At 41.5% G+C, this 72,089-nt stretch overlaps 1 protein-coding gene and 1 long non-coding RNA gene across 4 annotated transcripts in view; both read right to left on the bottom strand.

Annotated features, from left to right (window-relative positions):
* The window catches only part of PIK3AP1 (phosphoinositide-3-kinase adaptor protein 1), a 115,855-nt gene extending 110,120 nt beyond the window's left edge, over positions 1 to 5,735 (bottom strand). Inside the window, exon 1 of one of the 2 annotated variants that reach the window (XM_032883306.1) lies at positions 5,612 to 5,735. In XM_032883306.1, coding sequence (XP_032739197.1) covers positions 5,612 to 5,624 — 13 coding nt within the window. In that variant the 5' untranslated portion in view covers positions 5,625 to 5,735. The remainder of the gene's footprint in view (positions 1 to 5,611) is intronic. The other variant, XM_032883298.1, reaches the window with a different exon arrangement.
* A 27,152-nt stretch (positions 5,736 to 32,887) lies between these two features.
* On the bottom strand, positions 32,888 to 59,571 carry LOC116882758. 2 transcript variants are annotated; one of them, XR_004385695.1, is made up of 3 exons: positions 59,408 to 59,571; positions 59,187 to 59,228; positions 32,888 to 33,487 (listed from the first exon to the last, which is right to left on the bottom strand). It is a non-coding gene; the product is annotated as an uncharacterized LOC116882758 (long non-coding RNA). The 2 variants fall into 2 exon arrangements; XR_004385693.1 differs by lacking the exon at positions 32,888 to 33,487 and having other exon boundaries at positions 58,945 to 59,228.
* Positions 59,572 to 72,089: the final 12,518 nt, after the last annotated feature.

Raw genomic sequence — 72,089 nt, 5'->3', positions numbered from 1 at the left:
AATTTTTTACAAATGGGCTGGAAGGAGAATAAGATCTTGGGGAAGGTAGGCTGTGGTCCCACACATTAGTGATGAAGCCACTGCTGATGTTTTCAGTGGATGGTAGAGAAATAAGGAAGAGAGAAGAGTATTTTCGAGACCATAATAAGTACTCTTAAGAAAGCAACTCAGATCTTGGAACAATGACTGACTTAGCAGGAAAAGCAAGTAGCAACTTTAGAATGCCCTGACATGTGGCCATGATAGATGCCATATGAGGAGACAGTGACCCAAAGCAAAGTCAACCAATAATTTCAAATGACAAGTTCTGGGATCAGGGAGGGAGTGAGTATTCATTTCACCCTGAATCCTGCCTCAACACGACCTGTTCCTCTGTTACCAGCACAACGCAGTATCTGCTGGGCGTCAAAGACCTCTAGTCATCAAAGGGAGTGAAAATATTAATAATGAGGGAAACTGACTGTGGGATATATGAGAACTCTAACATCTTCAGTTTTCCAATAAATCTAAAACTTCTAAAATAAAAATTTTAAAATACAATTTAAATTCAAAAACACTTATGGGGTTAACCTATTCTGTATGGAAAACATGGAAAATGTCTCATTCCTGGGGTTCTGGTGTTAAATTTGACACTCGACCCCCCCACACACACACACTCCTTTAAGCAAAAGTACTTGAAAACAAAGTGGTTAGTGCCTCAGACTCATTAATATGACAAGCTACTTGGTCACCCACTTGTGGCGTGACTTGAGACCAGTATACTAAGTCTAAACAAATTTTGCCTCAGTGTAAATGAGGACAAGGAAATCTATCACCTTCTTGAATTTTGCTTCACTGCTGAAACTGAAAGCTGGGGAAATTCTAAAAAAAGTTCCAAAGTGGAAGTTAAAGTTCCTCCATGATATGCTAAATAACATCACAGGACCAAACACTTTGTCAGCAACTCTCTCTTGTGCGGGGACACCCCTTTCATGAAGGATAAACCCCTACCTGTATCCATAGGTCATTTCCTCACATGTGCCAAATCAATTCTCCCAGTTTGTTTGTTTATTAAGAAAAATGAAATCTCTGATCTCACGGATACGTGGAATTTAAGAAACAAAACAGAGGATCGTAGGGGAAGAGAGAAAAAAATAAAACAAGACAAAACCGGAGAGGGAGACAAACCATAAGAGACTCTTAATCATAGGAAACAAACTGAGGGTTGCTGGAGGGGAGGGGGATGGGGGATGGAATAACTGGGTGATAGACATTGAGGAGGACATGTGATGTAATGAGCACTGGGTGTTATATAAGACTGAAGAATCACAGACCTGTACCTCTGAAACCAATAATACGTTATATGTTAATTAACTGAATATAAATTTTAAAAATGTTTAAAAAAAAAAAAAGAAGAAGAAAGAAAAAGAAAAATGAAATCCATGTGGGTGCCTGGGTGGCTCAGTCCATTAAGCCTCTGCCTTCTGCTCAGGTCATGATCCCAGAATCCTGAGATTGAGCCCCAAGTCTGGGTCCCAGCTCAGCAGGGAGTCTGCTTCTCCCTCTCCCCCCTGCTCATGCTGTCACCCTGTTTTCTCAAAAAAAATAAATGAATAAAATCTTTTATAAAAAAGAGAGAAATGAAATCCATGAACCAAGAGGTGTCCATAAATCCTAAACAGAAATGAGGATGGGTCTTTGTCCTTGTAGAGCTTTAAGAACAGTCTGAGCTAAAGGAGAAAGCAACGTGGGTAGCAGCGGGCGTGGGTGGAGTGGGGTGGGAGGCGGGGGAGGGAGGTTTGCGGCAACAGGGAGTGACAGCAGTGGTTAAGAAAGACAGTGACTGAAAAAGAGCTTCCTTAGAAAGATTCAGAATCCACCTGAGAAAAGAAGAGGGGGGAAGTGGCAGGCAGCTTTTCAAACTACCCAGCCCAGACCATTTCTTTAGTTTTCAAGTGACTCCGGTTCCCCAGTCATCTTTCCTGAGCACCCTACTGAAAAGGGTTGTGAGCTAGGGAAGGTAATCAGGATAGGGAGGGGTCTGGTAATGACTCACAGAAGGAGCTTCCAGACTCTGAAGCTTTCAAGTTTAAAGACTTGATGGGAGTACTGAGGGAACTCAAGAATCAGATGGGAGTTACTATCACAAAAAATTAAATGTACCTTCAATTTTTTAAAAAAGGGCAAGAAAAGGTATGCAAGCTTTCTTCAAGGATCTGAAGGCTGACACAGGGAGGAAAGGATTCTGGTCTTCACCCAGCCACAGACTCAGTCACTTGGGGAAGTCATTTATGACTTCTTTGTCTCCTCTCTCCCATGTGTAAATGCAAAAGATGCCATCAGGAGCCAGGGTAGGCTCATTCCATTTCATTTTATCTTGCTTTCCACGCTCTTTCAAAAACAAGGAGCCAAGATTCTCCTTGATTTCAATAAGCAAAGATGTCTTTCGAAAAAGTAAAATCCAAATGCTTACCCTTCAGCAGAAGGAAATTTGAAGACCACACGATTCAGCCTTAAAAAGAAATGAAGTGCTGACACATGCTACAACTCGGATGAACCTTGGAAACGCTATGTTATATGAAAGAAAACACAGAAGACCACAGACTGTGTGATCGCATTCATATGGAAGTCCTGAGTCGGGAAATCTAGACACAGATGTAGCAGGAGGAGGGAACAAGAGGGTGATAGCCAAAGCAAAGAAAGTTTCTCTCTCTTTTTTAAGTGTGTACCCCTCTTCACTCATTTCTCAAAATGAGTTTCTTTCTGAGGTGATGAAAATGTTCTAAAATGGACCATAGTGATGTTTGCCCCTGTGAAGATACTAAAAACAGACAAACACTGAATTGTACACTTTTTGTTGTTTGGGGGTTTTTTTAAATTTTTTTAAATTGTATTCTTTAAATGGGAAAAGTGTATGGTATGTGAATTATATCTGAATAAAACGGTTTAAATAAGGGAAAGGAGGAGGAGGGGGAAGAGAGGTAGAGAGAGGAAGAAGACGAGGAGCTGAAGATCACATGAATGAATGGCCCAGGTGACTCCGCACCCTATCATATCTTGTCAAGAGGTACTCTCACTGCCACCATGAGTCCGTGCACCTCCAGACCTCAGAGAGCCCCAGGGACTTCAGAGGCCCAACTCCCACTTGTAGGACCTGAAGTGGTGTCTCACCGCAGTGCGTGCTGAGAGCAGCAGGGTTTGACAGCCCTAACCATTACCGACATCAGCAGAAGCCACTACAGAGCCTATAAATAGCCCCAGGTCTGGCCACTGAGCTAGAGTCCCCATCTGAATAGGAGCACACTCTTCTAGCCCCTTCCACCATGCCCTACTGGAGTCATGCACACAGGACACTAGACGAAGGTGGTTTTCTCTGTTTCCTCTAGCCAAAGGCTCTTCCAGCTTGCTGTTTCTTGCACTTAACAGCCCAGGGCCTGTTCTCAGCCATGGAAAGAGGTGGGAGCTTCACCGACCTCATCTCCTACTCCCCCCCCCAATCACCTACTTATTCCACCACCTGCTCCCTGTTCCTTAAATACACCATAGACACCCATTTACTGTTCCTCTGAATGGAGCACTGTTCCCCCACATGAACTTTCAGATCTTCACTCAAATGGCCCTTTCTCCATGAGGCCTAATCTGGTCACCCCCTTTAAAATTATAAACCCAGGCCACATGGGTGGCTCAGTCTATTAAGTGTCTGCCTTCAGCTCAAGTCATGATCTCAAGGATCCTGGGACTGAGTCCCACACTGAGCTCCCTGCTCAGCAGGGAGCCTGCTTCCCACTCTGCGCCTCCCCTCCACTTGTGCTTGCTTGCTCTCTCTCTCTCTCATAAAAATAAATAAAATCTTTTAAAAAAATAAAAAGATAAAATTTAAACCCAACCTCCTCTATCCCCTCCACCCCCTCTACTGTTTTCCCAACACACTTAACGTATCATGAATTTCCTTATCAAGCATATTGCCTGCCTTCCCCCACATTCCATAAGCTCCCTGGGCAAGAGGCTTATGTCCGTTCTGACTGTTGAATATACACCTGATACCTAGAACAGTGCCTAGAAACGGTAGGCACACAATAAATAATTATTGAATGAATGAATTTCCTCTACATAACTCTATTTCAGCTTTTGAATGGAACATGTGGACTCTGGAACCTACTGTTACCACAATACAGCTTCTTCTAACCTCCGGAGCCCCCCCTGGAGAGCCACAAGGCTAAAGCTAGCCATTTTCCCACTCCCTTTAAAGAAGGAACCTGCAGGTCATGATCTCAGGGTCCTGGGATCGAGCCCCACATCATGCTCTCTGCTTGGCAGGGAGCCTGCTTCCCCCTCTCTCTGTCTGCCTCTGCCTACTTGTGATCTCTCTCTCTATGTCAAATAAATAAATAAAAAATAAAATAAAATAAAAATAAAGAAGGAGCCTGTATTACCAAATCTAATAGAACTCTTACCATTGACCTTCTCTACCCCCCACCCCATACCTCTCACCCCCAACAATCCCCAAAACCCACCCACCCCCACCCTGCCCCAGCTTCCAAAGCACCATGAGGTAGACCTCAGGGGATATGGAAACAGCTGGCTCTTCATTCTAGCATCTGTCCACATCCTTCAAGCACAGTATCTTCTCCCAGCTGACTAGATTTTAGTTTTCAAGAGGTTTACATCCTGTTTATACATGTTATCTCTACTAAAACATCATAAAATGGGTGAGGAAAATACAAGCAACCCCACTTGCAAATACAGTAACTCTATCTTCTCACCTAGCAATTCCCTGTTTACTCATCGCCTTCTTGCACAGGACTCTAAACTAACTCCCTGCGAGCAGAGACCAGGCTGTTCCGGTCACCACTGAGAACACAGGTGGGTGCACGATAACTATCCTAGTGCATAGTAAGTGGTCCTCAGTTGTCTCTGTTATCATCATTATCACATGGTTTGTCCTGGATCTCAGAGAGTGAGTAACTTTGGCAAGTGTACAACCTATGAAGCAGAGAAGAACCCAAGACGGAATCAAAAGAGACTCCTGGCAGCTTTCGATGGGTAGATTACCCAGCGGACTTCACTTTTCCCCACTCCCCAAAATTCTGCAAAAGACATAAGAGAACTAAAGCTAACGGAACGGTGTTCCTAGATTTCTATGGAAATTCTAGATGAAAAGCAAAGCCCAGGACGGCTTAGGAAGGTGGCCCAAGGGCCGCCCTCCTGACTGCCTGAGCGCCCCCTATTGGTCCAATGGGGCCCTAAGAGAGGCATTTCCCAGAAGTGGGCAAGTGGGCTCTCCGCCTTGTTTCCACGGGACCCCAGGTCACGGAGTTGGAGGAACAGGGGAAACGACTCTCAGAAGCAACTTGAGCCAGTCGGAGAGAGGAAAGGAGCCTTAGAAGACGGGGGACAGGGGAGGCGCGGCGGGGGCAGGAGAGAATCGCGCCACATGCTGGGAAGGGGCACATGGGAAAGCTGGGGCGGGTGGTTTGCGCCCGGGAAGCGGGAACGAGGGAAAGAGCAAAAGCGCACAGATCCCGCGCGGAAGACGCAGAGCAGGGAGCGGCCGGATGCTCGGGCCGCCGCGGTGGGCGAGAGGGCGCGCCAGCGGGGAGGCTCGGGAGTGGGCCCGGGCCCGCCTACGCACCTGAGGCTGCCATGGCGCCGGGCGCAGCTCACCTGCCCCGCTCGCTGCGTGCGCGGGGCCGGGCCCGGCGGCGTCCCGGGGCGCGGGGCGGCAGCGGCGCCGGGCTCCGCGCAGCACCAGCCGCGGCTCTGGCGCTTCCTCCTGACCGGCTGCGAGGACCGGCCGCGGGGGCGTGTCCACAGGACCCGCCCCGCCTGCGGGGCACTGCCAGCGGCACCTGCACCCGTGGCCGTTGGGGAGGGGAAGTGAGAACCCCCACCCCACCCGGGCCGAGCCGCCGGCTGGCTCCCCGCACTGCCAAGGGGGCTTCGCGCCACGTGCGTCCCACTCCAGGCGAAACCGGCCTGACTGGCCGCCAAAGGGCAGCCCAAGGCGAAGGGGGGTGGGGGAGAGGGAGGGAGAAGGTGGAGCTGCCGGACCTCTGTGACCTGGGGCGGGGGTGTATCTGAGCACAGCTGGCACAGCTATCTCCCCATCCCCTGGGGCTTTCTCCCTGAGCCGCCACCCGGGCAAGAAAAGGGAGGGGGCAGGAAGAGGAAGAAGCACCTTCCCTGGCACCTGGCCCTGGGTGCTTAGCGTTGCCCTTAATTACCCTCCAGTGATTTTTCTGTAATTCCTTGGACCTGGTCTCCTGATGGCACGAAGGATAATCTCCTGTGACAAATGCATGATACAGTTACTGCCTTTTAGGCCTTTGAGGTGGCACCTATCATGTCTTCAAGTTTGAGATGAAGAAACATGCCAAGCGCCTTGCTCCCTTGCTCATATGCACACAGGGAATAAATGCTCCCTGAGGTTCCAGCAGGCCTGAGTCCAGAGCCAGAGCTCTCCACCGACCCTTGTACTCACCTGCCTGCTTTTTGCTCTCCTGCCTCTGCCTGCCTCTATACCTGATCTAAACAGCCATGCGCCCTTGGAGTCCTCAAAAATGCAGGATCCAGAAGATGGATCCGGAGAGCAGAGATGAGGGAAAGACCAGGTTCGGGCAGAGGTGGAAATAAATGAAGTGGATTTAGGAATGGAAATATCAGGGCTCAGGCCTATAATTATAATTTTTTACAGCTGCCATAAAAAATTACCACAAACTTACATCTTAAAATAACACAAATTTATTCTCTTACTGCTCTAGATTTCGGAAGTCCAACAGGAGTCACGCTGGGCTAAAATCAAGGTGTCAGCAGGGCTGTGTTCCTTTCTAGAGGTTCTAGAAGAGAATGCATTTCCTTGCCGTTTTCAGCTTCTAGAGACTACCCACATTACTTAGTTTATGCCCCCCTTCCAAAAACCTCAAACCCAGCCACATAAAGATCTCTTTGACCCAGCTTAGGATATCACATCTCTCTTTCCCTCTCTCTCTCTCTGGCTTTTTTATTTCCTCCCTCTTCCACTTTAAGGACATTGAACTCACCCAAATAATCCAGGAAAATCTCCCTTTTTTAAGGGAGACCAACAATCCTAATACCATCTACAACCTTAATCTCCTTCGCCCTGTGACATGACATATTCATGGATGATAGGGGTAAGGACATGGACATCTTTGATGAACCATTACTCAGCCTACTACAGACCTGGAATTCTGAAAGAGGAGACGAGATCAATCCTGCTATACCTCACATCTATTTTCCATGTTCAGTCCTTCTCTGGCCTCCAGATCAGGTTAGCTACACCTTGTCCCTCCCACTCTCTCCACTCCGCCCCCCCACCCCCGCCATCAGGCACTGTCGCAGCCCTGTACTGTTTTTTAGTAGAAATAATATAGCTATGTTTCTGCAATTACCTATGTTAATTTGTGTCCCCTCCATGCAATTTGTCCCCTCAGAGGCAAGATCCAGGCTTGTCTTTTTCACCATGGAACCTCTAGCTCTTGGAGCCAACTCTGGCATAGAGAATATTAATATACTCAGAAAGTATTTCAATGAGTGAATTAACGAATATGGCCTGGAAAGCCTTCAATTTGAGACTGAAGGATAGGGAATTTTCAGGCACTGAAAATCAGTGAACTTGAAGGAGGGGAATATGAGATGTCAAAAATGGGTTGTCCATAATAAAAGCCATCAAGAGTAAGGAAAATGATGAACTGAAGTCTGGAAATGTTGAGTTTGTGGGACCTGTGGGGTGTCTTTGGACCTCTGTCCTTGCAGGAGAGGTGAGGGCCTAGAACTGACCAGGGTCAGCCCCCTGGGGTTGAAGCTGCATGAGTGGATGGGGAAGAGGGGAGACAGGGAGAAGAGCAAAAGCCTGGCCTCAAGGGCAGAACCTGAGGGAAGGACCATGCTCAGGGACCACAGGAGACTGAAGTAACTGGAAAGACGAGATAAGAGGCAGACCAAAATAAGCAGGAGGCCAAGGAAGAGGATTCTGAGAAGGTAGTCAGTAATGTGGATCTCTGAGGAGTCTGGGAGAATGAGATCTAACACAAATGACTCCATAAGCCCTCCTTTTCCTCATGTGCACAATGAAGGCATCCCAGCTCAGAAAATGCTAGGGCTCTGAGGATTACTCTCCTCTTCAGAGAACTTTGCCTGAACACTGTCTACCTCTCCAGCACCTTCCCTCACTCTTTACAAGCCTGGGGCCCTGGCCAGTCTGTATTTCTCTTGTGAGTCCTATCCAAATGCATGGTCCTCCTTCCAGCTCTGGATATTAGGGAGTGAAAGCCCTTTCCTGACTCCTAACCAAGAGAATCTGGACGACTTTGAACTGAAGGAATATTTCTAGACTTCTTACAACTCTTAGCAGGCATCCGTCAGTTGTGTGTAAGGTCTCTGGTGATCGGTCAGGAGTCCAAATTCTGAACGCTCCCACTGTTCCACAGCATGGACCTCTGGGATTTGGCTGGGAAGGGGACTCAGAAGCCAACATTCCCTCAGTGAGGTGTCAGCCAGCCCCCAATACTGGCAATTCCAGCCAGTTCCCTTATACAGCAGGTGAGGCTGGATTGGAGGAAGTGGTGTCTGTTTTTACATCTCCATTTGACAGTTTTGCAGAAGGTGGAAGGCAGGGTGACTGTTCCTCTGAAAATCCCTGCTCTGGCCCGTGGGCATTGGGTCTAGGGGCAAGCTCTGCAGTCAGTCCCTCCAGCACCGGGTGGCCCGCAGGTGGGTTCCAGGCAGAATGGAGAACTTGAACATGACTGCTGCCCTACCCTCTTGTTGGCTTGGTAAACAGGAAAGGCCAGAAAGATGAATATAGGTCATCTGAAGAACAGAGGGATGAGGAATAGGGAAGAAATCCCTGTTTCTTACATCTTCAAGATGTTCTTTCATAATCTCTCAGGACTGAGGACCAGACAGAGACTTTTTTCTTGGTTGTCAAGACCTCAGTTATCAGGACAAAGGGTAGAGATGGAGCTCTGCAGCAGGATACTCTTAATTCATCTTAATTCTCTCTCCTTTTTTTTTTTAAATAAATAGAGTAAATATTATTTTTGATGTTGAACCTTTTTTTTTAAAGATTTTATTTATTTATTTGACAGACAGAGATCACAAGTAGGCAGAGAGGCAGGCAGAGAGAGAGAGGAGGAAGCAGGCTCCCTGCTGAGCAGAGAGTCCGATGTGGGGCTCGATCCCAGGATCCTGAGGTCATGACCTGAGCCAAAGGCAAAGGCTTAACCCAATGAGCCACCCAGGTGCCCTCATCTTAATTCTCTTAACTGTCTTATGAGGAAGATGCGAATGGCATGCACATTTTATAGATAAAAAAGTTAAATACCTTAACCCAAGGGCATTGCAGAGAGCCAAGTTCTGAACCCCAACAGCCGGGCTCTGCAGTCCATGCTTCTGCCCACTGGATGATGTGGTGAAGGTTTGAAGTACAGCCAGCTGTGATTTGAAGAACCACACAAGTCACAGGCCAGTACTGGTCTCACCTCCCACTGCAGGTAGGCAGACAACAGCTCTGTCACCTGCGAGTTCCCCCTGTGCTGCTGGGAGTTCCATGTGCTCCTGAAGCGCATGCATCAGGAAAGGGTGCTGGCAGGCCCCACCTCCCTGCTCCCCTTCCTATGTGTGTCCCCTCAGACCTTCAGCCTCTCAGAGGCAGGCTCTGTCACTTCCTCCACTGTGTCCGCAGTCCCTGGCACAGGTTCCAACACACAACAGGTGTTCAACAAGCATTGTTTGCTTTAAATCATCGAAGCCAACCTGCCCATTTTATAGGTGAAGACTAATCACACAGATCAAATGACCTGCCCAGGGCCCCACAACCTTCACCTGAGGCACTCGTTCCTTGCTTTGCTCAGTTCAGAGAGACTCCACACATTCATACACATGGGGTAAAGTGTGTGAAGACCGAATGATAGGGGATAGGCCAAGAGGCCATCACAGGTAGAGGCAGGGAGAAAGAGTTCCAGGGTACCAAGGACCTGGTTTAGCCTTGTCAACACCCTAGAGTTATAAAATCTGCTTTCCTTTCTACCTGCTCAAGACAGTCTCAGCCCAACACAGTAGGCCCAATGCAGACTATCTGGGGACATTTACAGCTTTTTAGGATCAGGTAGCTTTGCAGACAGAACCTAGAAGCCTACCTTCTTGCAAGAGGGAAACCTCCTTCCCTAGTCAGCCAAAATGGCCACTCCTTATGCCATAACCCAAGGACTTCTCATTGGACCCCTTTGAGCAATGGCCCTGAATCTCAAGTTCTTCAGAACAAAATATTCTTAGGAATCTGCTGTGTAGCTACTCTTCAGTGTTGTCACTTATTCAACTTTCATGAATGTTTAACTCCAACCAGTGAGGCAGCCATATTATTTTCAGCCCATTTTCCAGGTGAAGAAACTGAGGTTCCAATAAGGTAATTTGCCTGACCCAGGTCACTTGGTTAATAAGTGTCAAAACTAGATTTGAATTGAAATCCAGCAGTTACACAAAAGCTGCCTCCCTTGCCACGTGTTATGATTCAAAGACCATGCCAGCCATTCTGTGCTGGCTCCCCAACCCAAAATTAACCTTAGTAACAAGGAAAAGCAGTGTCAAGACTGCTGGTTGCCCACCCAATATCCATTTTCCCCATGATTCTTAGTAACAAGGAAAAGCAGTGTCAAGACTGCTGGTTGCCCACCCAATATCCATTTTCCCCATGTTTCTTAGTAACAGAATCCCAATTCCGTTTCGAGCCGCAGGATTCCATTCCCCAGCTTCTCTTGGAGCCTAGAGGAATCCAGTTGTGAATGGAAGTCATTGACTGTCTAGAGAAGTTCTTTAGAGGCTGCTTAACCCTTTCACCCTCTCTTTTTTAGTTTCCCTTTGCCTCTGTCCCTCTTTTAATGCCTGCCAGGAAAGTGAATGAGATGACTGGAGAGCCAACAGCCCTCTTAGATTCTGAAGTGATTGTGTGAACAGAAGCCACACACTAAGGACAGTGGAGCAGAAAGATGAGCAGAGTCTGGTTCCCTAGTGACTACGGAGCACCCAAACAAGCCCCAGGTGTCCCTCTGCACCCTCCCCCCCGGAACTCTTTTACATGAAAAAGAAACACATACAACTCTGTCTTATCTGAGACTTGGATACTTACATGTCCTGCCACATGTAGCCAAACCTAATTCTTGACCAATATGGGAATGGAACCTAGCAGTTACTGAGACCTGACTATAATCCACAAATTTCCTAATGCTCTTGCAATTTATCCCTCACAATAATTCTGCATATTAGCTCCACTTTGCAGAAGAAGAAACTGAGATTCAGAGATGTTGGAATATTTTTCCAGGATCATTCAGCAGGTAGCAGAACTAGAGCTCAAACCCAGCTCAGTCTGAGTTCAAGTTCCATGGTCTTTCCATACATAGCACCATGATAGCTTGGACGCTTGCAGGAAGTTCATTAAAAGTACATTCTGAGAACACATGGGTGCTTTCAAGGTGGGGAGGGGTCGCCCTTGAACCCTCAGCACTTCAAGCCACATGCAGATGGTGCTTCATCTGTGCATGAAAGCATATCTTACACATTTTCTACTTCCGCCTTCTGAGGTGCTGAAGCAGAAAGTCTAGGCAGCTGTGATAAAAAATTTTAGGACTTGGCCTTATAGACTCTCAAGGTGTTACAGTTGGGAAAGACCCTAAAAGGTCATTATTGGACCCATGTGTAAACTAAAACCAAGACAGGCTAAGTGATCTTTCTAACATTATCCATTGAGTTGGAGGTAATACCAGGACCAGAATTCTGGCCTTAATTCCAAATCTGGTGGGGTTTTCATTTCTTGGGGATTTTTGAAGCTATATCTGACCACTTATGTTTTTAACTACCAGTTTAAAAAAAAGCAAATGTAGAAATTCTTTCCATGATTTGATGCTTTAACTTTGCAGTTCTTTCCCCTAAATCTACCATAAGCTCCTAAAAGGTTAAATCAGTCTTGAATGCCTAGGATAAACCCAATCTGATCATGATACATTAGCCTTCTTATATGTTGCCAATTCACTAATATCTTGTTAAGGATTTTTGCATCGTGTTAAAGGTAGGTATTGGTCTATAATTTTGTTTTTTGTAATATCTTTTATTAGTTTTTGGTATCAGGGTTAATCTGGCCTCATAAAACATGTTTGGGAGTATTCACTTTATTATTTTCTAGTACAGAAAACTTGGTATTATTTCTTTCTTAAGTGTTTGATAGAATTAACAGTTAAAACTATCCAGGCCTGGGGCGCCTGGGTGACTCAGTGGGTTAAAGCCTCTGCCTTCGGCTCAGGTCATGATCCCAGAGTCCTGGGATCAAGCCCTACATCGGGCTCTCTGCTCAGCAGGGGGCCTGCTTCCTCCTCTCTCTCTCTGCCTGCCTCTCTGCCTACTTGTGCTATCTGTCTGTCAAATAAATAAATAAAATCTTAAAAAAAAAAAAACTATCCAGGCCTAAATTGTTCTTTGTGAGAAGGTTCTGCCATATCAGTTTCCTCAATAGACATAGGGCTATTTAGATTTTGCATTTTATCTGTGCTCCTATTGGTAAGGTGTACTTTTCAAGTAACTTGTCCACTTATTTATTTTTTTTTTTTGACAGACAGAGATCTGTCTGCCCCAGTAATTTGTCCACTTAATGTAAGTTTTAAAATTTTGCTAATATGAAATAATTCATAATATTTCCTTATTATCCTTTTAAATTCTAGAGGATATGGAATGATAGTCCCTTTTTTATTCCTGATACTATAAATTTGTGACTTCTCTCTCTTTCTTTCTCAGTCTAGATGGTTGTTTATTAAATGTCATTTATTTTTCTGAAGAACCAGGTTTTGGTTAATTTTTCCATGGTTTGTTTTTTACTTTGTTGCTTTCTGCTCATTATTATTTCCTTCCTTCCACTTACTTTGGGTTCACTTTGCTCTTATCTAGCTTCCTAAGATTGAAACTTTGGTGATTAATTTTATTCCTATTATCTTTTCTAATATAAAAATGTAAAGCTACAAATTTCCCCCAATTCAATGCTTTAGTTGCATCTCCCAAGTTTTGATATGTTATATTTTTATATTTATTTTTATTATTTTATTATTTTATTATTTTTATAATTTTATAAATTATTTTATAATTTTATTATTGTATTATTTTAGAAATATATTTTATAATTCAAAATATTTTCTAATGTTCCCTGTGGTTTCTTGTTTGAGCCATGGGTTATTTAAAAGTGAGTCAGTCGGGGTGCCTGGGTGGCTCAGAGGGTTGGGCCTCTGCCTTCGGCTCGGGTCATGATCCCAGGGTCTTGGGATCCAGTCCCGCATCAGGCTCTCTGCTCGGCAGGGAGCCTGCTTCTCTCTGTCTCTGCCTGCCTCTCTGCCTACTTATGATCTCTGTCTGTCAAATAAATAAAGTCTTTTTTTAAAAAAGTGAGTCGGGGCGCCTGGGTGGCTCAGTGGGTTAAAGCCTCTGCCTTCGGCTCAGGTCATGGTCCCGGGGTCCTGGGATCGAGCCCCACATCGGGCTCTCTGCTCTGCGGGGAGCCTGCTTCCTCCTCTCTCTCTGCCTGCCTCTCTGCCTGCTTGTGGTCTCTCTCTGTCAAATAAATAAATAAAATCTTTTTAAAAATAAATAAATAAATAAATAAAATTAAAAAGTGAGTCAATTCAAATAAATAAATAAAATCTTTAAAAAAAGTGAGTCAATCTCCAAATATTTGGGTTTTTAAAAAAATATATATATATCGTATTATTACTGATTTCTAATTTAATTCCATTATGGTCAGAAAGCAGACTCTATGACTTCAACTTTTTTAATTTATTGAGATTCATTTTATGACCCAACTTATAATCTATCTTGATGAGTGTATAAGATGCATTTGAAAAGAATATGTATTCTGCAGTTGTTGGGTGTATTATCAATTAGATCAAGACCAATTCTCATAGTCTTATTCTGATCTTTTATGTCTTTACTAATTTTTATCTAGTTCTATCAATTGCAGAGAGATCTACTTTCAAATGTCCAGCTGTGGCTGGGAAATTATTTTCTAATTATTCTCTTAATCCTGACAATTTTTCTTTCATGTTCCAGAACCTCCATTTTAAGGCATTATTAGGCACATACACATTTAGACTGTTACATCTTTCTAATGAATTAAGCCTTTTAACTCTAGTAAGTACTCTTTAAATACTTTTTAAAAAAATTTCATTTATTTATTCATTTGAGACAGAAAGAGAGCATGAACAGGGGGAGAGACAGAAGGAGAGGAACAAGCAGACTCCCCTCTGAGCAGGGAGACTGACATGGATCTCAATCCCAGGATTCTGGGATTATGACCTGAGCCAAAGGTAGACACCCAAGCAACTGAGCCACCTACATGCCCCTAAATACTTTTTTGTTGTTGTTGTTTAAAGTAGGCTCTGTGCCCAGTTGGGAGCCCAATGTGGGGCCTGAACTCAGGAAACTGAAATCAAGACCTGAGCTGAGATCAAAAGTCAGTTGCTTAATGGACCCAGGCACCCCAATACTCTGTAAAAACTTTTATCTATTTATGGTGATCCTCTCAGCTTGACATCTGCTTTATCTGATACTAAAAAAGCTATCTTACCATTCTGCGCTATTTACATAGCAGAATTTTCCATCCATTTAACCTTCAACCTACCCACATCTTGATACTTCACTTATATCTCCAAGGTAACCTGCACATGATTAAATTTTTCTTTTTTTTTTTTTTTTTTTTTTTATCAATTCTGGCCATCTCTGCCTTTTAATTGGAGTCTGCCCTGCACAGTTATAGTTCAGGAGTTAGCAGAGTTTTGGGCAGAGTTGGGAGCTCTCCTCCCTTTCCTTTCTGAGATAAGCCCCCCCTCACTTTCCAGCTGCTTTGATTCCTCAAGACGGTTGGACTACATGTGATCTATCTGAATTTGAGCTGCCTCGAAGGGCAAAAGTGGGGACTGTGCTCTGGCGAAAAGATGCAAAACCGAGGAACTCAGAACTGTTCCGGTCTAAATGTTGACTCCCCTCCAGTGTCTGCCTGCTTCGAGTTCCTCCGTGCCTGTAGGTACTCGTTAGTGTTTCTATTTGTTATGTCATCTGTGGGAAGGTTGGTCCCATAGGCGCTGCTCCTCTGTCGCCGGAAGCTAAATCCACTATATTTCAAGCCTGATAAAAAGATAACCAGCTAGACAGTTGCTTGAAGTATCACTCTGGGAATGCTGAAACATCACAGGGATAAATCAGAAATATGGTCCCAATTAGCTCAATTTTCCATGGGTTACTTCTTATATAATAAAATAAAAATTGTTTCCTCTGTTGCTTAGGTAAACACAGTCCTCAAGTGGACGTTTAAGAAATAGGAAAAAGTCCAGTGGTCCAGACATGTGCATATATACATATATATGTATAGGTCAATGCATATATACATATATATGTACTCATTTTTTTTTAAGTTGCATAACACCCCATATATCCACTCTCCTATACTGATGGCGGTTCCCATTAAGTTCTTTTTCTTCAGGTGCATCTTTTTGCCCCTACAAAGTCATGCTACAACAAATTTTCTTGAATATATTTCTTTATGTACTGGGGTTTGTTTTTTTTTTTTTTCTGTAGAATAGATTATACAAAGTAGTATTTCTGGATTAAGGACTATGTGCATTTTTAATACATATTATTATAACATTTTCCAGACATGTTGTAGAAATTCACATTCCATACTCACATGGGTAGTCTCACCAGTATATTTTTTATTTTTGCTAATGTGATGGATCAAAATGCTATAGTTTTTTGTGCTAATTGCATTCCTTGAATACCAGTGAAGTTAAGAATGTTTTCATATCACTGATGATTTACACCTTTTTTTCTGGAAGTACCTGTTAATATGCTTTGTCAAGTTTTTAATTGCCTTTTTTTTGTGTGTAGGAGTTAAGGTACATTAGCAACATTCACCCTTTGTCATGTATATTTTAAGTATTTAGTCTTCCGACTTTGTTTATAGTTTTTTTTTTTTTTTGCTGTACAAATCATGCTCATTTTTAAAAGATGATATATGATAGGGTGCTTGGATAGCTCAGTAGGTTAAGCACCTGACTGACCCTTGACTTCTGCTCAGGTCACTCTCAGGGTTGTGAGATTGAGCCCTGCATCAGGCTCTGGGCTGAGTGTGGCACCTGCTTGAGATTCTCTCTCCTCCTCTTCCTCTTAGGTGGTGACCCTTAGGGTTTCTAAGTTTTATCTTTTGCATCAGAAAGTCTCTTTACTTTATAATTTTAAAAATAATTCCTTACATTTGTATCTAATATTTTTATTTTTCACATTTAGACTTTTAGTCCATCTGGAGTTTATTTTTGCATATGATGTGGGGTAGAAGTATCATCATATTTTCTTCCAGATGGATAGTCGGTTCTGCCAACACCATATATTAAGTAATCCATCTTTCTCCTTGTAAATGAAATGTTATCTTTATTCATATTAAGTTCTTGTTTGAATTTGTTTCTGGACTCTTTATTATTATTATTCTACTTGTATCATTTATTCCTATGCTATACATATGGTTTTATCATAATAGCTTTACAGTAAGTTTTATTATCTGGTATGCAAGGTAGAAATTATGTTCAACTAGTAACATGGATAGCAAATAATAGAAGCTTAAATGAGAAATAAGTTTATTTCTATCACATAAATGAAGTCTCGTATAATAAGGCCAGGGTTCACATAGTAGCGCCATGCTCATCAAGAACCCAGACTTCCATCATTCTGCTCAGCCACTCTCAGCCGTGACTTTCAACCTCAGGATCTCCTTGTGCTCCAAGACAGCTGCTGAAGCTCCAGCCATAGATCCCTTTTTTCCAGGCAGGAAACAGAATGGGGAGGAGCCAGAACGGTACATGCCAGCTGTCTGATTTCATTTTTACGGGCTTTTCTGGAAGTCCCAACTAAAAAATTTATTTATACCTATGTCTGTAAGGGAAAAAGAGAAATGAGGTCTTAAAGACTAAACTAAACGTTGCTGGATATTGAGTGTGAACCTAGTTTGTCTCTGCCACATTTAGTAAGGTAAGCCCTCCCTCCCCCTATATTCTTTTTTTATTTGTTTTTTGTTACTCTCAGACATTTCTGTTTTTTAGTAAATAGACCTTTATTTTTTAGGACAGTTTTAAGATTACAAAAAAATCAAGCAGACAGTTCAGAGAGTTTTCACATACTCCCTTTCTATATTCACTCCTATGCAATTTCTTCTATCATTAACCTCTTGCATTAGTTATGATGCATTAATATGATGTTGACTATCTTTTCATAAACTTGTTTGCCATCTGTATATCTTCTTTGGTGAGGTGACTGTTAAGATATTTTGCCCACTTTTTAACCAGATTACTTCTTTCCTTATTGTTGGGTTTTAAGTGTTCTTTGTGTATTTTGTATTCAAGGTCTTTATCAGACACGTGTTTTACAGATATTTTCTCCCATTCTGTGGCTTGTATTTTCATTCTCTGAACATTGTCTTTCACAGAAATAAAATTTCTTCTTTTAATAAAGCCCATTGATCAATTTTTTCTTTCAGGGATTATGATTTTGGTATTGTATCTGAAAAGTGAGAGCCAAACCCATGGTGACCTAGATTTTCTCCTATATTATCTTCTAGAAATTTTATAGTTTTGTGTTTTACAGTTAGGTCTGTGATTCATTTTGGGTTCATTTCTGTGAAAGCTATAAGATCTGTGTCTAAATTCTTCTTTCTCTTTATTTATTTATTTATTTCCCTCCCTCCCTCTCTTTCTTTCTTTCTTTCTTCCCTTTTTTGCCTATGTTTGTCCAATTTTCCAGCACCATTTTTTAGATATTTGATTTCCTTCATTAGAGTTTTGTAGTGTTCCTCATACAGATCTGTGTATATTTTGTTATTAAGTGTTTCTCTTTTTTCCTAGTCCTAATGTAAAAGATACTATTTTTTAATTTTGAATTCCAATTGTTCATTGCTACTATTTGGGAAAGCGATGGACTTTTGTATATTAACCTTGCATCTTGCAATCTTGCCATCATAGTTTACTAGTCCCAGGAAGGTTTATTCGTTCGTTTGTTTGTTTGTTTGGTCAAGTCCTTGGGTTTTCTACATAGACAATCTTGTCATCTGTGAGCAAAGAGGGTTTTATTTCTTCCTTGACAATCTGCATACTTTTTGTTCCATTTCTCTGTCTTTTTGTATTAGCTAGGACTTCCAGTACAGTTTTGTTTTTGTTTTCTTTTAAGATTTTATTTTTAAGTAATCTCTACACCAGCCCTGGGGATTCAGCTCACAATCCCAAGATCCAGAGTCTCATGCTGTATGGACTGAGCCGGCCAGGTGCTCCTCTAGTGTGATTTTGAATAGCAGTGGTGAGAGTGGACATCTTGCCTTGTTCCCAGTCACAGAGGGAGAGCATAGGTTCTCTAACATTAAGAATGATTCCAGCTATAAGTTTCTGTTGGTGCTCTTTATCAAGCTGAGGAAGTGCTCCTTCAGTCTTGATTTCCAGAGAATTTTTATACTGAATGGGTATTGGATTTTGTTATTCTTTAGCCTATTCGTGAGATAGATGACATTCATTGATTTTTGAATATTGACATAGCCTTGTAATACCTGGAATAAATCCCATTTGGTTGTGATGTATAATTCTTTTTGTATATTGTTGGATTTGATTTGTTATTTTGTTGAGGATTTTTGCATCTATATTCATGAGAGATAATCAGTCCTGGGTTTTCCTTTTTTTTTTTTTAAGATTTTATTTATTTGTTTGACAGACAGAGATCACAAGTAGGCAGAGAGGAAAGTCAGAGAAAGAGGAGGAAGCAGGCTCCCTGCAGAGCAGAGAGACCAATGTGGGGCTCGATCCCAGGACCCTGGGATCATAACCTGAGCTGAAGGCAGAGGTTTTAACCCACTGAGCCACCCAGCTGCCCTGGGTTTTCCTTTCTGGTAATGTATTTATCCAGTCTTGGTAATAGGGTAAAGCTGCCCTCACAGAATGAGTTAAGAAGTGTTTCCTCTAAATGGAATAAATGCAAACTGATATAAAAGTGAAAAATAAAGAACTGTTTCCTCTGCTTCTATTTTCTGGAAGAGATTATAGAGAATTGATACCATTTCTTATTGAAATGTTTGGTAGAATTCACCCGTAAACCCATCTGGGCCTGGTGTTTTCTATTTTGGAATGTTACTGATTATTGGTTCAATTTCATTGATGGATAGAGGTCTATTCAGGTTATCTCTGTCTCCTTTTGTGAGTTTAGTAGTTTTTATCTTTCAGAAAATTAGTTCATTTCATTTAAGTTGTCAATTTTGTGGGCATAGAGTTTGTTCATAATACTTTTTTATTATCCTTTTGATGTCCAGTGGAGATGACTCTTCTTTCATTTCTGATATTTGTTATTTGTGTCTTTTCTCTTTTTTTCTCATTTAGCCTGGCAAGAGGTTTATCATTTTTATTTATTTTTTTTCCAAAGAACTAGCTTTTGGTTTCATTGACTTTTCTTCATTTTTTTCCTGTTTTCAGTTTATTTATTTCTGCTCCAATTATTATTTATTTCCTTCCTCTTGATTTAGGCTTATATTCCTCTTTTTTCTTTAGTTTCCTAAAGTAGAAGCTCACATTAATGATTTTAGATCTTTCTTTTCTAATGTACATATAATGCTATTTATTTCTCTTGAAGCACAGTTTCACTGCATCCCACAAATTTTGATAAGTTATATTTTTATTTTCAGTTAGTTCAAAATATTTTTTTTGAATTTCCCTTGAGACTTCTTTTTTGACTCATATTTTTCAGAAGTGTGTTTTTTAATCTCCAAGTATTTTGGAATTTCCAACTATCTTTCTGTTATTCGTTCTAGTTTAATTCCATTGTGGTCTGACTGCATACTTTATATGACTTCCATTCTTTTAAATTTGTTAAGATATGTTTGTTTTTAGTCATGGGGTGGAGCTCCTGGGCAGCACTTTCTTTTTTGGATGCTTGAAATATTGATATATTAAATAAATATGTAATGTATATACAGATACACCAAATAAACATACAGGTTTAAACTAAATCAGATATTTTCTTCTCCTTGATTTTAGGGTAAACAAATGGTGACAGGGAACAAAATAATTATGAAAATTTATGAGGCACAAACACAAAAAGTAAATTCTTTTTTGTGATGTGGGAAATACAATATAATATTTAATGAAAAACCTTAACGTAAAACTGTATATAATGCAGCGTACATATTGTCTAAAACTGTAGGCTCCACAGTGAGATCTAGGTTTGAATACCAGTTTCCTACCTACTACTGTGTGACTTTGAACAAATTTTTTTACCTCTCTGTTCCTCAGTTTCTTTTACTGTTAAATAGGAATAAGAATACTTCTACCTCATAAGGTTATTATGAAAATCACATGCTTCAAAATCTGAAAAGGGTTAAGAATGGTGCTTTATCTTGGTAAGCATTCAAGAAATATTAATTAAATAATAATGACAGTTAACTATTTATTCATAAATATAGCTAAAATATATTTGTAGTAGGGGTGCTTTGCTGGCAAGGACGCAACCCTTGATCTTGGGGTTTTGAGTCTAAGCCCCCCCATGGGTATAGAGCTCACCACATATATGCATGATTGATCAATATACTCACACACACACAAAAAAAAAAAGCCTGAAAGGCAATGCACATAAATATGTTGAGGTAAGATTGTGGATAACTTCTTTTAATTCTTCTGATAAAAAATATATTAATTTTAAAGTAATAAATAAACAATATTTTTTTAAAAGGAGCCTATTCTATCTGCAAATGCAGAAAAGACATCTGATTTCGCTGTAAAGTACCTAGGCCCAGGGTTCCACATGGCCTAGTTTAAGAACCCCTGCCCTATTGCGTGTCACACACATGCGCCCCAGCCCTTTTTGAGGGGCTGCTCTGACCTCCTTTACTCAGTCTTGCCTCTCAGGCAGTCCAAGGCTTCAAAAGAGTGGCCATGTAGGCCCAGATTCTCATGTGGGCCATGCTAACCTTGGTAACTGGGCAAGAAATATGAACTTCAGGTGCCTGGGTGGCTCAGTGGGTTAAGCCTCTGCCTTTGGCTCAGGTCATGATCTCAGGGTCCTAAAATCGAGGCCCGCATTGGGCTCTCTGCTCAGCAGGGAGCCTGCTTCCCCCTCTCTCTCTGCCTGCCTCTCTGACTACTTGTGATCTCTGTCAAATAAATAAATAAATAAAATCTTAAAAAAAAAAAAAAAAGAAAGAAAGAAAGAAATATGAACTTCCTCTCCCAGGCAGTCTGCTGACTTTGTTGGGAGGGCTGCACGTGGGGGAGTCCTCTATGAGTTGTGAGGGGTCTGTTGCTCTGGGAAACTTCTCTGGAGGGAGGATCTTTCTCCTCTGGGACCCTCGCTCCTCTATCTCCTTCCATTAGCGGTTGGACTTGGGTCCTGAGAGTAGGGCTCTGGTCACATAGCGTGGAGCTATGAGTTTTGTGGGTACATGATATCCTCCTCACCTGACACTTTTTACCCTTCAATTCATTAGGTCCACACCATGACTTGCCTAATTAAAAGCCCCATTTCTATTTAGGTTTTCTGCAAGTTCCTACCACCCCTCTTCTTCTATGACTCCCACTGGCTTAGGGCCACTTCCCTTTCCAAGTCTGGTCAACTGGCAGAAGTCCCTCAGCTATCAGCCAACCCAGTATGATAATATTATTTTTATAATATAGAGAAATAATTTATATATTTTAAAATCATATGTGCATATATCCTTTTAATATTCTTTTGGGTTTTCATCATTCTAAGAACTTCACAGTCACTCAAAACCATACATACAGGGGCGCCTGGGTGGCTCAGTGGGTTAAGCCTCTGCCTTCGGCTCAGGTCATGATCTCAGGGTCCTGGGATAGAGCCCCACATCGGGCTCTCTGCTCAGCGGGGAGCCTGCTTCCTCCTCTCTCTCTGCCTGCCTCTCTATCTACTTGTGATGTCTCTCTATCAAATAAATAAATAAATCTTAAAAAAAAAATCATACATACTCACATTAAAATTTCCTCCTGAAATTGTAATTTCCCTCCCTCAAATTGTTCAAGCGCCAGAGGCACTGAGCAGAAAAGGGCCCCTTGTTTCACTGCCCGTGGAACTCAGCAGGGTGTCCACAGACCTTTCGACAGGGACACTTCCCCTTTGGGGCCTGCATTTTGCCTGGCCTGCAAATTCAGCCTCTAGCAGCTGCCTCTCTCGCCTTCACTTGACCACAGCTTTGCTCAACGACTTCTCCTTCCTAGTTCTTGAAACTGTTCAGTCTTTTCTGCTTCTTACTGGTTGTCTCTCTACCTGCTTCTTTTCTCCCATACCCTCCCCCCACCACTTGCCTTGGTCACCAGCAGTCCCCAAGGTCAGAAAAGTCTGCCTCACCTATTTCTTTTTCTTCCTTTCCATTGACACTGTCCATACAGATGGCCCTCATTTCCCCACATTCTCAGTATTTCTTTTTCCAGTTTGTGGTTATTGTTGTGACTTTACCTTTTAATATAAAACTAATACATCCGTATCAGGAAAGAGCAGGTAAAACATTATTAAGTTTCTAGGGGGCATGGAGCCCTTGAGTGGGGCTTGATCTTCCAGGCCATTGACTGTTGGGACTGGCTTAAAGACACAAGAAAAAGACCTGAAAATCCCATTCCATGTCTTTCATCGTTCCTGTCTTCCCAGAGAAATATTTTCTTAGGGCCAAAAATGAAATTTATGAATTTGATGCTGATTGAGAACCTTTTGAGTTCCATGGAGCGATACAATATTCCCCCATATTAAATTTATCTGGATAGATTAAATTTAAATAATCAATCTGGATTGATTAAAATTCAGGAAGCTATAGGCACCCCCCCTCAAAAAAGGTAATGAATATTCACTGCAGAAAAATTTGAAATATAACAAAGTCAAAAGGCAAAGATAAAAACAAGCTACAATCTCGTCAGTCCACAGGAAGATTCTAGCAATGCAATGCTCACGGGCTCTCCTGATGCCTGTACAGAACACAGGCCCAGCGATCCTTCCCTATAGTTCCAGGAAGAGAAAACCTTGTGACGCACAAGGTTGTTTTGCTTGTGTTTTTGTTGGCTAAGTTTGCAGCAAACTTACTTGGCTACACAACCTGACCCAAACTGATGTGACACAACTTATATATTCATCCCCCTTAGAGGGAATATTCAGGTTCCGCCGCAGAAATTTTCGTGGGTTTGATTGTAAGTTGCTGCCTCAGACATGCTGAGGGTTTCCCATAATCAGTCACCTTTGTAAAATCTGAGAAATTCCGAGTTCCAAAACATATCTGACCCTCAAGGGTCCGAACTGTGGACCTGAAGACTTGGAAGAAGCGATGAGAATAACGATACCACGTGACATCTACACGCTCCGGGCCCTGCTCAGAACTCTGTGTGTATTGATTAATTAAATCCTTGTACCTCCCCACGAAGTAAGTACTCTTATCTTCATCTCCATTTTACACACAAGGAAAGGGGTAACTTTGTACTTCCTGTTTTATCGCTTGCTTTCCGCGCTGGATAATATGTCTTGAACACCTTTCATTTCGGTGACTGTGAACCTCCAGCCTTAACCCTAGTGATTACATTATGTCCTATTATGTCACTGTGTTTTCAGCCAGTCCCCTCTTGTTGGGCACAGGCTGTGTTCACATCCTTCCTTTTGATGTATTTGTCTCAGAGATCCCTCAGTAGAGGCCTGTGGCGTCCTTCTCAGACCTTTGGTTCTGAGAGATCAGTACATCCCAGTACTTGCTTACTGGCTCTTTAGAAGAAAGCCCATCCTGCCTCTTGACCATCTCCTTTTATATTTTTTATTTTTTGTTGTTCTAACATAAACGTTCTCACCCTCTGTGTATCTCTACCCAATTCCCCAGCATTTGAGACATCCATTTCACCATTATTGGGGCATATCTGAAATGGCATTTCAGATATCTGAAATGGCAGATATCTCTCACTTCGTCAGCACGGCTTCTCTTGCTTCCTGCCCTGAACTGACCCACATCCCTCTCTGTGTGCCCTTGTCTCAGAAGGTTCGCTCGTCATCTCTTAGGTCTATATTCCTATTGCCTAGTCGCTAAGCACTTAGTCCAATGAGTCCTTCTTTGATGTCATTTAATCTTGATTCTTTTCCCACAGTTGGCACTCAGATTATCTTGTGGCACCTGTATTGGTTTCCTGTGGATCCTGGGACAAATGACTACGAACTCGATGGCCTGAAACAAAAGGAATTTTTTCTTTCACAGTTGGGGTCAAGAGTACAAAATCTAGGTGTGGGCAGAGCGGAAAATCGAGGTTTTGGCAGAGCCACACTCCCTCTGAAGGCCTGGTGGAGAATCCTCCCCTCCCCATCTCCAGCGTCTGGTGGCATCAGGCATTGCTTGATGGCCGCATAACCCAAAGTGCAGTCTCATCCTGGACTTCTCCCCTTCCCCTCGTGTCTCTCCTTTGTGTCTCTTACGAGGACACTTGTCATTGGGTTTAGGGTCCACCCAGATAATCCAGGATAATCTCATCTTGACATTACATCTGCGAAGATCCTTTCTCCGAATTCGGTCACATTCACAGCTTCCAGGGGTCAACACAGGGACCTACCTTCTGGGAGGCCACAACGAAATTCACCACAGCACCACTCTTCCCAGGTCTAGGGATTGATTTTTTTTTCCTCTTCACACTTTCCAAGGAGGGTCTCTTACTTTCCCACTTCCCACCCAGGAGAGTCCTTATGCCTTGGATATCTTTCAGTCTTGGGGAGCTTGCAGGGATAAAACAATGGTCATGAGAAAAAGGGTTCCTTTCTTTGGCTGGTCCATAAAAGAATCCCAAACCAGTCCTTTCACATGCATTAAATATATCTTCTTTAGCAAATTGAGTATTTTTACTTATGCTAAAATGAGGCACAGCGGTCTTTATCTCAAAAACCAAAGGTTAGGGGCACCTGGGTGGCTCAGTGGATTAAGCCTCTGCCTTCAGCTCAGGTTATGGTCTCAGGGTCCTGGGATCGAGCCCCGTATTGGGCAGGGAGCCTGATTCCCCCTTTCTCTCTGCCTACCACGCTGCCTACTTGTGATCTCTTTCTCTCTGTCAAATAAATAAATAAAAACTTTAAACAACAACAACAACAACAACAACAAAAAAGGTTAAATTCCAAGGAGGAAGGAATGATTTCTTGAGTGCCTAGAAAATAGTAAGTACTGTTCCATTATGTCATTTAACCCTCATAACAACTCTGAGTCTTAGAGTCCATTTTCTCTACTTTAAAGAATAGAAAATCGGGTCACCTGGGTGGCTCAGTCCTTAAGCATCTGCCTTCAGCTCAGGTCATGATCTCAGGGTCCTGAGATCAAGCCCTGCATCAGGCTCCCTGGTCGGCTAGAAGCCTGCTTCTCCCTCTCCCACTCACCCTGCCTGTGTTCCCTTTCTTACTGTTTATCTCTCTCTCTATCAAATAATAAATAAATAAAAATCTTAAAAAAATAGAAAATTGTGGCTCAGAGAGGTTCAGTAACTTGTTAAAAATCACACAGCACCCAGGAGGACCCAACTCTGTCAAACTTAACAGCCTTTTGATCTTGCTTCTTTATTTTTTTTTTAAAGATTTTATTTATTTGACACACACACAGAGAGAGAGATGGAATACAAGTGGGGGAGTGGGAGAGGGAGAAGCAGGCTTCCCACTGAGCAGGGAGCCCGATTTGGGGCTTGATCCGAGGATCCTGGGATCGGGACCTGAGCCAAAGGCAGACACTTAACAACTGAGCTACCAAGATGCCCCTCGATCTTGCTTCTACACCAAAATGACTTTTGGATTTTTCTAGGTAAGTGCGGCACATAAACGATAAATAACTCAGAGGTCACTAATAATAGCAACAAGACCAGAAGCTTGGTCTCAATGGCTAGTTCGTTGCTTTTTCCCCCACACCACACTCTCCATTCAGAACAGAGGGCACCATTTGAACTGACAGAAAGACACACACCCTGACCAAGTCCAGAAACATCCTGAACACTGGAGTTAGAGTCCTTGTCTGTTCCAGCTTCACTGCTTGAGGACCGCTGCTTCTGGACCAATCATTTGGCACCTCTGAATCTCAGCTCCCTTGTCTGTAAAATGGGATGGTAACAACACCCACCTCTCTGCACTGTTGTGAGCAATAAAGAACACGTGCTAACGTACACAGTATGGAGGTGTTCCCCAAATGGTAGCCATGACAGCTATGTGTGATGCAATCTGATGTTACTTTAAAATTGGAGGGTATTCTATTACAAAAAAAAAAAAAAAGTAATTCATGCTTATGGTAAAGAATATAAAGTGAACACCTCCCGGCTCTAAAAGAAGCCCGTCCTAGTTCCTGGAGGTAGCTGTTGCTAACAGTCTTCTTCTGTTAAGTTTCCACAAATATTCCATGCATTTGGAAGTATATATCGAATTGTGACACAAATAGGCTCATACAAGTTCACAGATTCCTTTGTACTAAATCATTGTCCCAGGTGTGTTCTCCAGGAAGCAGACTCTGAGATGGACCTCAGTGGGCAGAATGCTTATGCGGAGGTGCTGGTGGGACTACCATCCGTGGAAGGGAGGGAGGGAACAGGAGTGGGGAGACAGAGAGGTCAAAGAATCAGACAGCTTCAGCTACCCCACAGAGTTCCAGAGTGACACTCCCGCCACTCCAGTCCTGGTGAGCCAGCCTGGGCGGGCAGCTCTCAGCAGCCAAGGCCATCTCTGACAGGGGTGAGGGCTGTCTGCTGCCCGCACTTCCTGCAGCTGGCTGCAACAAGTCCTTCCACAGGGGGCTTTAGCAGCACCTGGTGTCCACCTCAGCAACATCGGCATGACTTAGTAAGACAGCAGAACACTGAGGGACTAAGGATATCCAACCCCCGCCCCCGGCCCTCTTGCCTAACAGTCGGAAGACCCAAACCCTCTAGACTCAGTGAGTCTGGATGCGTGGGGCTATGTCAACTTTAAACTAGTTTTATGGGAGTTTTTATTGTCCAGGGACAGTCACCATCACCTTGCCTTCCTCTTCTGACAGCAGAGCTTCTGGTTTCTCTTTGGCTGGAATGTATGGCAAAGGGCTCCGGGGAGGAAGCAACTGAATTTCAACACACATTTCTCGGACAAGTAATGAAAACAGAAAGTCGCTGAGGATTCCATCCTGTGGAAAAGACAAGCATAAAGGGTTATTCACATAGGGGACAATGGCCCTCCCTATCTACTTCCTTTTCAATGTTCTTTTAGTGTTTTCCTTTGTTGAGCACTTGCTGAACAAAGCTAAGAATTTGGGGCTACTTCCCTATGGTGCCATCATCTCGTCCCGGCCATGCTCCCAAGGGGGAGTGCATGTAACTCAGATACTCCATGGGGCTCCACACCTTCACTGCCCTTCCCTCCCTCCTCCTCCTGGAAACTTAGGCTATCACTCATCCGTAGGGAAGCAAAGGTCGGGAAGGGGTAGACTGGGCTCCATCCTGGGGATGGTGACCTGATTGAAAGTAAGAATTTGGCTTTAACCAGTATTACCAGAGGGTACCTAGCTGGCTCAGTCAATAGGGTACGTAACTCATGATCTCAGGGTCACGAGTTCAAGCCCCACATTTGGCCTAGAGCTTACTTAAAAAAAGAAATATATATATATATATATATATATATATATTTGGAGGGAAAGTAATATATATTTATCTGGAGGGAATTAATATATATTATATAATATATATATTAATATATATATTTATCTGGAGGGAATGTAAAAAATATATATATATATATATATTTATATCTGGAGGGAATGTAAAATGGTTTCAACCATTTTGAAAAACAGTATGGTAGTTTCTTATGAAGTTTAACAAACTTAAGAGCTAACCATTCCACTTCCTAGATCAATGAAAATCCATCTTCACACAGTGACTTGTACAGGAATGTTCACAGCAGCTTTATCCATAATAACTTGAGGTGGAGACAACCCAAATGTGCATCAGATAAAAAATTGTGATATATATTCTTGCACTAGAATACTTACCCTCAGTAAAAAGGAACTGATATACACAAAATATGAAGAAACCTCAGAAAGCATGCTGAATGAAAGAAGGCAGACACAAGAGTACGTACTATATGATTCCATTTACATGAAACCCTAAGAAAGTCCATTTAATCTATAGTGACAGAAAGCAGAAAAGAAGAGAAAGGGGTATGTATGGACACGCTTGGGAAACAGAAAAATATGCTCCAAAATATTAAAGTACTTGGCTCACTGGGAGGTGGTGGATGTTAGGGAGCATTATAAATGACCTTGACCTTATACAATTCTGTATTTTACAAACTTCACAATCTGGTTCAACTACTCTACTCCTAAGTACACACCCAAGACAAATGAAAACCTATGTCCACATAAAAACTATACACAGATTTCATAGCAGCATTATTCATAATAGCCAAAAAAAGTGAAAACAAGGGAAACCTGGGTGGCTCAGTTGGTTAAGCCACTGCCTTTGGCTCAGGTCATGATCCTGGGGTCCTGGGATCAAGTCCCGCATCGGGCTCCTTGCTTAGCAGGGAGCCTGCTTCCTCCTCTCTCTCTGCCTGCCTCTCTGCCTGCTTCTGCACTCTCTCTCTCTGACAAATAAATAAAATCTTAAAAAAAAAATAAAAAAGTGAAAACAACCCAAATGTCCATCAACTGACAAATGAATGAATAAAATGTGTTTTTATCCACATGGGGGATTATTTGGCAATAAAAAAATGAACTACTGCTATAAATGATCTTTGAAAACACGATGCTAAGTGATAAAAAGCCATCAGATCAAAAATATTTACTACAAATATGACAGAGGATTAATAGAAAGGTCTCATTCTAGCTAGGAAAAGGAAAGAAAAAGAGAACCCAGTTGTTAAAACCAAAGGAAATGAAGACAATTGCTCTGAGGGAGCTAAGAGTAAACAGACACGGAAGGGTAACAAGGCTTGTCATTGCTAGTCGGCAAAGATACGCAAATTAAAGCAACAGCATTCCGAACTTTGGCACAACGATTAACAACCTGCATGCTTGCTTTGGGTTCTTGACCCTCACTTGCTTCAGCAAATAGAACTGGTTTCCCGTTCTTTCATTTACAGAGAGCTAAATTAGTGCTCAAATATAATAACCTCATGATCTACACGAAGTTAAAATTATCTCCCATCTTTTTTCTCCTTTTTTCCCCACCTCACATCCCATATGTTCTCCAGAAAAAGAAAGTTACTGAACATGTATACAAACACACTGACTCAATCCAATAATGATAATATTAATAATAATTATTATTATTTTAAGTAAGCAAGTTATAAATCTATAAAGCATACATAAATGAACTTTTTAACCTATAAGCTACCAGATGTCTCATGATTCCTTCAGGCATGGTTTAGCTGGCCCATCTGGTGGCTCTGATGGGGGACACTTGCCCCAACACTCAGAACTTTCCCTGACTCCCCACCCTTGTCTTGCATTCTTCCTGAGACCGCCACCATCATCCCTACATGGGGTTGCTTAATGAATTATTTCTCCTCCCTTCACTTTTGTGCTTCACACAAATTTGCCTCTGATTTGACTCTTGCCACAAAGTCCCCCTCCCTTTATAAAACAAGGTATGCATTGTTTTGTTTTGTTTTTAAAGTGATGTTGTTGGGGCATTTGGTTGGCTCAGCAGGTTAAGCGGCTGCCTTCGACTCAGGTCATGATCATGGTGTCCTGAGATCAAGCACTGCATCGGGCTCCCTGCCCAGTGGAGAGTCTGATTCTCCCTCTGCCTCTGCTCCTACCCTCACTTCTGCTTTGTCTTGCTCTCTGTCGAAAAAATAATAAAATCTTTAAAAATAAACAAACAAGTAAACATGGTGATGCTAAGTTATCCCAAAACCAAACATAACTTAATTATGATCTTTAATGTTAGTATACTAGTACAATCTTATACCACTAAAAGAAGTGGAAAATGACATAAGACTAACAGGTTGTACATTCTTTTTGATTCTGTGAATGTGTGCATGTGGGGGGTGAGCGTGTGAAGATATTCATCACAGTAGCATTGAAAACAGCAAAAAAATGTGCACTCTAAAGATACAGTAACAGGGAACCAGTTAAATTATGAGCCTGCCCTCTTGCAAAGACTAATTAGAATAAGGATAGACCACTGACCTTATCCATTTGCTAGCCAGTGAATGGCCTGGCCAAAAAAAAAAAAAAAAGATAAACCAAATTCACTAGAGTCTTTCTCTCTTAAATAAAGCAATACCAATTGCCAATTGAGAGGGTATTGTTGCTGGAACATCACCTAGAGCAGTGGTTCTCCAACCTTGATGTTCACAAGGCTCACCTCAAGAGCTTATCAAAATACAGGTTGCTGGGCCTGGCGGAGTTTCTGATTCAGTAGTCTAGGGTTGCCCCAAAAATATGCATTTCTTTTTTTTTTTTTTTAAGATTTTATTTATTTGTCAGAGAGAGAGAGAGAGCAACCAGGGAGAGCAACAGGCAGAGGGAAAGGCAGACTCCCCGTTGAGCAGGGAACCAAACACGGGGCTCGATCCCAGGATCCTGGGATCATGACCTGAGCTAAAGGCAGACACTAAACAGACTGAGCCACCCAGGCACCCCAGGACATGCATTTCTTTCTTTCTTTTTTTTTTTTTTTTAAGATTTTATTTATTTATTAGTCAGAGAGAGAGAGGGAGAGCGAGCACAGGCAGACAGAGTGGCAGGCAGAGGCAGAGAGAGAAGCAGGCTCCCTGCTGAGCAAGGAGCCCGATGTGGGACTCGATCCCAGGACGCTGGGATCATGACCTGAGGCGAAGGCAGCCGCTTAACCAACTGAGCCACCCAGGCGTCCCAGGACATGCATTTCTAACAGGCTTCCGGTTGACTCTGATGCTGCTAGCCCAGGCACCACACTTGGAGAACTACCGATCTCGATCTCGACATTACCAAGGTACAGTTGATTCTAGACTACGGGCAGAAGGGGAAAGACAGAGAAGTTCACAGAAGGAACTAAAAACCAACCATGGCTCCTGACTACTTTCCATTTTCCGTGAGCCCATCTATACTTGGGTTCCTGATTTGAGATTCTATGTGACTCTCTTCGTCCTTATGCTCAACTTGAGGGAGTCTCTTTGCAACATAAAAAACGCGCCTAGAACACAGTTGTAAGAATATTCTGTCCTTCAGTGGAGACAAAGTGCAGAATCCCGATTCAATCCCAACCCACCCCCTGTGTAACCAAGGTCATGATTTGGTATGTATACTTCCACATCTTTCTCCAAGCTCCATATACCCCTATATGCAAGTGTTTTACAATGTCTGTTAACAAAAATTAAATGGTTCTGGGGCACCTGGGTGGCTCAGTTGGTTAAGCAACTGTCTTCGGCTCAGGTCAGGATCCTGGAGTCTCAGGATCGAGCCCCACATCAGGCTCCCAGCTCCATGGGAAGTCTGCTTCTCTCTCTGACCTTCTCACCTCTCATGCTCTCTCTCACTGTCTCTCTCAAAAAAAAAAAAAAAAATTAAATGGTTCTGAGTTAGCATTCAGATTCTGCTATAGACTGATATATCCATGGCTTCGACAAGCTGAAGTTTACTTCTCTTTCGCACCACAGTCCCGAGGTGGCTGGTCCGAAACTGGTGAGGAGGTTCTGTGCTCGGAGGTCAACTTAGAATCCCGTCTCTTTCCATCTTGCAGCTCCACCATCCTTGGGGGTCACATCAATCACATTTCCCAGGGTGGTTCACATGATGTCTATATTCTAGTCAATAGGAAAGGGAAAGCGTGGTGGCAGGAGGGCATGCCTTCCCCTTAAAAATAGACTTTCAGAGATGCACAGATCACTTCTAATCATTTCCCCTTGGCCGTAATTCAGATCCATGCACACAACTATCTGCAAAAGAAGCTTGGAAATAGAGTCTTTAGCGGGTCGGTCATGTTCCTGGTTAAAACTGAGAGGTTCTGTTACTGAAGGAAAAAGGGGGGATCTTGAGGAACATTGAACTAGCAATGGTACGCAGACTATACATTATGCTCTGCAATTTGCTTTTTTCATAATATCCCTTCAAGTCAATAAATCCAGCCCCAATTTGCCTTAATGGCTGCCAATCTAACACCTTATTGGATAATTATCATGTTTTTAGTTACTCTTTTATTTGTGGGCCTTCAGGTTAAATCCCTTTTTTTTGTACACATGAAGTTTCTCCAATAAACATGCTCGTTCATAGACTCTTACTTCCTAGAACTTTTGTTTTAGTAGGATGAATTGTCCCCAAAGAGTCAAAAGATATGTGTTTTTTATTTTTATATACATTACCAAATTACTTCCTTAGAAGTCTATAATAACAAGTTATACATTCACCAGCAATGAATGAAAGTCCCCATTCTCTTATATTATCATTAATGATCTTATTTTTGACCCCTGTGAATGGGTGAGAAATTCCACTTCATTGCTCCTTAATTTTTTTCAAAGATTTACTTATTGGGGCACCTAGGTGGCTCAGTCCCTTAAATGTCTGCCTTCAGCTCAGGTCACGATCCCTGGGTTCCCGGAATGGAACCCTATGTCTGGCTCTCTGCTCAGCTGGGAGTCTGCTTCTCTCTCTCCCTTTGCCCTTCCCCCCTGCTCATGCTTTCTCTTGTTCTCTCTCTCTCTCAAATAAATAAATAAATAAATAATAAAAATATTTTTAAGAAAAGATTTATGTATTTGAGAAAGAGATAGTGTTGGGGGGTGGGCAGAAGGAGAGGGAGAGAAAAAGTTAAGCAGACTCTGCATTGAGCCCAGAGCCCTACACGAGCCTGATCCCCGAACCCTGAGATCATAAGCTCAGCTGAAACCAAGAGTCAGGACACTTAACTGACTGTGCCACCCAGGTGCCCCCGTTTTTACCTAAATTTGAATTTCCCTGAGTACAAGTGAGGTTAAGGATATTGTCATATCTTTTTTGATGATTTGCATTTCTTTTTCTGTGTATTGCTGGTTCGTATCTGTATCTATTAGGATCCCAGCAGGAAACAGAGTTCACCTCAGATGGTTCTAATGAAAAGACTGTCATGAAGGCACTAGGCACGGAGCTGCAGGCAGGATGGAAAGGGTAAACACTAGATAAAAAGCCATCAAGGCACCCAGAGACGAAACAGCGGGAAGCTGTTGCTGCCTCTGAGAGCTAAAGAGACCGGACAGGGAACTAGTGTTACCCAGTAAGCCCAGTGAGTACCGAACCATGGAGGGAACGCTCTCCTCTGAGAGCTGTGGAGATGGAAGCCCTTAGCTTCGGCCAGACAGAAATCCCCAGAAGGGGACACATCCCAACTTTTCTCTCGTTCAGCCCTCCAATCTCCCGCCAGTTCTTTGCGTTGGCCAAATCAAAGGGCAAGGCAGCCAGCAAGGATTCCAAGTGACACAGCCCACAGGGCATCTCCCAGGACACAGATGCGGACAAACAGGGTGGAGAAGAGATCTGCAGAACAAACAGAGAAAACAGCATAGTATCTTTTCCCCCTTTTTCTACGGAGTAAGTGTCTTTTCCTTATCGGTCGGTGAGAACTCATCAAACACTAGGGATGTTAATCCGTCGTCTCTAAAATGTATGCAAATGATTTCCACAGTCCACCACCAGCGAATGACACTTACCTGCATTTATTTTTCCTTATAAATCATTTTTATGGCTTTGGAGTCTACCTTACATAAGAGAGTAGCCACCTTCACCTCCGAGGTTTGACAAATCATCTTCTACAATCTCTCCAAAAGTTTCTTTTTGTAACATTTGCACCTTTGCTCCCTTTTGAGTTTATTTTTGTACAGGGCATGAAGTAGAGAGTCTGGCTTTGTTTTCTTCCAGATGAAGAGCCAGTCATGCCAACCATGGTAATCATACTTTCTCCACTGAGATAAAAATCGCAACTTTGTCCTGTAGTCTTAGAATAGATACTGAGATTTACTTCTGAGAGTACTTTTCCCTTGCTTTGAGTGGACGGTGTGCTGGGGAGAAAAGGATAAAAGCACCTAAAAATCTGCAAGGAAGAATCAAGTTCTGAGAAGTGAGGGAATGGCTAAGAAATTCATGGGAAGGGATGCCGGGGTGGCTCAGTCAGTTAAGCATCTGCCTTGGGCTCAGGTCGTGATTCCTGGGTCCTGGGATCAAGCCCCACATCAGGCTCTTTGCTCAGTGGAGAGTCTGCTTCTCCCTCTGCCTGCTGCTCCCCCTGCTTATACTCTCTCTCTCTGACAAATAAATAAATAAAATCTTTTTCTAAAAAACAGAAATTCATGGGAAGAAATTCTTCTGTAGCCTTGATATATCAGATGCTAAAAGTTTCTATAATGCTAATCTATTTTTTTTCTTTTTTTAAGTATGGTGGTGCCTGGGTGATTGAGTGCCCCGCTATTGGTTTCAACTCAGGTCATGATCTCAGGGTTATGAGATCGAGCCTCACATCGGACTCCCCAATCAGCACAGAGTCTGCTTAGGACCCTTTCTTCCTCTCCTTCAGCCCCACCCCTCAGGCACACTCTCTCTCTCTCTCTCTCTCATTCTCTCTCTCCCTCTCTCTCTAAAATAAATAAATAAAATTTTTAAAGTATTTTATGCCAAGAACAGATGAATAAATACTAAATTTGAAAACTTACAGTTATGTTCTATTACTCTGATATAGTAGCTGTTTTTAATACTTTATCTTACATTCCATCCTTATCTGTACGACCTAAAGGTCAGCCTCCTGATTATCATACATTCATCAGTTCACTGGGAACATTTTTGTTTTGCCGCGTCTTTTGCTTCTCCTTAACTCCCTCGCCCCTGCACTGCTGCCTCACGGTTGCTCCTACAACATTTTCATGGGCCATTTCTTCTCTGGAAGTATCCAGCCTTCCGTCTTTTGCCCACCTTTCCCCTCTGACCTCACTGCTCATCTCCACCAGCTTCTGCCTATTGCTCTCTCTTCCCCCTTCACTTGCCCTACAAAATTAAAATTTTGTCTCTCTTTATTGGAAGAGCAATGCTGTATTACTCATCTCGCTCTAACCCAGGACAGCCAAGCTCTAGATTGCTATGACCACGAGGGTCTAGAAAGTGTGTGGCAAAGCAGAGACAGCTCACTTCCTGAGAATTTCTGCCTCCAGCTTCTTCTTTTTCTTCTTTTTCATCAGCAAGATGGGTTTAATTGCACTTCCAGACGTGCCTCCAGCTTCTTAAAGATTTTATTTATTTATTTGACAGAGAGAGACCACAGCAATAGAGGGAACACAAGCAGGGGGAGTGAAAAAGGGAGAAGCAGGCTCCCCCATGGAGCAGGGAGCCCAATCCCCGCAACCCTGGGATCATGACCAGAGCCAAAGTCAGACGCCCAATGACTGAGCCATCCAGGCGCCCTACCTCCAGTTTTTTAAAGCAACAACTTTCCCTCCCTCCTCCCTGGGCCTAGTTCTCAGATCTGTGATCACTGCTTATGCACTCACTAATTTGTATTCTACTTTCCTTTGATGTTCGTTCGTCAAACGTACAAACATCAATTTGATGTTTTGTAAGTCTTTTTCTCATCGTGAGACTTATCTTTAAAAACTGTATAATTCCATCATGTAGAGATGACATTACTGACAATCATTTCTCTAGCTTTGAACACTCAAAACATTTCCACCTTTTTTTTTAACTGGGGAAATTGGTTATAAGATACTTTTAAGCAATTTATGCTCTCTGTCAAGTCATTTTCTAACAGTTTAATTTTTTTATTTTTTTTAACCCTGAGGTCAAGAGTTACGTGTTATACTGACTGAGCCAGACAGGCACCCCCTATCAATTTATTTTCTGAAAGTAAATCCCTAGGAATATGCAAAATAGAGAAAAAGGAGCTTACATTTTTATCGCCCTTGATATATATTGTTACATTCCACACAGTTCTACAAATTCTCAGTGCCAACAAGAATGACTATTTCTCCAGTCTCATTTCTGTTGGGTTTTGTGTTTTCAAAGAATTTCCACATTTAGGGATGCAAACTGCACTTTGTTTTTATTCCCAATTCATGTCCTTGATTACTGCGATGGTTGAAAAGTTTGCCACTTACTCACAATTTGGATTTTCTCTTCTGTATACTGTCTGTGCTCTTGTGTATTTGTGATTAACTTCTTTTTCTTTTTTGGTCATTGTATGGTTTTACTGACACAAGTACGATGTGCACAGAAGCAGTCTGTTTTCTTCACTGTGCAGCCTGGGATTGGGCTGGGCGACTCAGGGCTGGGCTGCTCTTTGCACACTGTCTTTGTGGTTCTTGGAGACAACATTGTGAGCAATCTTTGCACAGGAAGATTTGTTGCACGTCTGCAGCCCATCAAGCTCCTCGACGCCCGTGGACTAGGAACTTCCAGAAGCCACGGGGTAGCACGTGCTTTGTTTTCTTGTTGCTCCCATAACCAGTGCTGAGCATCAAGAACTGGCCCTTGAATCTTCTATGGAACCTATTGTCAATGTCCCTGGGTTTCCAACCATTGTGCTTAATTTTGACCTATTGGTCTGATGGGTGCCAGATGAACTTCTTGGTCCTCTTTTTAACAATCTTGAGCTTCACCAGGGGTGCAAGGGCGGCCATAATGCCAAGGGGGAGACGGCTGCCAGTTCTGCAGGCAGCGCCGAGGAAGAGAGGTGACTGACTTCCCGATGGTCTTACTCACACACTTCAAAGAGTGCAGGTGTTGATCCTTGCTTGATCACATCTGCTACAATGATTTCCTCTAATCTCTTCTTTTTTAAAAAATATATACATTTTTTATTTATTTGAGAGCGAGAGAGAGAACAAGCAGAGGGAGCAGCAGAAGGAGAGGGAGAAGCAGGCTCTCCACTGTGCAAGGAGCCCTGCGATCATGACCCGAGCCAAAGGTCCCTAATCTCTTCTTTCTATATAGATTTTGTATATTTGCATATATTGTATATTTGTATGTTTGTAAATTTAACTATGTTCTAGCAGTCCAGTTGTTCCCTTATTGTTTATTGATTTACATTAGAAGGTAGTAGAAGAGGGATGCCTGGGTAGGCTCAGTCGTTGGGCGTCTGCCTTTGGCTCGGTCATGATTCCAGAGTCCTGGGATCAAGCCCCACATCGGGCTTCCTGCTCAGTGAGGAACCTGCTTCTCCCTCTGTCCGCTTCACCCCCCGTTCCCCGCTTATGTGTTCTCTCTCTCTCTTTGACAAATAAATAAATAAAATCTTAAAAAAGAAGAAGAAGATAATAGAAGATAGTTAGGACTGTAAGAATTGCTATTCTACCAGTCCTAGTCTTACTCCACCGCTCTGCAGATCTCACAACTCCCTAAGCCCTCTTCCCACCTGTAAGGGCCTGACCTCATGGCCAACGGCACGGAGTGCACAGGGTCTGAGGAGGATTAGATGACATAATACATAAAATGCCCCGACCCCCACAGGCATACTGCAACGGGCCAATATTTGGCCAGGATGCACCACAGTGGCCACACAGTGAGACACTGAAACACACTCATTCCGCTAGAAAGTGCATTTCTGTAAGGGAGTCACTCGTTGCCGGAAGAAAATCATAAGCATCATCAGGAAAGCAGGAAGCCTCAGTCCAGCTGCTCCACTGACGGCACGAGCCCTTTCAGCTATAGGTTAGGGAAATTTAAAATGAGCTCTCACACCCAGAGCCCTTTTCTCCAGCTCCAGGCACTGTCTCCTGGGCCCACTGAGCAGCACTCAGAGCCCACTGCCCTCTGTACTCTCTCACACCTGCCAGGCCAGCCCTAAGTAAAGCTCCTCCAGCATTTTCCCACCCCGTCATGCTGCACATCTGAAATATCCACTGTGATGGCCTCCAGCCACACAGAGATGCCCGGGCGATCCGAGATCTCCCCTGATGGGCACACTACCATTTGCAGTAGCTTTCCAGTTACAGACGTGCTTTGATCAGGAGTGACCAGCCTCTAACCCTATTTTCCCCATAGCTCTTTTATTTGTACTGCTTGATTTTGTGGAATCTAAGTTTGTTCAGGAATGGGTTAAGTGTTGGGCCCTTGTATGTACAGCTTTACACCCTCTTGCTCATACCTTCCATCCCAGCCTTGTTTGGGGGCACAATTCCACACAGGCTTCGGCCTGCCTGGCCATGCCTCTTCCCGGACCCCCACAGGGATCCTCTGATGAGGTGGGTGGGGGGTGCCTACAGGAGCGGGCTCAGCACTGGCTCATGTGCAACACAGAGGGGCAAGGCTGTTGCAACCCCTTGGGGCAGCCCTCTGCCAATGCTGGGTGGAACTCAATGGAGGAAGACTTACAAATGCTTCTCCCCTTCAGCCCTCAGACGGTCGGTTTGAGGCATATTCTCAGAAGTTGTTACCATTGGCATCGAAGCCCAGTTGTCCACAATGGGGACCCACACAACCAGCTTGGCTTGCCCTCCTTCCTTGGCCAGACTCCCTAGGCCTGCCCTCTTCCCCAGGAAGGCACCTGCACCCACGTCCTTGTCTTGGCTTTTCTTTCTGGGGCAACTAAGTTACCATGGGCTGCATTAAAATCAAAACACCTCTCCCAGCTTCCCTATGACCCTGCAATTGCACTACTGGGTATTTATCCCAAAGATACAGATGTAGCGAAAGGAAGGGCCATCTGTACCCCAATGTTTATAGCAGCAATGGCCACAGTCGCTAAACTGTGGAAAGAACCAAGATGCCCTTCAACAGACAAATGGATAAGGAAGATGTGGTCCATATACACTATGGAGTATTATGCCTCCATCAGAAAGAATGAATACCCAACTTTTGTAGCAACATGGACAGGACTGGAAGAGATTATGCTGAGTGAAATAAGCCAAGCAGAGAGAGTCAAGTATCATATGGTTTCACTTATTTGTGGAGCATAACAAATAACATGGAGGATATGAGGAGATGGAGAGGAGAAGGGAGTTGAGGGAAATTGGAAGGGGAGGTGAACCATGAGAGACTATGGACTCTGAAAAACAACCTGAGGGTTTTGAAGGGGCAGGGGGTGGAGGTTGGGGGAGCCAGGTGGTGGGTATTAAGGAGGGCACGTATTGCATGGAGCACTGGGTGTGGTGCAAAAACAATGAATACTGTTACGCTGAAAAGAAATTAAAACAACAACAACAACAACAACAAAAAACACCTCTCCCTGCTGTTGGGCAACAGTCATTTCCCACATCCTTCCAAGGACCTTCATTGTTTCTCCCCCCAGGATCCTCTGCACGTCCTTATGATGCCCCATCTAAAGCCTCCATCTAGAATCTTCTGTTTGGGTAGAAGGATCCAAGTTTTCAGCATCTGGCCCAGCGTCCAGATTGAACAGAAGTGGCTCTTCTGGGTCAAGGACTAGTCTGAATCCCCAAACAGGGACAGACTGTTACAGCCCCAACTCCAGGTGCATACCAGGATTCAGAAAAACTATCTGCGGCCAAAAGGGTGAAAGGAATTTTATGAGTCCCGACTTTGCCCTCCTTGTCACATTCAAGATGAACTCAGAGGGGAGGAAATGAGACCATTACTAAGACCCGTTCTTTCCACTGGGGCACTTCCTTCTTAGACTTTGACACTTGGGTGTGTGTGCGTGCACGTAGGCCTGACTTTGTCCTCATGTTCTTTGCATTCTTTGTATCCTAAAATCTAGGTCATTGATTCTCACACCTTGGGCTTTCACAGAACAGTAAATTAAATACATTTTTTAAAAGATTTTATTTATTTATTTGATAGAGCACAGCAGGGGGAGTGGCAAGCAGAGGGAGAAGGAGAAGTAGACTCCCCACTGAGCAGGGAGCCTGATGTGGGGCTCAATCCCAGGACCCAAATATCATGACCTGAGCCGAAGGCAGACACTTAACCAACTGAGCCACCCAGGCGCCCCAAACACATTTTTAAAACTGTAAACCACGAGTTTATGAGTGTGGTTGGTGTCACCAGCCTTGAAATCTCACCTCATTGTAGCAACCTACCCCAACTTCTCTGCAACTCCCTCCCCCTGCCATTAGAAAATGAGAAAGGAATTATCTTCATTCTGATCTAATCTCTCAAGGCCTAAGGTGTGAACTAGGTCATCCGGCAATGAAACTTACAAAACCCTTACAAATGATTTGCCATTAATAGGGTGTAAAGAACATTCGTATATATTATTCTTTGATCCCCAAACTAGTCCTAAGAGGTGGACCTAACTACCTCTTTATACCAATGGCAGAATTGAGTCACACAAAAGATAAATGACTTGCTCAACATTAGAGCTAATGAGTAGCAGTGCCAGGGCTCAGAACCAGGCTTTGAAAGACTAACTACTAGAAGTTTAAACTGTTCAGGGCACCTGCGTGGTTCAGTTGAGTTAAGCAGTCAAATTTGGATCTCAGCCCAGGTCTTGATCTCAGGTCATGAGCTCAAGGGCCACTTTGGGCTTCGCACTGGCAGAGAGCCAAATACATCCATCCATCCACTTATACAGACATAAATGTTTAAATTTTCCAGAGATGTAAATTTCCAGAAATATTGAAACTAAGAGAGAAATTTGTTGTCCTAATTGATGCTATTTCTTAAACATATGAGAAATAATTAGTAATGTTTAAACACATATAATACTTACTTTTATTAGGAGATAGTACAAAAATATAAAGAAAATATTCCATCCATTTAAAGAAATAACTTAATGTAAAGGAATAGTTTGGTAAGTTTTGTCATATAGCTATACCTGTGAAATCAAAACTACGACCAAGATAATGAACCCTCAGAGTTTCCTTTTGTCCCTTCACCTATTTCACCCATCCCCCTCATCCACCTCTCTTCTGGTAACCATCAGTTTGTTCTCTATGGTTAAGAGTCTCTTTTTTGATTGTCTCTTTTTTTCTTTGTTCATTTGTTTTGTTTCTTAAATTCCATTTTTGAGTGAAGTCATATGGTATTTGTCTTTCTCCGACTGACTTACTTCACTTAGCATTATACTACCTAGATCCATCCTTGTTCTTGCAAATGACAAGATTTCATTCTTTTTTATGGCTGAGTAATATTCCTGTATGTGTGTGTATGTGTGTGTGTGTGTACACACATACATACCACTTCTTCTTTACCCATCTATCAATGGACACTTGGGTTGCTTCCATAATTTGAACACTATAAATAATGCTGTAATAAACATAGGGCTGCATCTATCTTTTTGAATTAGTGTTTTCATATTCTTTCGGCAAATACCCAGTAGTGGATTTACTGGCCCCTATGGTAGTTCTTTTTTAATTACTGGAGGACCTTCCATACTGCTTTCCATAGTGGCTGCATCGGTTTGCATTCCCACTAACAGTGCCAGAGGGTTCCTTTTCTCCACATCCTTGTCAAACATTTTTATGTTTTTGAATTTAGCCATTCTGACAAGTGTGACATGATATCTCATTGTGGTTTTGATTTGCATTTCCCTGATGCTTAGTGATGTTGAGCATTTCTTCGTGTGTCTGTTGGCCATCTGTATGTTTTGGAGAAATGTCTACTCATGTCCTCTGCCCATTTTTAATTGGATTATTTGTGGGGTTTGTTCTTTATATATTTTGGATACTAACTTTCATTGGATATGTCATCTGCAAATATCTTCTTCTTCCATTCCATAGATTGTCTTTTAGTTTTGTTGATTGTTTTCTTTTCTGTGCAGAAGATTTCTATTTTGATATAGTTTATTTATCCTAATAGTTTATTTTTGCTTTTATTTCCCTTGCCTCAAGAGACATATCTAGAAAAATGTTGCTACAAGCCAATGTCAAAAAAAAAAAATTACTGCTGTGTTCTCTTCTAGGATTTCTATGGTTCCAGGTCTCACACTTAGGTCCTTAATCCATTTTGAGTCTATTTTTGTGTATGGTACAAGAAAATGGTCCAGTTTCATTCTTTTGCAAGTATCTGTCCAGTTTTCCCAACAGTATTTGTTGAAGAAACTTTTTTCCATTGCATATTCTTGCCTTTTTGAAGATTAGTTGACCATATAATTGTGGGTTTATTTCTGGGCTCAAGTTTTGAGAGTTCTTTATATATTCTGGGCTCAAGTCCCTTATCAGATATTTGATTTAAAAGTATTTCCTCCTAGGGGTGCCTGGGTGCCTCAGTTGGTCAAGTATGCAATTCTTGATCTCAGGCTAGTGAGTTCAGGCCTCATGCTAGGAGTAGAGCTTACTTTTAAAAAATAAATTAAATAACAAATACATAAATAAATAAATAAAAATATTTTTAAAAGGACATTTCCTCCTAATCTATGACTTACGTTTTCCTTCTCCTAACTATCTCTTATTAAGAGCAGAGATTTTAGACTCTGATGAAGTCCACATTTACCTATTTGTTCTCTTATGGCTGTACTTTGGTGTCATTTCTAAGAAATCTTTGCCCAACTCCAAGGTTACAAGTATTTCTATGTTTTCCTCTAGAAGTTTAATAACTAAAGGTTTTACACCTTGATCTATGATACATTTGGAGTTAATTTTTGTATATGATGTGAAATATGATTTGAAGTTCATTTTTTTCCATGAAGATATTCAAGGTTGTCCTAGCAATGTTTGTTGAAATGACTACCCTTTTTCCAGTGAATTGTTCTTGCACTTTTGTCAAAAATCAACTGTCCGTATATGTAGAAGTCTGGACTCTATTCTGTTCATTGATTGTCTGTCTTTAAGCCAATGCCACATTGTCTTTGTTACTGTAACTTTATAGTAAATCTTGAAATCAGTTAATGTTACTAGAGTCATATTGTATAAAATGTGAAGCAGTGGGTGAAGCCCTCGCTGGGACAGTGTGGTCTCAGGACCCTTAGGGTCACAGGAAGACCGGGGGGCCTGAGTGTGGCAGAGCTCCCAGGTATCTGAGTGGGGAAGCCAACTGCAGAGACAGAGCCAAGGAGGGGATTTTCAACTTGGGGTTACCAGAAACCAGGATATGTGGCACAGTTGGGCCCCTGCTTTCTGAGCAAGTGCCCAACAAGCAGCATATCTGGGGAGACTCCCCTTCTTTCCCCAGGAAGAAAGGCAAGAAAGTGTGCTACAGGAATCTGCTGGGTTTGGAGACTCCAAATGGGACCCTGTGCCTAAGATAGAAACACCTGGACACAGGCTGGAGAGTAAGTGCAGCCACATAGTGCGACCAGAGAGTAGAGGGACAGGAATGATTGACTGCTTTTCTCTAAGGATGCACTGAGGAGTGGGGCCCGAGCTCTGGGGCCGGAGATTGGAAGGCCGCCATCTTCATTCTCATCCTCTAAAGCTGTGTAGAAAGCTTTCTGGGAACAAAAGCTACAGGGAGCAAATCGGAGCAGGTTACTTAACTGGCCCCTGGCAAGGGTGGTGCAATTCCACCTTGGGCAAATACACTTGAGAATCAAAGCAACAGGACCCTCCCCAAGAAGATCAGTGAGAACATCCAGCCAAGACCAAGTTTACCAATCAATGAGAACTGCAAAATTCCAGCAGTATGGAATATATAGTATACAGCACATAGAATTCATGGCTTTCCCCCCATGATTCCTTAGTCTTTCAACATTACTTTCTTAAATTTTCTTTCTTCATTCTTTTTTTAATTATTCTTTCCTTTTCAGCCAACATCTTATCTTATCAATTCCTTTTTAAAAATCTTCTTAAATTTTCATTTTATAGTCATATTCTTTCCCTTCATTGTATTTAACATCATTTTGTGTGTGTGTAAATATATATATTTTTTTCTTTCTTTAAAATTTTGGAATGCAGTTTCTTCTAATAGACCAAAAATAAAATCTAGTGTATAGCTCTGTTCTATTCACCTGCCTGATCACAGTCTCTATCTCTCTGTTTCTCTTTTTTTTTCAATTTAGCTTCTTTCTTTTTTCAACCAACTTCTTATCAATTCCTATTTTTAAATCTTTTTTTAATTTTCATTTTTACACTCATATTCCATCCCTTCATTGTATTTAACATTATTTTAATATATACATTTTTTTTTCTTTCTTTAAAATTTTGGGATGCAGTTTCTTCTAACACACCAAATACACCCAAAATCTAGTGTATGTCTCTGTTCTAGTCACCATCCTGATCATAATCTTTTTTTTCCTTTCCTCCCCCCACCCACCCCCCTTTCAGGTCTCCTCTGATTTGTTTAGTGTATATTTCTCCGGGGTCATTGTTACCCTTTTAGCATTTTGTTCTCTCATCCATCTATTCTTCTCTCAACAAAATGACAAAACGGAAAAACTCACCTCAAAAAATAAAACAAAAGGCAGTATCAATTGCCAGGGACCTAATCAATATGGACATTAGTAAGATGTCGGAAATAGAGTTCAGAATAACAAATAAAGGTACTAGCTGGGCTTGAAAAAAGCATAGAAGATGCCAGAGAATCCCTTTCTGGAGAAATAAAAGAACTAAAATCTAACAAAGCCAAAATAAAAACAGTTCTTGATGAGGTGTAATAAAAAATGGAGGCACTGGATCATGAGGGGAGAATCTGAAAGATAAGTGATACCATAAAGTGAAACAGTATTAGAATAATCAGGAACCACGAAGAAGAAAGAGAGAAGGGGGCAGAAGATATATTGGAGCAAATTATAGTGGAGGACTTCCCTAATTTGGGGAAGGAAACAGGCATCAAAATCCAGGAGTCACAGAGAACCCACCCTACACCTAATAATTTATAAGTAAAACTTACAAATCTCAGAAACAAAGAGAAAATCCTGAAAGCAGCTCAGGACAAGGGGTCTGTAACCTACAATGGTAGAAACAAAACAAATAAACAAACAAACAAAAAAGAATGCTTTATCCAGCTAGGCTGTTATTGAAAATAGAGGGAATGTTATAAAGCTTCCAGGACAACCAAAACTAAAAGAATTTGCAATCACCAAACCAGCCCTACAAAAAAATATTGAAAGGGGTCTCTAAGCAAAGAAAGAACCCAAAAGTAACATAGACCAGAAACGAACAGAGATAATGTACAGTAACAATCATCTCCCAGGCAATACAATGGCACTAAGTTCGTATCTCTCAATTGTTACCATGAATGTAAATGGGCTAAATGCCCCAACCAAAAGACACAGGGTTTCAGATTGTATAAAAAAGCAAGATCCACAAATATGTTGTCTGCAAGAGACTCATTTTAGACCCAAGCACGTCCAGATTTAAAGTGAGAGAGTAGAAAACCATTTATCATGTTAATGGACATCAAAAGAAAGCTGGGGTGGCAATCCTTATATCACACAAATTAGATTTTAAACCAAAGACTATAGTAAGAGATGAAGCAGGACAATATATCATACTTAAAGGGTCTATCCAACAAGAAGACCTAACAATTTTAAATATTTATGCCCCTAACATGGGAGCAGCCAATTATATAAGCCAATTAATAACAACATCAAAGAAACACATTGACAATAATACAATAATAGTAGGGGACTTTAACACCCCCCTCACTGGACAGTGGACAGATCATCTAAGCAAAAGACCAACAAGGAAATAAGGGCTTTAAATGACACACTGAACCAGATGGACATCACAGATATTATTCAGAACATCCCATCCCAGGGTACCTGGGTGGCTCAGTGGGTTAAGCCTCTGCCTTTGGCTCAGGTCATGATCTCAGGGTCCTAGAATCAAGTCCCGCATCGGGCTCTCGGCTCAGCGGGTAGCCTGCTTCCCTCTCTCTCTCTCTGCCTGCCTCTCTGCCTACTTGTGACCTCTCTCTGTCAAATAAATAAATACAATCTTAAAAAAAAAATAAAAGGAATAAATAAAAGGACAAGAACCATACGATCCTCTCAATAGATGCAGAAAAGCATTTGACAAAGTACAGCATCCTTTCTTTTTTTTTTTTTTAAGATTTTATTTATTTATTTGTCAGAGAGAGAGAGGGAGCACAGGCAGACAGAGTAGCAGGCAGAGGCAGAGGGAGAAGCAGGCTCCCTGCCAAGCAAGGAGCCCAATGTGGGACTCGATCCCAGGACGCTGGGATCATACCCAAGCTGAAGGCAGTGGCTTAACCAACTGAGCCACCCAGGTGTCCCTATAGTATCCTTTCTTGATTAAACTCTTCTCACTGTAGGAATAGAGGGAATATACCTCAACATCATAAAAGCCATCTATGAAAAACCCACAGCAAATATTCTCAGTGGGGGAAAAACTTAGAGCTTTTCCGCTAAGGTCAGGAACATGGCAGGGATGTCCACTATCACCACTGCTGTGCAGCATAGTACTAGAAGTCCTAGCCTCAGCAATCAGACAACAAAAAGAAATAAAAGGCATCTGAAGCAGCAAAGAAGAATGACATGATACTTTATGTGGAAAACCCAAAGACTCATCCCAAAACTGCCAGAACTCATACAGGAATTCAGTAAAGTGGCAGAATATAAAATCAATGCACAGAGACCAGTTGTATTTCTATACACCAACAACAAGACAAGAAAGGAGACAATCCCATTTACAATTGCACCCAAAACCATAAGATACTTAGGAATAAATACAACCAAAGAGGCAAAGGATCTGTACTCAGAAAATTATAGACTACTCATGGAGGAAATTGAGGAAGACAGAAAGAAATGGAAAAATATTCCATGCTCATGGATTGCAAGAACAAATATTGTGAAAATGTCTATGCTACCTTGAGCAATCTACAAATTCAATGCAATCTCTATCAAAATACCATCAACTTTTTTCACAGAAGTGGAACAAATTAATCCTGAAATTTGTATGGAAAGAGAAAAGACCCCAAATAGCCACAGGAATATATGATACAAAAAGCATGAACAAAAAAAATACACTGGGCACCACCAAAATTAAAAACATTAGTGCTTCAAAGGACATATCAGGAAAATAAAAAAAAAAACAAAAACAAAAACAAAAAACTCCCCACAGAATGGAAGAAGATATTTGCAAATCATATAACTGGTTCAAGAGTCCAGCGTCTGGAATATATATATATTTAACTTCGTGAACATATAGAATATAGTTATAACTGCCTTAATGTCCTTCCTAACATCGGTGTCAGTTTTAGTTAGTTCCATTTGATTGACTTATCTCATTATAGGTTGTATGTTCCAGGCTTTCTGCATACCTGGCAACATTTTTGGATGCCAGACATTTTGTACTTTACCTTGCTGGGTGCTGAATATTTCTATATGACTATAAATATTCTTGAGATTTGTTCTGAGGTTTACCTGAGTCACTTGGAAATACTTCAGTCCTTTCAGATCGTGCTTTTGAGATTTGTTAGGTAGTTCTTGGGGCGCCTGGGTGGCTCAGTTGGTTAAGCATCTGCCTTCAGCTCGGGTCATGATCCCAGGGTCCTGGGATCGAGTCACACATCTGGCTCCCTGCTCTGTGGGGAACCCACTTCTTCATCTGCCCTCTTCCCCTGCTTGTGTTTTTTCTCTCTCTAATAAACAAATAAACTCTTAAAAAAAAAAAAAAGATTTGTTAGGTAGTTCTGGAACAATGCTCAGCCTAGAGCTAAGTATCCCCACTAGAGGGCAAGACGCTTCCATGTACACTACCCGAGGCCCCGTCAATCTTGAACTTTTCCGTGCTGGCTGCCTGAACATTGTTCCCGGCCTGTGTGAGCAGCAGGCACTCTTAGCTCTAATCATTTCAGGTGGTACTTTCCCTGCCTCCGGTGGGGAGTTAGTTTCCCCACCTGGATGCACTGATCAGTACCCAACCCCATATTCAAAAGGACCTCTCTGCCTATGCCCAGAGTCCCCTGTCTTTGCAGCTCTTTCCTCCCCAGCCCTCTGTTCGGTGACCTTAGTTGCCTTGGTCTTCCCAGCCTTCAGGGCACTCATAGGGCTCACCTCATTTGTTTCCTCTTTCTCAGGGATCACTGTTCTTCACTGCCTTTTGTATCCTCCCAGAAGTTGCACAATCATACACAAATGCGCATACATATCCGCACACACCCCAAAATGACTTCATAGAAAACATGCACTTTTGCACCCTGCTTTTTAAAATGTAGCGTCTTGACAAACCATAAGAGACTCTCAATCATAGGAAACAAAGTGAGGGTTGCTGGAGCAGAGGGAGGTGGGGGGATGGGGTAACTGGGTTTAAGGAGGACACGTGATGCAATGAGCACCAGGTATTATAGTAACACCCAGGAATCACTGACCTCTACCTCTGGAACTAATAATCCATTAGACGTTAATTAATTGAGTTTTTATTTTAAAAATTAAAAAAAGAAAGAAAAATTATTAAAAAATAAAATTTAGTGTCTTGAATACCTTCTGTATCATGGCCTATAGGGCAATCTCAATTAACAGTTTCATAGGGTGGGGTGCCTGGGTGGCTCAGTGGGTTAAGCCTCTGCCTTCGGCTCAGGTCATGATCTCGGGGGTCCTTGGATCGAGCCCCGCATCAGGCTTTCTGCTCAGCGGGGAGCCTGCTTCCCCCTCTCTCTCTGCCTTCCTCTCTGCCTACTTGTGATCTCTCTCTCTGAAATACATAAATAAATAAAATCTTAAAAAAAAATGTTTCCATATTAAGGAAATTAGCTCTTTACCTGAAAATATTTTCTGATTTGCTGTGTATCTTTTGACTTAATAATAATATTTTGTTTGATAGAGACATTGTTAATGGGTAGAATTTACCAATTATTTAATTTGTGCTTTCTGGATCTTATATTTTGTTTCAAATGGCTTCCAACTCTTAGATAATCAAAATCAAAACAATGCATGCCCATTTTCTTTTTCTTTTTTTTTAAAGATTTTATTTATTTATTTGAGAGAGGGGGAGCACTAGAGAGAGAAGGCATGAGTGCGGGTCAGAGGGAGAGGGAGAAGCAGGCTCCCTGCTGAGCAGGGAGCCCAATGTGGGGCTCTATCCCAGGACCCTAGGATCATGACTTGAGCCAAAGGCAGATGCTTAACCAACTGAGCCACCCAGGTGCCCCCACACCCCTTATTTTCTGACTCAACATTTTTTTTAACAATTAAAACTTTTTTAATAATTAAATCTGTATGGAATATGTTGGTAAAGAATGAGGAAGGAACCCAGTTTTATATACTTAATTTCCAATGATCCCATCACTATTTACTGATTAATCAATTTTTTCCTCACTTTGTCAAAATGTCACATCTACAATTAATGAATCACATTTTTTAATCACCTTCTGTATCTAGCATTTTGTATATGAGAGTCATTTCTGAGTTATCGGGCACTTATAATATTATTTTTTAATAAAACTTTCCCAGGTGACAAAATCGTAGAGTTCTAGCACTAGAAATATGTTCAAAATTATCTAGTCCAACACCCCCAGTCGAATTTAAAAATTCCTTCTACAGCACACACGACAGGATGTCACCTAATCCTAATTTGAAAATCTCTAGCAATGGAAAACTCAAACTGCATGTGACAGATGCTTCCATTTTTGGACACTTGTATTCCTTCTCAGCCTTTTGGTTAAGGTCAAGTGCAATTTTTGGACACTTCTAGTGATTAAGAACTTTTATTATGTTGTGCTAAAATCAGCCTCCTGAAATTCCTGTCCAATTTTTCTAGTTCTACTCTGACAGGGTACACATCTGTTCCTCCTCAAACCCATCAACCTTTCAGTGCATGGAGACATCTCTCCTGTCTTCCTCTGGCCCTCTTGAAGGGAATACATGGGCCCTCTACTCCCCACAGGCTCAACAAGTTCTCTCCACTCTGGATAATTAACCAGTTAGCGACGTGACTTCTTTTTTATTTGATTTGTCATATTTCAAAAAATACCTCTATAAAATAAACACTCATAATCTTCACCCCCTATATTCTGACCCTCTTGAAATTCTTTCTCCTTAAGGAAACCACTAATGACCTTATGATGCATATTATTTTGTGGTATTTTCCTAATGTACACATATAAAAAATGCTTTAAAAATGGTGTGACTTGCTTTTTGCATATAACAATATTTCATGTACTTGACATATTTCTAAGTCAATACATATAGATATCAACAGCATTCTTAGAATAACTTCAGGGGCACCTGGCTGGCTCTGTCGGTAGAGCATGCAACCCCTGATCTTGGGGGTATGAGTTCAAGCCCCACATTGGGCATTAAGTCCACACTAAAAAAAAAAGAAAAAGAAAAGAATTCAGAACATTTCATAGTACCAATTTACCATAATTTATTCTAACATTACCCCTGTACATTCATAGTGACTCCGTATTTTTTAACCATTATAAATGACACAGCATATATCCTTACATACAGTTATATACTACTGCTTTTATTTCTATAAAATATGTTAATAGAAGATTGGTGATCAAAGGGTATGTGCATTTCTACTTCTTTATTGATTCTTAATTTTATTGCAAAAGAACACTTAACATGAGATCTACCTTCCTAACATATTTTTAAGTGTACAATATGGTACTGTTGAATATAGGTACAAGATGTACGGCAGATCTCCAGAACTTATTCATCTTGCTTAACTGAAACTTAATGCCTGTTGTCTAGTAATGTCCCATTTTCCCTACCCCAGACCCTGACAACCACCGTTCTATTTTTTGCTTCTTTGAGTTTGACTATTTTAGATACCTCATATATATGAAATCACATAGTATGTGTCTTTCTGTGACTGCCTTATTTCATTTAGCACATTACCCTGAAGATTTATCAGTGTTGTCACATATGGCACGATTTCCTTCTTCCTCAAGGCTGATTAATATTCCATTGTATGTATCTACCACATTTTCCTTATCCATTCAACCACTGATGGATATTTAAGCTGTTTCTAATCTTGGCTACTATGAATAGTGCCGCAATGAACATAAGCTCTTCAAGATCCTGATTTTAATTCTTTTGTATAAATGCCCGGTAGTGGGATTGCTGGATCATAAGATAATTCTAGTTTTAGTTTTTTAAGGAAACTCCATACTGTTTTCTATAGCAGCTGCATCATTTTGCATTTCAAACAATAGTGTACAGAGGTCCCAATTTCTCTGCATCCTCATCAACACTTGTCTTTTGGGGTTTTTGGTTTGTTTTGGTGGGGTTTGATAATAGCCATCCTAACAAATGTGAGGTGATCTCTCATTGTGGTTCTGATTTGCATTTCCCTGATGATTAATGACAGTGAGCATTTTTCCACATACCTGTTGGTCGTTTGTATGCCTTTTTTTGAGAAATGTCTATGCAAGTCCTTAGCCCATTTTTTACTTGAGTTATTAGTTTTGTTGTTATTGTTGAGTTGTAGTAGTTCCTTATATATTTTGGAAATTATTCTCTTAAAAGATGTATGGTTTGCCAATATTTGCTCCCATTCTGTAGACTGTTTTTTCCTTGGCTGTGCAGAAGTTTTTCAGTATGACATAGTCTATTTTTGCTTTTGTTGCCTGTGCTTTTGGTGTCACATCCATGAAATCATTGCCAGGACCAATTTCATGAAATTTTTACCCTATGTTTTCTCCCAGGATTTTTGCAGCTTCAGGTCTTACATTTAATTTTGAATTGATGTTTGTATATAGTACAAGAGTTTCATTTCATTTTTTTGCATATGGACATCCAGCTTTCCCAATACCATTTGCTATAGAGACTATGCTTTCCCCATTGTATACTCTTGCCATCACTGTCAAAGATCAGTTGACCATATGTGCATTGATTTATTTTGGGACTCTATTCTATTCCATTGGTCTATATGTCTATCTTTATGCCATTACCTTATTATTTTGATTACAGTAGTTTTATAATGTATTTTGCATCAGAAAATGTAATGCCTCCAGTTTTGTTCTTCTTACTCAAGGCTGATTTAGCTATTTGTGGTCTTTTGTGATTGGATGCCTTGTCTTTTCCTTGCCTAATTGTTCTACTGGCAATATTATGTTAGAATATTCTAACAATATTATGTTAGAAAGAAATGACAAGAATGGGCATCCTTGCCTTGTTCTTGATCTTGGAGGAAAAGCTTTCAGTCTTTCATGGTCAAGGATGATGTTAGCTGTGGAGTTTTCATATTTGGTCTTTATTACATTAAAGCACCTTCCTTCCATTCCTATGATGAGGGTTCTTTTCATGAAAGGATGTTGAATTTTGTCAAATGCTTTTTCTGCATGGAGATGATCATATGCTTTTTATCCCTTATCTTATTAGTCTGATGCATCACTTTAATTGATTTTTCATATGTTAAACCCCCTTGTATTTAAGGGATAAATTTCACTTAGTCATGGTGTATGATACTTTTAATGTGCTATTGGATTCAGTTTGCTAGTATCTATTGGGGTTTTTTACATTTACATTCATCAGAGATATTGGCCTATGGTTTTCTTTTCTTGTGGTGTCTTTGTCTGGCTTTGGTATCAGGACAAGCCTAGCCTCATAGAATGAGTTTGGAGATGTGTCCCCTCTTCAACTATCATATGATCTCCGTGATATGAGGAAGTAGAGATGCAACGTGGGGGGTGTGAGGGGTAGGAAAAGAATAAATGAAACAAGATGGGATTGGGAGGAAGACAAACCATAAGAGACTCTTAATGTCACAAAACAAACTGAGGGTGGCTGGGGGGAGGGGGGCAGGGAGAGGGTGGTAGGGTTATGGACAATGGGGAGGGTATGTGCTATGGTGAGTGCCGTGAAGTGTGTAAACCTGGCAAGTCACAGACCTGTACCCCTGGGGCCAATAATACATTATATGTTAAAAAAAATTTTTTAATTGAAAGAAAAAAAAAAGGGTATGTGCATTTTAAATCTAAGTAGCTATGACCAAATTACTTGCCAAAAAGATTGTGGTAATTTTTACACTCTGAAAAAGGTGGGGGATAGAGTGGTTCTCCATCTGGAAGAAAATAGTTAGAACCTTGTCTCACACTATAAACAACAATAAATTTCACAGAGATTAATACATAAATACAAAAAAATAGAACCATTTCCTATTAAAATAGGAAAAAATAAAAGATAACATTTGTTTAACTTCAAGATTAGTTTAGCCCTTTTAAAAAAAGACTGGAACTGAGAAGCCATAAAGAGAAAATTGAGGTGCCTGGGTGGCTTAGTAGGTTAGGCCTCTGCCTAACCCCTAATCGGGGTCCTGGGATCGAGCCCCGTGCTGGGCTCTCTGCTCAGTGGGGAACCTACTTCCCCCTCTCTCTCTGCCTGCCTCTCTGCCTGCTTGTGCTCTCTCTGTGTGTGTCAAATAAATAGATAAAATCTTTAAAAAAAAGAGAGAGAGAAAATTGATGTACTCAACCACATAAATATTTAAACACATAAACAAAGCCAAAAGAGAAATGAATAGAGAGAGAAGCTTACAAGATATGACAAAGGGATACCACCAATACTGTAAGAAAGAAATATATAAAAAACTAATAGAGGGGTGCCTGGTTGGCTCATGACATAAAGCATGCAAATCTTGATCTCGGGGTTGTAAGTTCGAGCCCCATGTTGGGTATAGAGATTCCATTAAAAAAAAAATTAAATCTTAAAAAAATCTAATCAAGAAATGGGCAAAAGATAGTAATAAAAATCGATAGAGAACTATAAACAGCCAATTAACTTATGAAATGTTCATCCTCAGAGGTAATACAAAAAACACACACTTAACCAACATTATCATTATTCCCCAAAATGGCAAAAATGGGAAATATTGCTAATATCTAACGCTATTGGACACTGCGCCCTCTTGGTCACTCTGACAAAGGAACCATTTTAAGTAATCAATTAGTCAATTGCACTTTCACACCCTACTTTTTTTGCTTCATTGACTGCATCTCCAAGCAAAAGATATTTTATCACCAGCTGCAGAAGATAACACCTGAATGAGGTGTGAAACAACACGGATCAGTAGCTGTGGCACCTGGAAGCCCACTCACAGGGCTGAGTGTCAGGAGCAACGCTCCTGCTTCTCCTTTCCAAATATTCTATAATGTAATCTTCACAATTCGCTGGGGAGGGGAATTAGCAGGAGAAAAAAAATAACATTCTCGTATTTTCCCTGAGCATGCTGCTTTAGAACCTCATCCTGCCGTCCGTAAACAGCCTACACTTGGCCAACAGCATGAATTCACTAAGAACAAAATTCTCACTTCAAAATAAAGCCTTTGTTTTATTTTCTTCACTTACAAGCAGAGAAAGAGGAAGGACCCCAGGAGCTTTAGAAGGGGATCTCGATCCACATAAAGAAACACTGTCCAGAAAGGGAACCTCAGGTTCACCAGGTCGCCATTATCATACAGAAAAGGAAACCCTAAGCGAGGAAAAGCAAGACCTCAGAAAACACACAGGTTGGAAATGTATAGTACTTGCCACTGGACTTTGATATAAATCATTCCAAAGGGGTGCCTTTTTTTTTTTTTTTTTTTTTTTAAGTTTTTGTTTGTTTGAGAGAGAGAGAGAGAGCACAAGGCAAGGAGGGGTAGGGGAAGAAGCGGGCTCCCTGCTGAGCAGGGCTCCATCCCAGGACCCTGAAATCATGACCCCATCGGAAGGCAGACGCTTAACCAACTGAGCCACCCAGGGGTCCCTGATCATTCCGAAGGGGTTCCTTACACACTTTTGTCCAGCCCCTTCTCTGCGGTCACTGGCTTGCAGAAGAGGGAGCCTTCTGGTGCAGTGTAACCACTAGGTGGCACTGCGCACTGCTGGGCTAGTTCTGTGTCCAGCTGTCCAGCTACTGTGTTTCCGTTGGCTGTGGACAGGGTCCTTTTCATACCTGCTAAATCATAATTCTCCTCCAAAATTTATAAACTTAGCCAATTTTAAGAACCATTTCATTTTTCTTAGAAAGGATAGAATTTTGGATCATGAATTGGGAGGGACTTCGCTTGGAACATTTTCTGGAATTAGTCCGTTCCTAATTGTTACGGTAAAACTCAACTCAGCCTCTAGCGGCTCCTCAGCGCGCCCAGGGCCGAATGAGCTATGAATTACACGACCGAAGGACTAGCGTGTGGACTGCAGAGTGCTTGGAAATGCTTCCTGAGACCCAAGAAAAAAACGAAAACCTCCAGAACAAATCATGCTGAACACTTCGATGTGCTCCCCACAAACTTTTTCCCCCCCCACAAACCGTTTTTAAATAAGCCTTTCAGGTGATTTCTGAGGCTAAAGTGTTGAAACACTGTTTTACGAGATGCATAATTAAAAGGCAGTTTCCCTTCTGACCCAGGCACCATCCTGCCGGCTATTTGTCTAGCTTCAGCAAGCCTGCAGGGGTGATGATAAAAAGCATTCCTGGGGTCTGGTTCTATATTTCCCTGTATGGAGAATGCCACCCATGCTGGGCATCAGAAAGAGCACACAATTAGCTGCAGCCGTTGTTCAAGACTGTTGTCACAAAGCCCGGCACACACAACAGGTGTTCAGGGGATATCTGTTGTCAACAATAAAATAAAACATTTTATAGACATAGTACTATATACATTGAACCTCATATACATAATATTGAGTAAATGAAGCCAAACACTGAAGTTCTACACACTCCGACTTCATTAGATGAATACCAAGAAAGAGCAAGACTAAAAAGGACAGAAGTCAGAAAAATGCTTGCCTCTGAAGAGGGAGGATTGACTGACAGAAGGAAGTATCGACGGATGGCAGAATGAAGGCGTGTCTGCGCTGCTGGAAGAGGATCTGGGTGATGGCTACACCGGTGCATAGATACATTAAAAAAGTCAAAAGCCCGGCTGGAAGGGAAGACAGGAAAACAAACATGAAAACGAAAATAAGCTAAAGAAAAAAAAGGAAGAGGGTAGAAATACAAGAAATACAAAGGACCATAAGTTATATAATTGGAGTCTTTAAAAAAGAAAACAAAGCAATGGAACAGACCACCAGCATTTAAAACTATAATCCAAAAAACATTTCAGAAATCACAAACACCTGAATCTACATATTGAAAAACCTGCCAACTACCTGAGAAAATTAACCTAAAACAATAGACTCTGAGACATATCTTGGCAAAACTGTCAGATTGTAAAGATAAAGAAAAACATTCTGAAATCCTCCACACACAAAAGGACATAATTTGCGAGTGTAAAAGAATGAGATGAGCACCAGACTTCTCTCAAAAGCAGCATAAAAGGAAAGCAAAAATGGAGTGGCATTTTCTAGAAACTGAATGAAAAAAAGTGTGATCCATGGAAGCCAAACTCTTTTTCAAGTGTCAAGACAAACATTTTTTGGAATTTAGGACCTTTTCTGAGGTATCTTTTAGGGGTTAAGCTTCATCCAACCAAGAGATGATTTGGAAAATTTTAACAAAGGTCTGGTGGGGGGTCCTGGCTGGCTCAGTTGGTAGAACATGTGACTTTTGATCTCGGGGGTCCTGAGTTTAAGCCCCACATTGGGTACAGAGATTGCATACATACATATATGCATACAAAAACACAAAGGGCTGGTGGTATTTTAGTACAGATCACTGCAGATCAAAGATGAAAACAAAGGTAGAAATGAGGGTAGAAGACCACAGTACAAGTGTAAGACATTGTGACAAAGCAGAAATCATGCAACCAAAAGATGGGACAAGGAGGAAAAAAGGGGAGGGGAAATGTTGATTGATTGTCTCAGAGTCAACAGGTAGGGATTAAAAGAGGCCGTTAAAACTGATGATCTTGCAGATATTTGTCAAAAAATTTTCTTAAAAATGGGGGACACCAGGGTGGCTCAGTTGGTTAATCATCTGCTTTCAGCTCAGGTCATGATTCCAGGGTCTTGGGCTTGAGTCCCACATCGGGCTCTTTGGTCAGCGGAGAGCCTGCTTCTCCCTCTGCCTGCCTCTCCCCCTGCTTGTGCTCTCTCTGTCTCTCTTTGACGAATGAATAAATAATCTTTTAAAAAAATTCTTAATAATGTGTCATTTATTAGGTCATGAGAAAAACTTCAGTAAGTTCTATCAGGTGGCTATTTCATGGACAACATTCTCTGATCACAATACAGTAAGACTAGAAAATATTAACTAAAAAAATTTTAGGGGGCGCCTGGGTGGCTCAGTGGGTTAAAGCCTCTGCCTTCGGCTCTGACCCAGGGTCCTGGGATCAAGCCCTGAGTCGGGCTCTCTGCTCAGCAGGAAGTCTGCCTCCCTCTCTCTCTGCCTGCCTTTCTGCCTATTTGTGATTCCTGTCTGTCAAGTAAATAAATAAAATCTTTAAAAAAAAAAATTTAGGATTCTTAAATTTTTTAATTTATAAAATTTTTAAATTGTATTTTTTTTTTTTATTTGACAGACAGAGATTACAAGTAGGCAAGAGAGGCAGGCAGGGAGAGAGGAGGAGGCCCGCTCTCCGCAGAGCAGAGAGCCTGATGTGGGGCTCGATCCCAGGACCCTGGGATCATGACCTGAGCCGAAAGCAGAGGCTTTAACCCACTGAGCCACCCAGGTGCCCTTAAATTGTATATTTAAACAAATTTCAGTTTAAGAGGAAATGAAACAAGAAAAAATTATTTTGTGACGCTGTGTGGTGATGGATGTTAACTAAATGTATTGTGGTGATCATTTATGTGAACTAAATTTATGTGGTATACATATGCATGTGGTATACATATATACATATACATATGCCAATTATATCTTAATTTTTAAAAAGAGGAAATATAAACTTTAATTATGGAATTTCTAAAACAATGATTAATGAAAATACTCCATATCAGAATCTATGGGATACAGTAAGACTATGATCTAAGTAAATTCACAGTACAACAAAATATTTTCATCAATTAAAAACAAAAGAATGAAAATAAATTAATTAAATTATTAGCTCAAAAGACAAGGGGGGAAAAATAGGAAAAGAACAACAAAGTAAACCAAAAGAAAGCCCAGGGTAGGAAATAATAAGGTAAGAGTAGAAACTTAGAGTCAAGGAATAGAAAAATAGAAAATCTAATTAATAAATCAAAATCCTGATTTCCTGAATAACTTAACAAAATAAACAAATCATTCTCTAACTTGATCAAGAAATAAGGGAGAAAGCACCGACGTACAAAATAAAAAACGATGAGAGATATACCATGGAAACAGAAGAAATTTTAAAAATCATGGGAGAAAATAAATAAATAAAAATCATAAGAGATTAATTTGCAAAGCTCTATGCAAATAAAATTTTAAAACCTAGATAAAAGGTATATCTTCCTTTGGAAAAATAGAGAGGTGTAAAAGTTGGTGAAGAAAAAGTAAAAACATCTATATTGCAGATGACATGATAGTGTACCTGGTAAGACCTTGAGAATCAAGAATAAAACTAACCCAATTGGCAGAAGAATTCTGAGATATAACAAGATATAAAATTAACACACACAGATCAAGAGCCTTCAAATGCATTAATAATAACCACTTAGAGGATATAATAGCAAAGAAAACCCCACTGACAGTAGCAAAAATTAAGTATATAGAGGTAAATTTAACAAGAAGTGTAAAAAACTTGTATGAGTGAAACTTTACAATATTTCTGAAAGATACAAAAAATAGACTCGATCGAATGATAAAACATTTTCTTTTTTTTTAAAGATTTTTATTTATTTATTTATTTGACAGAGAGAGAGAGATCACAAGTAGGCAGAGAGGCAGGCAGAGAGAGAGGGGGGAAGCTGGCTCCCTGCAGAGCAGAGAGCCAGATGCAGAACTCGATCTCAGGACCTTGAGATCATGACCTGAGCCAAAGGTAGAGACTTTAACCCACTGAGCCACCCAGGCACCCAATAAAACATTTTCTATGACAACACAGTGTAAAGGTATAAATCCTTCCTAAATTAATTTATAAAGTTAATATACTCCCAATAAAAATACCAACAGTTGATAATAAAATTCATATAGAAAAACAAACCAGAAAGAATAACCAAAAAAGTGGTGAAAAAGAAGTACAGGGGCACATGCGTGGCTCAGTGGGTTGAGTGTCTACCTTCAGCTCAGGTCGTGGTCTCAGGGTCCTGGGATCGAGCCCCAGATCCAGCTCTCTGCTCAGCAGGGAGCCTTCTTCCACCACGGCCCGGCTACCTGCCTCTACCTACTTGTGATCTCTATTAAATAAATAAAATCTTTAAAAAAAAAAAAAAAGTACAGTGAGGACCTAACCCTACCAAACATTAAAACATGCAATAAGGCCTCTACATTTAAAGCAAACTGGTACAGATGTACAAACAGACTGACACTGAAACCGAACAGAAATCCCAGAAAGAAACTCTAGTAGATAATGAAATTTGTATACAACAAAAGTGGCATCTGAAATCACTGGGGTAAATAAAAGAGGCAAATGAGTAGCCTTTTGGAAAAAGATAAAATTATATCCATACCTTATTCCATGCACAAGAATAAACTCCAAACTGATCGAAAATCTAAATGGAAAAAAGGCAAAACAAACAAACAAACAAACAAAAACCACCTAAGTTACTAGAAGAAAATGTAGGTAAATTCTATTTAAATCCAAGTACAGGTTTCCCCCATTTCTGCAAGTAGAATGTTCCTATGAAACCTTTTGTAAGCCAAAATAAAATAAATCAAAGAAAACACTTACCGTGATATGGAAAAAATTTTGAGCATGCCCAGACCCAAAAAATAACCTCTTCTAGGCTTTTCTGGTACCTTAGGGCACATCTTGCTAACGGATACACAAAATAGATAGAGGTAGAGCACAGACGCTCACAGACACGAGCTCCTGCCCAGCCTGATGCTGAGGTCCTCAGTGCTGCGCCCCGGAGGAAGCGCGGGGAGGAAGCTAGCCGGGGCCGCGCTCTCTACTTGGCGTGCAAACTGCCTCCAGGACTTCTCGCGGCAAAACCAACACTGAACGATGTTTTTGCCCTTCACCTCTCTTCATAGAAGCAAAAAATCCTCTTTAGATCTCTTTCCCTTAGCAAAAACAGGTCCTAATGTAGGGCTCTTGTCAGAGTGAAATGGCATCACGAAGACTTTTGAAAAATGGGGAAAAGTTTTCAAACTAAAGATCCAAGAGTAATAAAAGATTGATAAACGTGACTATGTACAAATAATTTTTGAAAGGTAAAAACAATACCACAAAGTAAAAAGGTAACTGGTACACTAGGAGAAAATATTTGCAACACACATGACTGATAAAGGGCTATTATCACCCGCTTATTTTTAAACTCTGAAACTGAAGAATGAAAAGACCAAAACCTCAACAGAAAATAATGAAGGGAAAAGGTACGAACAGACAATTCACACAGAAGTACAAAAATGGTCTTTAAAATAAAGATGTTCAATCTCACTCATAATTAGAGAAATGAGAATTGAAACTACACTCATATACCACTTCTCACTTACCAGATTGGCAAAAATTGGGGAAAAAACAAACAAAAAACTTGTGACAGTACATTCTATTGGTAAGGCTGTGGGGAAACAGGTACTGTCATAGATTGCTAGGTACAAATTAAAATGAGGGGGTGCCTGGGTGGCTCAGTTGGGTAAGCGTCTGCCTTCGGCTCAGGTCCTGATCCCAGGGTCCTGGGATCCAACCCCAGATCTGGCTCCCTGCTCAGCGGGGAGTCTGCTTCTCTCTGCCCTTCTACCCAGCCCCTGCTCCCCAACCCCGCTCATGCTCTCTCTCTCTCAAATAAGTAAATAAAATCTTAAGAAAAAGAAGAGAAATCACAATCAGTACAACCTTTTGTAAGGGAATTTGGCAAAATCTGACGAAGTACTCACAGGCTTACCTTTCGGCCTGGCAGTGCCACCCTGGGCGGGTCCCCAGAACATACATCTCCACCAGGGTGAACCTAGCTGGGGACAAAGTTGTCCACTGCTGTATTGTGTGTCGTTCCAAGATCCAAACTCCCCCATACACAAGAGTGATTGAATAACCCACGATACTTCCACGAAACAAGGGGCGTCACACGGTAAATACAATGCGGAAGATCTCCATGAACTGATAGGACGTGATTTCCAAGGCACATAGTTCCGTGAAAAAAGCAAAGTGCAGAAGAGCATTTATTGAGACCCTTCCAGAACGGTGGCATGAGGAGCTCCAGTGGAAACAAACTGGTGGAAGTTAAGAAAAGAGAACGGAGGAGGAGAACGGAGGGGCGCCTGGGTGGCTCAGTGGGTTAAAACCTCTGCCTTGGGCTCAGGTCATGATCCCAGGGTCCTGGGATCAAGCCCCACATTGGGCCCTCTGCTCCGCAAGGAGCAGGGATCGTGACCTGAGCTGAAGGCAGACACTTAATGACTGAGCCATCCAGGTGCCCCATCAAATAATCCATTTTTAACAATAACTTTCATATCGGTATTTTAAGGTTATTTATATTAACTATTCTTCTTGGGTGAAAAACAACTGGAAACATCCCAAATATCTATCAACTCTTCATAACTGAAAAGAATGAACTTCTGATACATGCAACAAATGGAAGCTGTGAGCTAAAGCCTCTCAAGAAGCATATACACTGGAGCTCCTGGGTGGCTCAGTTGGTTAAGCAACTGCTTTTATCTTAGGTCATGATCCTGGAGTCCCAGGATCGAGTCCCACATTGGGCTCCCAGCTCCATGCAGAGTCTGGTTTCCCCCTGACCTTCTCCCCTCTCTTGCTCTCTCTCTCAAATAAATAAATAAAATCTAAAAAAAAAAAAAAAGCGTGCACACTGCACCCTGAATGGAATACATATGTTAACCACCCTGGAATCAAAATTTTGAAAAAATAAACTGGTTCACCAAGGATGAGAATTCGTGTGGGAAGTGAAAGGGGCCACAATGGAACTTTCTGGATGTATGGAAATGTTTTATACATTGATTGTAGTGGTGGTTATACTGATACATATGTTTGTCAAAGCTGATCAAACTATACACTTAATATAGGTTCATTTTATTTTACTCAGATTATATATCAAAGTTAATTAAAACAAAATAGAAAGCAAAAAAAAAAAAAAGCCTGGTGTTTTCCCTGTCTGCTCATATGTAAGGAACAATAAGAATGAGAGAGGAGGCTTTTCAAAAGGGGGTTTCATTGTAGGGAGATCTGGGAGGGCTGTTTTGCGGGAAACTCTTGATGTCAGTATTTTTAGGTCTTCCAAAAAAGAGGCAGTAGGGGCACCTGGGTGGCTCAGTGGGTTAAAGCCTCTGCCTTTGGCTCAGGTCATGATCCCAGGGTCCTGGGATGGAGCCCCGCATCAGGCTCTCTGCTCAGCAGGGAGCCTGCTTCTGCTCTGTCTCTGCCTGCTGCTCTGCCTACTTGTGATCTCTCTCTCTGTGTCAAATAAATAAATAAATTCTTAAAAAAATAAAATAAAATAAATAAAAAAGAGGCAGTAGGCAGTTGAGGCCAGACGACTTAGGGTCAAATACAAGGTCTACCACTCATTTGCTAAATTCCCAATTTCTCTGGGCCTCAGTTTCTTTATCTGTAAAATGGGCATGACTCTAGTGCCTGCCTCTGAGTTAAGGTGAGGATCAAATGAGTTAATGTATATAAAACAATATCTGGTGCATAGTAAGCACTAAATAAACATTAGCTGTTATTGTTATCATTATTATTCAGTCAAGACACTTCCAAAATCTTCTGCCTTGAAAACAGAATCCTGGCTCTCACTTCATAGGAGGGAAAAGAAAGATTTCTGGGGTTGGAAAAAGCTGGGTTGGAGAAAAGGGCTCGTTTATTCTCTTTGCCCTTTTTCCTGGGAAAGGGGGAGATTATGCCCTTATTTTCTCCTATTATATTTTGGTGAGCTTGGGGAAGGAGCAGAAGTGATATATCAGTTTATCCCCGAAGGTTCCAGGAAGGATTTGTCAAGCAAAAGAGCAGTGGAAAGTCTTATTACTAAGGAGCTGAGGTGATCTGATCACATAAAAATTTAAATTATATATATTAAAAGCATCATAAGTAAAATCTTAACATCATAAAAAAAATTAAAGATAAACAACCATGTGTGGAAAGAACTTGCAACAAAGGTAGTACGGAAATAAAGACCTACTCCTGTAAGAACTCAGAGCTTCCTGATCAAGGGAGTCACCACCCACACACGCTTTGGGCAGAGACTGAAAGCCTGCAGGGGAGTGAGAAAGCCTCGTGGCCGCATGGAGTTAGGTGGGGGGATTTAAGATGTGCTTTGATTGGAGGTTTTGGACCCAGAGAATGTGGATGCAGGCTAACTAGACACAGAGCATCTTATGTGATTAGTTGGGGGGAGGGGAGGCGGATGTTTGGTTTTCTCAAGCTGATCCTGAGTTGGAAGTTGGAGGGAGGAAGCAAAAAAATGGGGAAAGCAACAGTCATTGATCAAGTCCTGATGTTGTGGGCAGGTTACTACAGAGGTTGTGGTTTGGTGGCCTGGACGGGCTGCTGCAGGGGCTGTGGGACAGAAGTCTATGGTCACATGAGGTCTGTTGTCTGTATTTACACTCAATCTCTCAGTTAAAGTGTATAACATGTGAAGCTTATACAAAAGGGATAAGAAAAACCTAGGTGTCTCCAATAGATTAAACCATCAAGGATACAAAGTATGATTTTTATATTTGTAATTAGAAGTAGCCAATTCAGTAGACTCAAATCACAGTTAAGTTTGGTTTATGCATAACCGATTGCAAACGCTCAAGAAAAAAAGAAAGCGGTTCACTCTCTTGTTCACCACAATGAGTGTGTGTCACAGGCAATGCAGACTTGGCATGGCTTTGTTTTCAAGAAACAAACTGTAGAATTAATTATGATGCAAAGAGAAACACTGATAACAAGTAAGAGGAACTGATAATATCAGCTACAGAAGATACAATTAATTTTTTATGGATGATTTAAGACAGTGTTTTCAAACTATGGGTTATGATCCATTAGGGGGTTTGAGATCAATTTACAGGGCAATCAGTATTTAAAAAAAAATAGACTGGTATAGAATAGAACAGAATATTGTCTTTTTGCCTTATCAGTTAACTTTTAGAACCCAACATTTGGGTAAAATGTGACACCAGTGTCAACACTGAAATAATTCAACCTCATAGGAGAAGTATGTAGGGATAAAACAAGATACTGTTTGTCTGAACAGAGCTACATCCGGGGCACCTGGGTGGCTCAACATCACTAATCATTAAAGAAATGCAAATCAAAACCACAATAAAATACGACCTCACACTCATTACGATGGCTACTAAAAAAAAGTGTTCCCAGGGATATGGAAAAATTGGCTCCATTATGAAACGTTGGTTGGGGGGCACATGGGTGGCTCAGTCAGTTAAGCAGCTTCCTTCGGCTCAGGTAATGATCCCAGGGTCACTGGATCGAGTCCCACGTGGGGCACTTGCTAAGCAGAGATCCTGCTTCTCCCTCTGCCTACTGCTTCCCCCTGCTGTGTTTTCTCTCTCTCTCTCTCTTTGACAAATAAATAAAATCTTTAAAGAAAAAAAAAAAAAAAAAACGTTGGTGCGATTGAAAAGCAATGCAGCCACTACAGAAAATGGTATAGCAGTTCCTTAAAAAATTAAAAATGGAAAGCCACATCACCCAGCAATCGCACTTATGGATATACATCTTAAAGAATTGCAAGTAGGGTCTCAAAAAGACATTTGTACACCCATGTTTGCTTGTTTTTTTAAAGATTTTATTTATTTATTTATTTGACAGACAGAGATCACAAGCAGGCAGAGAGGCAAGAGAGGGCAGGGGGGGTGGGGGTGGGGAGCAGGCTCCCTGCTGAGCGAAGAGCTCCATGCAGGGCTTGATCCCAGGACCCTGACACCATGACCTGAGCCAAAGGCCGAGGCTTTAACCCACTGAGCCACCCAGGTGCCCCCACACCCATGTTTAATAGCAACATTATTTCACAACAGCTAAGAGGTGGAAGCACCCCAACGACGTATTGATAGATGAATGGATACACAAACTGTGGTATGTACACACAACAGAATACTTAGCCTTCAAAAGGAAGGAAATCCTGTCATGCTACCATGTGGATGAACCTTATGGACATTTTGCTAAGCGAGATAAGCCAGTCACAAAAAGACAAATACTGAATGATTCCACCTACATGAGATATCTAAAGTAGCCAAATCCATAGAAACAGAAAGTAGACAGTGGTTACAGGGATTAAAGGGTGGGGATATGGGTTCAATGGGTATAAAGTTTCATTTGGCAGGATGGAAAGGTTTTGGAGATCTGCTGCATAACATTGCGAATATACTTAACACTCCTGGACCATACACAAAATGATGAAGGCTAGATGGAAGAAAGGCAGGCAGGGACAAGCCCTCCCCCCCCCCCGCCCCCAACATGCCGGGAGAAAAACCATCCTTGATTTTATACCCCCCTGGAAGGAGCCCCCCAACCTTTTCCCACCTGATAGATGATAAAAACCTGATTGGATGACACTAGCGGAGAAGGTTAATCAGATTAAAACCACCCACCAACAAGCCCATAAAAACCCTTAGACTGAAAAAGCTTGATTGCTAGAGGCACCTGGGTGGCTCAGTGGGTTGCTCCTCTGCCTTCGGCTCAGGTCAGCAGGGAGCCTGCTTCCCCCTCTCTCTCTGCCTGCTGCTCTGCCTGCTTGTGATCGCTCTCTCTCTCTCTCTGTCAAATAAATAAATGAAGTCTTTTTAAAAAAAAAGCTTGGTGGCAACTTTTTTGGGTTGCCTCCCTGTTCAGGAGCTTTGTGCTTTTGTCATTCAATAAACTTTACTATCACTAAATGAACTTTGCTTTGCTGCCCACCTCTCTGGTCTACCTCTTCATTCTTCAAAGTGGCTTGACCAAGAACCACAGGCATAAAAGGAGAAGAAATCCTGTGACAATAATAATGGCTAAGATGGGAAGTTTTATGTGTCTTTAGCACAATTAAAATTTAGGGGCACCTGGGTGGCTCAGGCAAAGTGTCTGCCTTCAGCTCAGGTCATGATCTCAGGGTGGTAGGATAGAGCCTCACATCCGGCTCTGTGCTCAGAGGAGAGTCCGCTTCTCCTTCTCCCTCTGTGCTCGCTCTCAAATAAAATCTTAAATAACATTTAAAAATGAATTACTTTAAGGTTTTATTTTTAAGTAATCTCTGCACCCAAAGTGGAACTTGAACTCACCACCCTGAGATCCAAAGTCACATGCTGTACTGACTGAGCCAGCTAGGTCCCCCTAAAAACTATTTTAAACTAAAAGAAGATAACCATTTGTTACTACCTTCCCAAAGCTTTTTAGTGATAATCTTAAATGTTGGTGAGAGTTTAACGAGTAGCCTTACCATTGCTGGTAGAAGCATCTCTTACAAGAGAACAGTTTGACAGTATCTTTCAAGAGACCTTGGGGCCGCTGGGTGGCTCAGTGGGTTAAGCCTCTGCCTTTGTCCCAGGTCATGATGCCAGGATCCTGGGATCCAGCCCTGCATGGAGCTCTCCGCTCAGCAGGGAGCCTGCAACCCGCCCCCCGCCCACAGCCTGCTGTTCTGCCTACTTGTGATCTCTCTCTCTGTCAAATAAATAAAATCTTTTTTTAAAAAAAGAAAACTAGAAGTATTAATACCTTTCAGCTCAGTAGATCTATTTCTAGCAATCTATCCTAAGGGAAAATTTTTAATGTGGACAAGGATTTGGGGACAAAGATGTTCATTACATTCTTTTACTATTTAAGAGAAAAATTGTAAGCAGTATAAATATTGAAAACGTGGCAACAGTAAAGAACATTTGGACATCAGAAAGTGAAGAAAATGTCTTAAATTCACATGATGCCATGCCATAGAGTCATCTAAACGCATATTCATAAATGTTAATGGAAAAATGTGTATGATACAATGTTGTGTTAGGGTAATTTTTTTTAAAGATAAAATCATGACTCTCACATAAATATAAAGAGCATTCATCAAAGATTGAATTTCACTCATTCATTAATGAGGGAACCGGTAAGGTGTTAAAACCAGTTCAAACAAGAATTCAATAATCCCACAGGAGCAGGTCAATCAGGAATACTTTAATGAATTTACAAATAGATACAAAACTGACTCTATCTACTTAGGGATTTGGAAATCTTATCCCTCCACCCACCCGAGAAATTTGCATATCTATGGGCCAGAGTAATTTGCATCTCTACCTCTCAGAGGAGAAAGTAGTGAACAGGACACGAAGGTATCATTTTTCTGTCCTCTTCTTGCCTCCATTTCAAAATCTCTTAGAACTTTTCCTAACAGTTGAAATCATCAGAATATAAAATTAAATATATAGCATTGTCTCAGTTAAGAAAAAAAAAAGAGAGAGAAATTCACCCTAAATATTAAGTATGGGGTTTTTTTTGTTAATGATGGAGTTAGTGGTTCATTTGCTTCATTCATCTTTTCTCTTCGCCAAATTTTCGACAATAAAAAAGTCTTTTTATAATAAGTTTTCAAAGCTACAACCATAAGACAGTTCACCTGAAGCACAAAGATCCCAATGACAGTACACCTAAAATTAACTAATACTCAGGAAGTTTTGTATTTAAATCTAAATAAATCTATATATGATCTAAAATCAAGAGTCAAGATGAAATGCCTGGGATTAGCTACCTGTGGAAATACTCCCCAAAAGCAGTCTTCCTCTGAACAAATTTGATGATAAATATTTTTGAGGAGACAAAGCATGCTTTCAAATTCCTTAGGGAAATTACAATCTAAGTCTACAAAATGAGTATTTTTTAAATTATTAATTCTAACATGAATTATACTAGGGATGAGATTTGGTAAAGGTAGTTTGTGGTCCGCCTGGAGTGGGGGAGGGGTGGGAGGAGAGAGGGGTGGGTGGGGGGGAGGAGTCTAAACATAAATGATTTGCCAGTGTTTCCTCAGTAGCTCTCAGAGGAAAGAATACACTGATTTGAAAAAAAAAAAAAAAAAGAATATACTGATTTGAGACGGCTAGTCCTAAGTACGTCAGGAGAAGTATATTTTCTCAGAATAGAGAAGGACAATTTAACTGTTTACTGTACTATGGTTTAAGAGCTACTTCTAAAAGAACATCCAACTCCTTTTGTTCTCCTAAGGTAAATACAAAATGGAGACCAAACTTGAGAATTCCTTGAGCCAAATAAGCAAAACTAAATCTAACTTATTCACGAACTGAAGTGAAACAGGTTATTTCTTATAAATGTGTCTGATAATCATAATAGAAACTCAGATCAGCGTCCTAAAAATGGCATAAAATAATCACTTCTCACCTATCTCTTACTGTCTGGAAACTCCCCATTGTAATAACCAATCACTGTCAAGGTTAACAACTTCCTCATTTTCATTCTATAAGCCATCCTATAACTTCAGTAACTCTGAACTTCCTATGTTTCGTATTTGAAAGCTCCCAATTTGCAAACTGTTCATATCTGCACAGTTAGCTCTTACTAAATACCATTTTACTGATCTGGTGCTCGTAATGTCACTATTTCTGGGTTTTTGAAAGTTCTCATTCTCTCTTTACCTCTTCTATTTGATATCATGTAATCATATCCACTAGAATAAGTGGTATATACTTTTAATCCCCTGGTATATGAACCAATGAACCCCAGATATATGGGTAAGTTTCGTCCACTTAGAAACTCATCCTGGGCCCGGGCCCAGGTGTCTTCAGAGAGAACTTGAGTCCATCTTTGCAGCAGCTCCAACGTGAGATTCTGGGAGGCACCTGAGGGCATAGCTGATTCTGTAGGGGAGAATTGCTTTCTTCCTTAGTAGGCTCAGACTTCCTATCAGGTAGCCAAGCTTCCCTGAACATAGAGCAATCTCTATCAGATCCCCAAAATACGTCTTGGGCAAATTAACCAGGAAAGGAAAACAGAAGATAAAGGATAAACATCAGAGAATCAGAGGCAAACATGTATTTCCAGAAGTCGTGACCATCATTTTCATTTATAACTAGACTTGATCTATCACTAGACAAATGTACACTGTAAAATAATTTCTTTGTATTTATGATACTAGGCTATTGTTTGCATTTCACAGAGGATTCATTTTCAAAACACTCTTATCTTGTCTCAGGAACAGTAGAAGGAAAAGAATTGCTCTGATCTCCTCCTAATCTTTTTCAATACAGAGAAGGACCAGGTGTTCCCCTGGGACAATAGTTCTCAGACTCAGTGAGATTAAGGATCATAGAGTATATCAAAATGAAGACTTCCCTTTAACCACCCTTAAGATTCTGATCTTTTAAAAGCTCCCTGTGTAATCTTACTTACAGCCAGAGTGGAGAACCCCTAAATATAGGGTTTTACCCTTTAAAGGGCTTTCACAGGCCTTCCTTAAACATGTTTTAAGTGGCCCTCTCCCTAACCTCAAGCAGTTAAGGGTACACAGTATGTCTTAGTGCAGCCAATTAAATGCTCAGCCTGGCACACTGACTCTTGAGAGAATGACTGCAAAGTCTCTGGGCCAATTAGAAATTATTCGTGAAATTGTGGTAGCATTGAGTCAAGGACAGCAGTACCTGGTGGTGTCTTAACCAGAACTTCGCTAAGTGTGGGCTTGCCTTTCCAGTGAGTGTCTGAACTAGCCAATTCCTTCTAATGAATTCCTTTTCTGGTTAAGTTAACTAGAAGGGGTGTCTGTTGTTTGCAATCTAGAACCAGGGCTGGTTCCGTTAAGTAGGTCCTACTGTTACCATTTTGCAGATGAAGAAATCAAGTTTCAGAGAGATTAGGTTACTTGTCAGAAGTCCCTTGATAAGTGGCAACATCAGGACTCAAATCAAGATCTTCTTTGCTCATTGCTCTTACCATCATGATATGGGCTGGGGAAAATCCTAGCACAACCACAATACTCCCTCTCGACTCACAGAAACAGTCTCAGTGGTTCTCAGCCCAGCACGCACGTTAGCATCACCTGATCTAATTAGAACCAACTTGAATTGCTCGGGGCTGTCCTGTTTTTATTTATTTATTTATTTTTATTTATGTATATTTTTTGGTCCTGTTTTTAGCACTGGAAGTCTCGTTTCCAGGGAAATCCTGAAGCCTTGGGGAGACTGGGACAGTTTGTCACTCTACCCCCGGGGTGGAGGCGGCGGGGTGGGGGGGAACCTTAAAAACAACAACAACAACTGCTGAGGCCGTCCTCCAGAGTTTCTGAGTTAGCTGATCTGTGTGGGACCTAGATACTGGCGTTGCTTAATCAGTTCAAAGGATCAGTACAACCAGCTAGGGCCGAGAGTCACTGGTCTACATGAAATCTTTCAGAGTTTAGCAGACCCCTCATCAGTCTGTCATATTTGTCCATCCACGCCTGGCTCTGTTACTGTGGTTAGTATCTATGCAAGCAGGCATTTGATAAAGACTCTGAAATACTAAGATCAGAGGGCACGGCAAAAGGTGCCCAGAGCCAAAGGGCTGGTTTCAGTGGCTGCTTCCCTGACTCCTTCAAGAAAGAGCAAATAAGGAAATATCAGGGGCATTTGATTGGCCCTGCAGGTGATAATTACGGCTTCGGGGGTTAATTTAGGGATCTTGGGAAGGGTAAGGAGCTCTGGAACAGTGGTAAGTAGTGCTGTATGTGGGAGAAGGGGGTGTGGTGAAGGCTGAATGGGTAAATGAGGCTGGGTTAAAATTGGTGATGACTCAAACTTCTCCGGTCGTTTGGTGACTGAAGTCTGACTGGACTATTCTAGTTGGGAAATAGCTTTGGCTATTTGGCTAAAAAAGCTTTGGGTCTAATCTTGCCATCTGACATTGTTACTAAGGGCCGAGGAGAAATCCGGAGGACCAGGTCATTCCTTTAGTCCTCTGTGGTCCTGCTGGCCCTGAAAGAAAAGCCTAGAACCTTGGCATTCCAGAGTTCTTTTTCTCTTAGAAGTTCATTTGTTGATTTATTCATTCATTCAACAAATATGTGTTAAGTACCTACTGTGTACTAGACACCATGCTGAGGGTACAACACCAAGGAAAACTAACGTGGTTTTTGCCCTTACGTGGTGTTGTAGGGGTGGGGAGGAGAGATTGATCCCTAACCGAGCCATTGAAAATAGCATGATCATTGCTAAGGTGGAGAAGCACTGAGCACTGAAAACACAGGTCGATGAGGTCCAGGAACGCCTCCCAGAGGAAGTGCCACCTCGACTGGGGCTTAAGGGTAATCCGGGTTTAGCCGGGCCAAGGGAAAAGCTCTCTCAGCGGGAGAGAAGAGCAAATGTAAAGACTCCAGCTGGACAGTGTGAAGCCTTGTCATAGGCAGAATAATTGCCCCCAAAGATCACATCCGAATCCCCGGAATCTGTGAAGAGGGAACCTTACCTGACAAAAAGGGACTGACTCACAGATGTGAGTAAATTAAGGCTCTTGAGATGGAGACATTATCCTGGACTGTCTGGGTGCCCAGTGTGATCACAGAGTCCTTTTATTTGAAAGAGGGACGTGGCAGATCAAAGTCAGAGAGAGATTTGAAAATGCTGCATTGCTGGCTTTGCAAATGGAGAACGAGGCCATCAACTAAGGAAAGCCGGCAGCCTCTAGAAGCTGGACAAGGCAAGGGAACTTTTCTAGAGGTTCTCCCGGAGAGCATCCAGAAGGAACACAGCCCTGCTAACACTTTGATTTTAGTCCAGAAAAACCCATTTTGAATGTCTGACCTCCGGGACTGTAAGATTATATATTTATGTTATTTTAAACCATGAAGTTTGTGGCAATTTTTAATAAGAATAATAGAAAACTTATACAGGAACCTACAAAAAAATAGTCTACTATGGTTGGACATACAGTATAAAGTGCAAATAAGATTGATTGGAAGGGTAAGCAAAATCAGGCAGAACCTCATAGGGCTTGTTAAAGGTAAGGCTAAAATCCACTTCATCCTTGGGATACCCTGAAGGATTTTTAAACGGAGGAATGATCGAATGAGGTTTACATTTTAGGAAATTAGATTTGATCTAAATCAGGGGTCAGCCACCTTTCCCGGTAAAGAATCAGATAATAAATACTTTATGCTTCCTGGGCCATACGGCTTTTGTTAGGTAGTCATTTTTTTTTTAACCCCTTAAAAACATAAAACCTGTTGATAGCTCAAGGACCATATAAAAATGGGCAAGCCCCAGCTCTGAGCCACCCTGTTTCTCCTGTTCTCAGCCATCCTTGCAGCTAGGTATGGTGATGGGAGTCAGGAACCCAATTCTGCTAGAGATAAGGGAACATCTCCCAAAGAATTCTGGGAAAACTTTAGCTGTGTTTATGAGAAGTTTGGGCGCTGCCTTTCTGCTTTCTCTCTGCCCTTGAACACTAATGCGATGCCTTATCTCTTAAGATAAACCAAAGGGGAAAAAGCCAAGATTAATAGCCATGACAG

This window comes from Lontra canadensis, unplaced genomic scaffold (genome assembly GCF_010015895.1).
Source record: "Lontra canadensis isolate GAN:19392208 unplaced genomic scaffold, GSC_riverotter_1.0 scaffold3, whole genome shotgun sequence".
Lineage (NCBI taxonomy): Eukaryota > Metazoa > Chordata > Mammalia > Carnivora > Mustelidae > Lontra > Lontra canadensis.
The sequence above is the reverse complement of the archived record's forward strand: the minus strand, read 5'-3'. Positions and strand labels throughout refer to the sequence as shown.